The sequence below is a fragment of the Camelina sativa genome, unplaced genomic scaffold, assembly GCF_000633955.1.
Source record: "Camelina sativa cultivar DH55 unplaced genomic scaffold, Cs unpScaffold00487, whole genome shotgun sequence".
Lineage (NCBI taxonomy): Eukaryota > Viridiplantae > Streptophyta > Magnoliopsida > Brassicales > Brassicaceae > Camelina > Camelina sativa.
The window spans coordinates 5,631-60,424 of record NW_010921710.1 but is presented as its reverse complement, the minus strand read 5'-3'; the positions used below and the strand labels follow the sequence as shown (position 1 = coordinate 60,424).

General features: G+C 41.0%; 1 protein-coding gene across 1 annotated transcript; it reads right to left on the bottom strand.

The window, feature by feature from the left end:
* Window positions 1-25,613: 25,613 nt before the first annotated feature.
* Window positions 25,614-26,916, bottom strand: LOC104773211. Its single transcript, XM_010497794.1, has 3 exons — window positions 26,819-26,916; window positions 25,984-26,744; window positions 25,614-25,906 (listed from the first exon to the last, which is right to left on the bottom strand). The coding sequence occupies exons 1-3, from the start codon at window positions 26,914-26,916 to the stop codon at window positions 25,614-25,616; spliced, it is 1,152 nt and encodes a 383-aa protein (XP_010496096.1).
* Between the last annotated feature and the right edge of the window lie 27,878 nt (window positions 26,917-54,794).

Here is a 54,794-nt window from a genome sequence, read left to right as displayed (position 1 = left end):
AGGCTCAAATCAGTAAAGGTTGTGATATGCTTGTCTAAAGTCTTTAAGTACAGCTCATTCAACTTACATCATAGTACTAGTAACTTGGACATTGATTCTAGATGGTCTATTTGCAAGCTTTAGGAGCTGAGATCCCACTTTCAAACCTCACCTACCTTCTTATGTCTTGTTTATTTGTTTGAGGGCAAGCAAAGACTAAGTTTGGGGGTGTTGATGTTCATATATTTTACCATGTTTTCCTTTAGTATATTTACATCTTTTGCATCTTTTGCTAGCCATTTTCACCATTATTGCATAGCTTTAGGACTAATCATGCATTAGAGTTTAGTTGCATTGCATTTGCATCTTTTCATGCATAATCAGGTGATTTTGGAGCTTAAGGAGCATGGAAGCAATACTGAGGAGAAGTGAAGCAATCATGAAAGAAAAGCAAGAGAGTTAAGGCTGAAGAACCAAGGTCCGGAGTCCAACTCGACCGCACACTCGACCAGACACTCGACCGTGTGCTGAGGAGAACTCTACCGAGTGGAGGATGCACGAGAGAAGCCAGGTCGACCTGCCACTCGACCGAGCACAGGTCGAGTTGACCGTGCCGTTGACTAATTTGTCTTTTAGTATTTTTAGGGCTTCCACTCCCACTCCTATATAAAGCCTTGTACCTGCAGCCACCAAAAGAGTCCAGCTTTTTAGATATTCTCTATACCTAGTTTTTACCCTTTTGGGAATTATTCCTTTTGCACTTTTATTTTTCTTAGATCTTGTACTTGTTTTTAAGAAGAAAAGGCTAAATTCTTCAATATTGTTGGTTCCATAACTTTCTTAATATTGAGAATTTGATTTTGATTCTTTCTCCAATATTGTAGAGCTTTGTTTCATCTTTCTAATGATGCAAGTTTCGTATTTTTCTGGTATTTTGACTTTATTCATCATGTGTTCTTGTGAGCAGTTCTCTAGGATCTTGAGGATGGGTTAGGCTGGATTGATCTTGTGGTATGTTTGATTTGGCCACGCTTGATTTTTGTAGATCTCTTCTAGGCTAGATGTTCTTAATGCTGATCCTATATCTGAGAAGGCAGGGTTTGATTTCAAGCATCTTGGCATCACACCAATGTTTAAGAAGCATAGATAAGGCTAGATCTAGAGCTTACCATTAGGCTTGCTAAGAGATTAGAGGTCTTGTTTGGTTTGAGATGTATTGCTTAATGCCTGCTTGTGTAGATTGTTTACTTTGTGAGAACAAGTCTAGAGATGCATTGGTTTGATTGTTTCTTGCCATGAGAGTGGAGGGAACTTGTCTTAGATTTATACGTCTAGAGATTAGCTCAAAGTTTGCTTGAGATTTGTTGACCAAGTTAGATAACCACAATGATTAGTTCAGCCCATGAATCCCTCCTCAGGACCTTCTTTGTTTATTGATTTTTAAGTCTTAATCCTGTTGCTTGCTTGTTGTTTGATTCGTTTTTGCATTGCTCTGTTTTTATTGTGTTGCTCTGTTTTTGCGTTTAGTCCAGCTCGACCCTGCACTCGATCTACACTCGATCGAGTGCTTGCTCGAGTTCTTCCCCAGAACTTTGGTTTATGATTTGTAGTTGTCCTGTCTTATCTCTAGTCTCATTCTATTTGCATTTCTGTTGCATTTACTTATTGTCCTGTTCATTATTGTCTTGCATTAGTTCATTATTGTAGTGTCTATTTCTGTTCTAGCTTCATATTAGTCATAACCATTCTGTTCCATTTACATTTAGCATCTAGTTCTTGTAGTTTTACTTTCTGCACTTTGCATTTTCATCATAGGATTGTTAGTGACAAACATCCTTACATTTGGCTTGACTTAGTCTCATATGCATGTCTTAATTGTTCACAAACACTCAGATAGGATTGACACCTCTTATACTGCAACTGCATAAGGGGAATTGAAACACCTTACCATCCATTCATTCATATCTCACCATTGCATACATTCATCATCATTCACCACCCATATAAAAACCTTGTTTCAGACAGCATAACAGCAATGCGACTTAACGGCCAGCATCACGGCTATACCATCACGATGCTATATCAACAAGCAATCATAATATGCAAGCATAATAATAATGCAAGCAAACAATAATGCAAGCAATCAATAATGCAAGCAATCACACAATGCAAGCACACAACAAGCAACAATGCAATAATTACCTAACCTCAATCTAATCTAGCCTATAACAAATAAATGAAAAGATCCACAAGCAACCAATTAAATCCCTATTTAATTCTAGTTTGCATCAAACAATTAAACAAACAAGCTGGTTAACATGCATTCTTTGAACAACATGCAACTACATGCAACACACATAACCAAAACTCACCTTGGCCTGATGTCGCAAGAACGACATTCTACCCTTGACACCTATGCTAGCCCCGATCCGACCAAGCTTTCGCCGACGCGATAGATCTAAGCTTGGACCGAACCAAAAACCTTATAAAAATATTCTAAAAAAAGAAAATAAAACTAAGGGCGGGACTAACTTACCGAACTACCCGACTACCCCGTCTACCCGAACTACCCAACTTGGACTCCTACGGCCTAGCTCCTACCGGGACGGTTTTGGTTGGTTTTTTGTGTGAGGAAACAAATGAAGGGGAAGAGGGTTTATATAAGTTCCCAAGGTCGGTGGTGGAAGCATGAGTTGGTGGATAGGCATCACCGGACGGCGACACATGTGCAGACACTAATCACCCTCCAGGCGGCAACACATGGCGGATAAGCTTGGGCGAGCTTATCTCTCCGTCCATCCTTATCCACTTCCGTCCTTATCCATTCACGTTGGTAGAGCTGCCTGCCTGGTAGCTAATGGACGCGGACAGTTTGGTACACTGGCGGTCATGTCAAGCTATCGGCCAGAAACTTCACCCTCGTACCAAAATCCAATTTCTCCATTCATCTTCAATTTTTCTTCCCCCATAAGCTTTAAAATTGTCTATGAAGACTTTGGCTCAACTCCAAAAATTACTTCCCCTTCGTCTTGATCGATTCTTCTTCAATAGCCATCCTTCGGCCATCTCGCGGAAATTTTAAGCCCCGGGGAGGGGTATTACAATTGTTGAGTCGGCTCACAGTCTTTTTGAACTTCGGTTCTGTTGTCAAGCATAATCAAGAGTCATAAGAGTGTTAATCCAAATCAAATAAACCGTTAGAATAAGATCATAATCCCCTACTAGTTTTGACTCAATAAAAAAAAATGTGACTCGATAAAAACGTCAAAATTATTATGTAAAAAGTGGAAAAAGGTATCAAGTCAACAAAATAGAAAGTAGCATTAGTATAGGATGGAACATTCTTCCCCCCAGACTTAAATCACACCGTCTTCGGTGGGAAAAAAGAAAGAGTTGAGGATTAAAAATCATTAGGAAAAGTGTAAGGTTTAAGAACAGTGTCACCTTGATGGAATGATGTTGTGTCGACTCTTAGACATTTATGGTTACCCAAAAATTGTCTTAGAGGTCAGCTGTGGAATGAAAATGTGGTTACTAACCGTTTGTACTTGCTTTGGTTGCTTGACATCGAATATGAACAAGGCTAAGTTCATTCGAATTCTATTTGATATATCTCTAAATGCATCCTCCTTGAAACAAAAACCTAATACCATCAATAAAAATGAGAAAATAAAAATAACAAAAACATACCTAAATAAAAGAATGGTGAAGGTTGGTGGTAGGATGGTGGTGGTTTAGAGTTGTCTCGTGGTACACGGATGAATGGTCGCGGACATAGCAGCAGGTACGGTGGGGCGTGGTACATGGTACACATGATATGGTACAAGGTACTCGGGACATAGGACATGGCATCGGCTACGGTTGGTACAACTAGTGGAGACTCTCGGCATCGATCACATGAGGATTGTGATTGATCCGTCGCCTTCGGCTTGCTTCGGACATGTTGAACATGGCTGGTCAGTAGGTGGTACTTGCCACTAGTCATAGTGTGTGTAATCAATCCATGGACCTTCTTCTTCCTTCTTTTTGGCTTTTCTATTTTCTATTTTTTTTTTGTGTTTTTTTTATAAACCTGAAACTAAAATGCAAAAATATTAAAAGTAAAAAAAGTTAAATCCTAAAAATAAAAACTTACTAGACATGGGTTGCCTCCCAAGAAGCACACTTGTTTAACATCGTTGGCTTGACGTTAGCTTGCTTTGTCAAGCAGGGTGAGGTAAGTCAGTTGTCAGCTCTCTTGGATCTTTCTCCAATGTAGGCATCAGGTGGCTCTCTAGCATAATCTTCTTCTCTACACTGTTGAGTAGGCGGGTTGAATGGTTTAGCTTCATAGAAGATGTCTCCATTGATGTTGGTGAGAGTCATTCTTCGGTTAGGCCAGTCCATGACGGCTCCAGCTGTGGCTAGGAATGCTCATCCAAGGATAAGTGGTGTAAACCTTCCTTTCTCAGCATTGATAACTTGAAAATCGGTTGGAACATTGCAGATTCCAACTCTTACATGAATGTCTCGGACCATTCCGTCGGGTATTGTGAATGAGGAGTTGGCGAGTCCTATGCGTATGTCCGGGGGTTGTAAGTGTCTCAAGCTAATCTTCTTAGCAGCATCGGTTGACATGATGTTGATACATGAACCGAAATCACATAATGCATCCTTGAATTCAACTCCGTTGATATAACAAGTGATGAGGAATCGGCCAGGGCTCTCCACTTTGTGTAGTGTTCGCAAATCTTCAGGTTCCAAAGCTTTTAGGAACAAATCTCTAATCTCATCTACTGATTATCTGCTTTCCAAAAATAAACAAGAAATATCATGTTGGCACCAAGCATTCATGAAAGACGTACCAAGGGGTAAAGCTTTAACGGCTTTGTTGAACTTCTCCAAGTCTTCCTCACTAATGTGTCTTATACGCCATAGTTTTTGTGACTCGACTGGTGCGTTTGGATAGAGAGAGAGTCTTGCTTCTCTAAAGTTATCCTCCACATGTTTCTCAATAATATAGCTCTCCATGAAGACACGTTTCAATGGGAACTTGCTCCATGCTTCTTCGAATGAGATGTGGGGCGGAATAGCTTTCTTCAAGGTCTTAAACTTGTCTCTTGGGGGTTCATCCCATCTAGAGACTGTTTGAATCTCTCCAAACTCGGCGGTTTGGTGCTTCTCTCCTTCTCCTATGATCGGCTCAGCTTCTAGTTCTTCTTGTCGAGGGTTAGAAGAATCGGGCTCATCATCTCCAATGGATTCCTCCTCATAATCGGTTTCATACTCTTCCTCTTCTTCAGCAATTTCTTCTTCTCCTAGACCTTCTAGGTCTCTTGGAGGTTAGGCTTCAAGTGTTGTTACAGCAAAACAGTCCTTGGCAAGGATCAGAACTTCTTCTTCTCTAGAGATCTCTTGGAAATCGAGTTTTGAACTCTTGGTCTCCATCAAAACTTGTAGCTTATCTCTCAAAAAATATTTGTATCCAATGTAGGCATCAGGTGGCTCTCTAGCATAATCTTCTTCTCTACACTGTTGAGTAGGCGGGTTGAATGGTTTAGCTTCATAGAAGATGTCTCCATTGATGTTGGTGAGAGTCATTCTTCGGTTAGGCCAGTCCATGACGGCTCCAGCTGTGGCTAGGAATGCTCATCCAAGGATAAGTGGTGTAAACCTTCCTTTCTCAGCATTGATAACTTGAAAATCGGTTGGAACATTGCAGATTCCAACTCTTACATGAATGTCTCGGACCATTCCGTCGGGTATTGTGAATGAGGAGTTGGCGAGTCCTATGCGTATGTCCGGGGGTTGTAAGTGTCTCAAGCTAATCTTCTTAGCAGCATCGGTTGACATGATGTTGATACATGAACCGAAATCACATAATGCATCCTTGAATTCAACTCCGTTGATATAACAAGTGATGAGGAATCGGCCAGGGCTCTCCACTTTGTGTAGTGTTCGCAAATCTTCAGGTTCCAAAGCTTTTAGGAACAAATCTCTAATCTCATCTACTGATTATCTGCTTTCCAAAAATAAACAAGAAATATCATGTTGGCACCAAGCATTCATGAAAGACGTACCAAGGGGTAAAGCTTTAACGGCTTTGTTGAACTTCTCCAAGTCTTCCTCACTAATGTGTCTTCTACGCCATAGTTTTTGTGACTCGACTGGTGCGTTTGGATAGAGAGAGAGTCTTGCTTCTCTAAAGTTATCCTCCACATGTTTCTCAGTAATATAGCTCTCCATGAAGAAACGTTTCAATGGGAACTTGCTCCATGCTTCTTCGAATGAGATGTGGGGCGGAATAGCTTTCTTCAAGGTCTTAAACTTGTCTCTTGGGGGTTCATCCCATCTAGAGACTGTTTGAATCTCTCCAAACTCGGCGGTTTGGTGCTTCTCTCCTTCTCCTATGATCGGCTCAGCTTCTAGTTCTTCTTGTCGAGGGTTAGAAGAATCGGGCTCATCATCTCCAATGGATTCCTCCTCATAATCGGTTTCATACTCTTCCTCTTCTTCAGCAATTTCTTCTTCTCCTAGACCTTCTAGGTCTCTTGGAGGTTAGGCTTCAAGTGTTGTTACAGCAAAACAGTCCTTGGCAAGGATCAGAACTTCTTCTTCTCTAGAGATCTCTTGGAAATCGAGTTTTGAACTCTTGGTCTCCATCAAAACTTGTAGCTTATCTCTCAAAAAATATTTGTATCCAATGTAGGCATCAGGTGGCTCTCTAGCATAATCTTCTTCTCTACACTGTTGAGTAGGCGGGTTGAATGGTTTAGCTTCATAGAAGATGTCTCCATTGATGTTGGTGAGAGTCATTCTTCGGTTAGGCCAGTCCATGACGGCTCCAGCTGTGGCTAGGAATGCTCATCCAAGGATAAGTGGTGTAAACCTTCCTTTCTCAGCATTGATAACTTGAAAATCGGTTGGAACATTGCAGATTCCAACTCTTACATGAATGTCTCGGACCATTCCGTCGGGTATTGTGAATGAGGAGTTGGCGAGTCCTATGCGTATGTCCGGGGGTTGTAAGTGTCTCAAGCTAATCTTCTTAGCAGCATCGGTTGACATGATGTTGATACATGAACCGAAATCACATAATGCATCCTTGAATTCAACTCCGTTGATATAACAAGTGATGAGGAATCGGCCAGGGCTCTCCACTTTGTGTAGTGTTCGCAAATCTTCAGGTTCCAAAGCTTTTAGGAACAAATCTCTAATCTCATCTACTGATTATCTGCTTTCCAAAAATAAACAAGAAATATCATGTTGGCACCAAGCATTCATGAAAGACGTACCAAGGGGTAAAGCTTTAACGGCTTTGTTGAACTTCTCCAAGTCTTCCTCACTAATGTGTCTTATACGCCATAGTTTTTGTGACTCGACTGGTGCGTTTGGATAGAGAGAGAGTCTTGCTTCTCTAAAGTTATCCTCCACATGTTTCTCAATAATATAGCTCTCCATGAAGACACGTTTCAATGGGAACTTGCTCCATGCTTCTTCGAATGAGATGTGGGGCGGAATAGCTTTCTTCAAGGTCTTAAACTTGTCTCTTGGGGGTTCATCCCATCTAGAGACTGTTTGAATCTCTCCAAACTCGGCGGTTTGGTGCTTCTCTCCTTCTCCTATGATCGGCTCAGCTTCTAGTTCTTCTTGTCGAGGGTTAGAAGAATCGGGCTCATCATCTCCAATGGATTCCTCCTCATAATCGGTTTCATACTCTTCCTCTTCTTCAGCAATTTCTTCTTCTCCTAGACCTTCTAGGTCTCTTGGAGGTTAGGCTTCAAGTGTTGTTACAGCAAAACAGTCCTTGGCAAGGATCAGAACTTCTTCTTCTCTAGAGATCTCTTGGAAATCGAGTTTTGAACTCTTGGTCTCCATCAAAACTTGTAGCTTATCTCTCAAAAAATATTTGTATCCAATGTAGGCATCAGGTGGCTCTCTAGCATAATCTTCTTCTCTACACTGTTGAGTAGGCGGGTTGAATGGTTTAGCTTCATAGAAGATGTCTCCATTGATGTTGGTGAGAGTCATTCTTCGGTTAGGCCAGTCCATGACGGCTCCAGCTGTGGCTAGGAATGCTCATCCAAGGATAAGTGGTGTAAACCTTCCTTTCTCAGCATTGATAACTTGAAAATCGGTTGGAACATTGCAGATTCCAACTCTTACATGAATGTCTCGGACCATTCCGTCGGGTATTGTGAATGAGGAGTTGGCGAGTCCTATGCGTATGTCCGGGGGTTGTAAGTGTCTCAAGCTAATCTTCTTAGCAGCATCGGTTGACATGATGTTGATACATGAACCGAAATCACATAATGCATCCTTGAATTCAACTCCGTTGATATAACAAGTGATGAGGAATCGGCCAGGGCTCTCCACTTTGTGTAGTGTTCGCAAATCTTCAGGTTCCAAAGCTTTTAGGAACAAATCTCTAATCTCATCTACTGATTATCTGCTTTCCAAAAATAAACAAGAAATATCATGTTGGCACCAAGCATTCATGAAAGACGTACCAAGGGGTAAAGCTTTAACGGCTTTGTTGAACTTCTCCAAGTCTTCCTCACTAATGTGTCTTATACGCCATAGTTTTTGTGACTCGACTGGTGCGTTTGGATAGAGAGAGAGTCTTGCTTCTCTAAAGTTATCCTCCACATGTTTCTCAATAATATAGCTCTCCATGAAGACACGTTTCAATGGGAACTTGCTCCATGCTTCTTCGAATGAGATGTGGGGCGGAATAGCTTTCTTCAAGGTCTTAAACTTGTCTCTTGGGGGTTCATCCCATCTAGAGACTGTTTGAATCTCTCCAAACTCGGCGGTTTGGTGCTTCTCTCCTTCTCCTATGATCGGCTCAGCTTCTAGTTCTTCTTGTCGAGGGTTAGAAGAATCGGGCTCATCATCTCCAATGGATTCCTCCTCATAATCGGTTTCATACTCTTCCTCTTCTTCAGCAATTTCTTCTTCTCCTAGACCTTCTAGGTCTCTTGGAGGTTAGGCTTCAAGTGTTGTTACAGCAAAACAGTCCTTGGCAAGGATCAGAACTTCTTCTTCTCTAGAGATCTCTTGGAAATCGAGTTTTGAACTCTTGGTCTCCATCAAAACTTGTAGCTTATCTCTCAAAAAATATTTGTATCCAATGTAGGCATCAGGTGGCTCTCTAGCATAATCTTCTTCTCTACACTGTTGAGTAGGCGGGTTGAATGGTTTAGCTTCATAGAAGATGTCTCCATTGATGTTGGTGAGAGTCATTCTTCGGTTAGGCCAGTCCATGACGGCTCCAGCTGTGGCTAGGAATGCTCATCCAAGGATAAGTGGTGTAAACCTTCCTTTCTCAGCATTGATAACTTGAAAATCGGTTGGAACATTGCAGATTCCAACTCTTACATGAATGTCTCGGACCATTCCGTCGGGTATTGTGAATGAGGAGTTGGCGAGTCCTATGCGTATGTCCGGGGGTTGTAAGTGTCTCAAGCTAATCTTCTTAGCAGCATCGGTTGACATGATGTTGATACATGAACCGAAATCACATAATGCATCCTTGAATTCAACTCCGTTGATATAACAAGTGATGAGGAATCGGCCAGGGCTCTCCACTTTGTGTAGTGTTCGCAAATCTTCAGGTTCCAAAGCTTTTAGGAACAAATCTCTAATCTCATCTACTGATTATCTGCTTTCCAAAAATAAACAAGAAATATCATGTTGGCACCAAGCATTCATGAAAGACGTACCAAGGGGTAAAGCTTTAACGGCTTTGTTGAACTTCTCCAAGTCTTCCTCACTAATGTGTCTTATACGCCATAGTTTTTGTGACTCGACTGGTGCGTTTGGATAGAGAGAGAGTCTTGCTTCTCTAAAGTTATCCTCCACATGTTTCTCAATAATATAGCTCTCCATGAAGACACGTTTCAATGGGAACTTGCTCCATGCTTCTTCGAATGAGATGTGGGGCGGAATAGCTTTCTTCAAGGTCTTAAACTTGTCTCTTGGGGGTTCATCCCATCTAGAGACTGTTTGAATCTCTCCAAACTCGGCGGTTTGGTGCTCCTCTCCTTCTCCTATGATCGGCTCAGCTTCTAGTTCTTCTTGTCGAGGGTTAGAAGAATCGGGCTCATCATCTCCAATGGATTCCTCCTCATAATCGGTTTCATACTCTTCCTCTTCTTCAGCAATTTCTTCTTCTCCTAGACCTTCTAGGTCTCTTGGAGGTTAGGCTTCAAGTGTTGTTACAGCAAAACAGTCCTTGGCAAGGATCAGAACTTCTTCTTCTCTAGAGATCTCTTGGAAATCGAGTTTTGAACTCTTGGTCTCCATCAAAACTTGTAGCTTATCTCTCAAAAAATATTTGTTTGGTTCTGCAGCTTTTAGGAGAGCTTCCGTCACGTAGAGATATTGTGGAGGATGAGTAGGGTTGTCTCTTTTTTTTATAAGGCCAAGATTTCCCTTTCCTAAAAGGAAACATGAATGTTTTCCTTTTTGTCAAGAATTTCCTTTTTTATTCCTTCTTCTTCTCCATCTATCGGATTCTCTTCTTTGGTGTGTCCAGCAACACATGAGACTGAGCTCTCTAGATTCTCTTCAAGAGACTTGATTCTCCTTTCAATAGTAACTTGCTTAGCTCCAATGTTAGACTGAAGTAGTGGAACAAGAAGACTAGTGAACTCTTCGGTTAGAGTGTCTCCCAAGGTATCAAATCGATCACCAAAATCTCCTACTTGGGTCTCGGTTTTCCTAGCTCTTCCTTCATACTTCTCCATATGGTTGCATAAGTCGAGGGTCTTATTAAGAATAGCTTCGGAATTGTTGCAGCAACGGCTCTCCAAGGTGTTAATCTTCATGTAGCAATCGCTAGTCTCCTTAGCATTTTCTCTTATCTCCTTTGAATGTTATTTTTGTTCTTCCTCAAGACATTAGAGCTTCTTCTCCATAGCTTCAGCATTTTTGATCTTTCCTCCTCTATTCTTTTAACTTCAACAACAATTGCATCCATTTTTCCCGAAAGATCAGATTGGATTTTGTCAAGATTCTCATGTAGCTTCCTCATCATCTTATCTTGAGAGTCTGCTAACTGACTTATTAGGTTAAGCATCTTTTCTTTCTAAGCTCTTTGTTGTGTAGACTTTCGAAAATTTTCTTGATAGACTTGGTGTGGAAGTCGGAAAGGATCTCGGTAGGAGTGGTATAAATTGGCTTCGGCTTTCCTTGGGTAGGGTCTTTTAAAGCGGCTTGGACGGTGACTTGGGACAGTTTCCCAGTCTTCATGAATATCATATGGTCCTGTAGATGGTCGGGTTCTAGGGTTACCTCGGTAGAAAGCTTCTCCTTAGTCTTGAAATTGTCGAAAATTATGGTTCTCGGGAGCTTCTTCACTAGGGATCCGAAATGTCATGCAACAGTTGAAGTTTTTGAGCGCTTCTTCTCCTTCTTCTCTAGTAGTTGGTAGATCATAAGACTCATCATTCTCTATTGGCAAATCTTCATAACGGCATTCTATAGCTCTTTCCTCGAAATAAGCTTCTTCCTCATCGGTTGGGTAATCTTTTTCTCAAGTCCACACCTTGGACTTGCTAGGATCAGTTGGAAACTTATGTGAGGTTTGATATCCTTCTTTAGCTTCAATAAGTTGATCTAATTGATCGCTGATGATCGGTATAAGTTTTTTCAACGTCTTCATGAGCTTGTGTTTGATGTGAGAGCTCCTTGACGTTATTGGTTTGCGAGTGTCATAGAAAAAGTTTTCATTGACATTGACATTAAAGACTTCTTGTGGATCAAAGTTTTTTCAACGTCTTCATGAGCTTGTGTTTGATGTGAGAGCTCCTTTACGTTATTGGTTTGCGAGTGTCATAGAAAAATTTTTCATTGACATAGACATTAAAGACTACTTGTGGATCAAATTCTTGATTCAACGCAAAGCATGGCAGATCTGCGTCGTGCGAAGTGAATGAGTGGTCAGCTTGGTAGTAAGCTGAATGGGCTGGTTGAGAATGACCATTGCGAGAACCATACATTGAGTGAGCTTGCGGACCAGATGGGTCTCCGTCCATGCCTCGATAATGTGACGTAAGCTGTGCAATTGTGAGATTATCAAAATCTCCTGGGAGAGCGTCGAGATTCATCCTTAAGGTCTCCTGAAACAAGTGAAAATCAAAAAGAAAAATTAAAAAGCAAGGTGTCCTAGACGTTACTCTAGTTCCTAGACTCTTGTAAACAACAATCTCTCCCCAGCAACGGCAACAAAAAGCTTGTGATGCGTGGTTTATTTCGCTTCAAAATCTTTTACTTTAAAAAGACCACACAAGGGCTGCAAGTGCACAGCTAATCGAGAGTATTATTTAAGGATCGATTCCACAGAGAGAGAGTTATTGTTTAGAGAATCCGTCGGAAGAGATGTAAGGCTAGGACTCAATAAAATGGGGGTTTTGGTTGTCACGGTCGTAAGCAAGCAAGTAATTGAAAATAAAAGCAAGTAAAATAAATAAAACAAGCATTGGGCATCAAGGGGAATCACAGGGGATCGATGATCTATCTATCTAGGAAAGTTTAGGGTTAGTTTGTTTATCTAAAACTCGGACTACGAAACACGAATGAACCGTTAACTTATAGATCACAAGCTAACTGTCTAAGATCCCTATACTCCGAGACTCAACTGTCGTTGGCAACGACGCATAGTTCAAAGCATTTTAAATAGGTTCAATTCTAATCCATGAAGTTTCATAGGTAAGGGGTATGTGCTTCCTATGACACCTCACACATCTAAGCTAGGTCATGCACACATGCAAGTTTTTGGCGACGCACACACACTTAGAGTTAAAACATAAAATAAACTAGAATATAAATCTAACAAACCCTAAAAATTGCCACCTAAACTAAGATCATCTCCCCCCTTTGATTATCCCTTTAAACCCAACTAGAAAACTACTATAGCATGTTTAAGGGAATCATCAAAGCAAGGTTTAATAAACTCATAAACATAAAAGAATAAATAGAGAAAATGGATTTAGATATTACTTTAATGATTGTCAAACAAAGTTGTAGGATCTTCTTCCTTATGAAAATTAATGTAACAAACGAACAAAAGAAAGAGAAAGAGTTGGTGAACTTCAAGGCTTCAAGGAGAGGGACGAGAGAGGACTGCTGGTCGTGGCTGTTCTTGTGGTCGTCGGCTCTTTGGAGGCAGGAGGCACACCCTAAACCCTAGGTTTAGAAGAGTATTTATAGGGTTTTGCCTAGGTTTAGGGTTTTGTAAGGGTAGAAACGTCTCTTCTTGTTAAGTGCCATGCAAGGGGCGGCATAGGAAGCTTCTAGAACGTGGTGACTCCTCCGGGCCGGGCCACCGTGATGGTTGCTAATCGGGCCGTCATTAAAGTCCACTTGGCTGATTGGTTCTCCTTACGTCGGTTTATAACACGCCTCGGTAAATCAGGCATAACTTCCTGATGGCTTGATGGATTGACTCTTCCAGCTTTCCATAGACACCAAGTAAGTCGAAATGCGAGTTCTGGAAGTTCTTCAAAAGTATCCCGTACTGTAAAGCTCTGAATCTTTCCTAAAACGTATCTTTCTTGTCTTTTAATCATTTTTGCTATAAAACCTGTAAAACCTTCTTGAAACCTAAAATACTTCATAATAGACATTAAATCCTTGAGATCATACTAAACTCTTCCTAAATGCATACTAAAACTATAGCTAAAATGTGTAAAATAATGATGTTATCACACATCTTAATGAGTTTGACAGGTTCTCTAGCCTCACCAATATAAATGGAGTTAGTGAGGATGCCGTGAAGCTGAGATTGTTTCATTTTTCTCTAGGAGATAAAGCCCATTAGTGGGGACTCTACCTCTTGGAAAAATCACATCTTGGATTGATTGTAAGAAGGTCTTCCTTGCAAAGTTCTTCTCTAGTACAAGGACTACACGTTTGAGGAGCGAAATTTTAGGATTTCTCCAACATAATGGCGAGTCTTTTAGTGAAGCATGGGAGCGCTTGAAAGGCTACCAGACACAATGCCAACATCATGAATTAAACAATGAATCTTTGTTGAGTACTTTGTTTAGAGGTATTCTTCCCAGTTTCAGAATTCTAGACACAGCCTCCAATAGAAGCTTCATGAATATAGATGTTGATGAAGGTTGGGAATTAGTAGAGAATCTTGCTCAGAGCAATGGTAATTACAGTGAGGAATATGATCCCAGCTTAAGGGGAGGTGTTGATTACGAGGAAGGGCATAGACAGGAACTAAAAGCCTTAAATGAGAAGCTTGAGAGGCTAGATAAACTCCTTCTAACCCAACACAAGCAAGTACATGTTGTTTGTGAAGATAATCAGTATATGGTCCCAGTCTATCCTCCACAACAACCCAAGGAGGCTCCTGCTCAAGATCAAGAGATGAAGAGTCTGCTTCAGCAACTCCTACGAGGTCAAGCTAATGGAGCTATGGAAACAAGTAAGAAGATCACATAGATGAATAACAAGATTGACTGCACATATAATGCCCTTAATATCAAGATTGAAGCTTTAACCTGCAGAATGCTTCATCTAGAGAGCAAGAGTGCATATCCTTCTTCTGGAATATTCAATGGGACAACAATTAACAATCTCAAAGACTTTGCCACAGCCCAAGCTATATTTCTCAAAGAACTACCTACAAAGCTCACTGAGGACAGTGGCAACCAAGATGGGGAGGATTTTCTCCAACCAGAAGTGCAGAATGAGAAGAGAACTCAGCTTGCACCACTAGACCATACACACGGCTGAGCACATGGTCGAGCGCTTGATTGAGTCATTGCTCAATATTCTGAAAATCCAGTTTGGTTTATGCCTCCTCCCTATCTGCCACCTTTGCCATTTCCAGGACGGTTTAAAGACCAAATGCTGAAAAAGTACAAGGCTTATATTGATAAGCAGGCAATGATGGTCTTGAGTCATGATTGTTTGTTAGAACATGCTGAAATGAAGGATAACCCACAAGTTAAAGAGCTTGAGCAGAAAAAGCCAACTATTGATGGGCGGACTTTCGAGATTAAAGAGAAAGGTCATGAAATTAAGTCTGAATCTTTGAGGGTGTGAATGGGGGTAGAAACAGAGATTTTAGGTCACTCGACCTACTGCTCAAACTACCACTCGACCGAGCACCTTAAGTCACTAGGCCTAGCACCAAGTCACCCAGAATGCCCAGACTTCATCCCAAAGCTTCACCAACCACAAGAGCAAAGAAATCCCTCATCTGATGGTGGGCAAATCAAGAATCGCCATGGTAAAGTCAGAAGTTCTTCTCCAAAGAAAGAAAGGCAAGGTCTGAGTATTACTAGCATAAACATCTCATTTAGCATTGACCCATATATAAGGGGAGCAATGCAATCTTTGAGAACAGAGGGGACTTCATCTCCTCTATGACCCTTCCAAAGCACGAGAATGGTGAACAATGAGACTTAGTGACTTTAAACATGCTCACTTGGGAGGCCCAAAGGTTTCCTTGTAAATATGACTTAAGTTTTTTGTTGTTTTGGTTTCTTTTCTTTAGTGTTTTTGATTTCCACGAATAACCGGCATTAAGTGTTACGTGGGTATTTGAATGAGCTAGAGCCTATCCGATACCTAAACCGATGGGATACTTGATGCCCTACCCGATGCATCACTCGAATGCTGGTCTAGCAACAGGTCCGTGCACATCATCGGGCTCACTGATGAGCCAAGTGCAGCAACCACTGAAGTTGTGAACAAGCCTGAGTATACATTGGGGAGCATGAAAGCTGCTATGACTTCTTTCTACACCAACCCATGAGGTACCACATTCATCCAACCTTTGTAAATAACATTGCATTAAAGTTGTTCCGTTTTGTGGTTCTTGGATTTTTTTTTCAGACTTTTATTTACACAGAGACTGTGTAATTTAAGTCTGGGGGAGGGTCCTAGAATGTATTTAACATTGTGTTTTATTTTCTTATTTTCTTATTTCAAAATTTTGCATATGAGTTTTATTCATTTGAGTCTGCACCTACTTGATAGAAACACCCAAAAATTTTGAAAATTTGAATTAAAAAAAAAAAGAGTGTTCATGTAGGTGCATTTACATTATAGGATCGAGTCTAGATTGTTTCATATAGGGCTGTTGCATATGCATTTTAGGGGACAATGATTAAAAACACCTTGTTTAAAGTCCGACCTTAGAATTAAAGTTATAGCCCTTAATTACAGTTCATTGTTGCTTGATCAATTTCAAAAAAAAAAAAAAAAATGAAGAACCTTTGTTTAAAACCTTGTGTCTTTTGAAAGCTTCTTCCACTTGTGTGAAAATTGCTTGAACATTGACTTAACCTGAACTTCAATTATCTTGCTTATGGAACTTGAATGCCTGCTCATGGTAACTCTGAACTCGGGTTAGCACTCAATTTTTGCCAATCTTTTCGCTTAACCCGAAATTTTTTTCCCCTACACTTGAATCCAAACCTTTACTTTCAAGCCTTGTTGTGATTTGTTGAGTGAGGCCTTTTCATGTTTTGATGGTGCTATAGGTTGTGAAACCTTGAGAGTATTGAGAAAGACAAAAAACTGGCTCTAGCTTTAGCTAAGTTTAGAACCATTTGGACTAGCTAATAGAATCGGTTTTGAAAGATAGGTGGTTAGCATGTTTATTTGGGGTTGGGTTGAGGATCAAAAGAGAAATAAAAGAAGAGAGTCTCTAAGGTTCAGTTTAATTAGCTCTAAGTCTCTAAAAAAAGAAGAGAAAAGTCTTGCTATAGTCTCCTAAAAAAAAGAGAGAAAAAGAAAACAAATAAATAGGAGTATAGCAAAGAAATAAAAAAAAGTTGTAAAAGAGAGCTAGCTGTTCAAGCTTAAAAACCTTAGGGATTGTAAAAAAAAAAAAGGGAGTTAAAATCAAGGTTGTAGGCGGTTTTATTCTAGGTTGTTGGATAAAAAGAAAGTGAATGAGAAAATGGTAGATCATCATGAGTTAAGCTTTGTATGACTGAATTATTCTCAATCTTAGATAGTTTTCACAACTGTCTAGCATTCATTCTTTTGAGAGTAAACCACCTAAAGATATTGTTTGGAACCTACCACCAAAAAGCCTTACCCTTGAAACCGATTGAGCTTGATTCACTTTCCATTTGCAAGAATTAGCCAAACACTTTAATGAATGTGAAAGAGTTGTTCTTTGGGATTGCAAGTTTTTACTGTTAGTTGGAGGATGAACTAGATCGATACATGGTAATACGCATAGAAAAATATTTGTAAGTATGTTGATTGATCTTAGCACCATTAAACTATCTTTAAGGACTATGGATTGAATCCTTCGCTTGGTACTTTGAGGGTATGAGTCCCCACTTTCAAACCTCATCCTCTTAATTCCTTGCTAGAGACTAGCAAGAGATAAGTTTGGGGGTGTTGATAACTCTCTAATTTACACCTTTTAGACACCCTTTTCTATCCATGTTTTGCATTATATATACCCCAACCTTAGCATTTTTAGGTCCTTAACCTTAGGAATTTACATTTAGGCTACTTAGGGTGCTGCATTGTAGCATATGTGCATTTTGGATGAAAACATGTGCTTTGGAGCCCAAAAAGGGCTAGAATGAGCTAAAACCCGAGCATGTACCCGATGGAGTGATCGTGCGAGAAGAACAGTCCCAACCTTAACTCGACCAAAGAAGATCTAAGAGCAAGAAGAACAACCCAAAGACCTACCCAAGCATCCACACGACTCAAACCTCATGCAGATCCTCGTGCAGACCTTCGGGCAGAGTTGGGCATCTAGGTCAAAGGGGCTTCCATATATAAATCCCGCTCCTTATTTTCTCGCCGACCAAGGCGAAGACACTCACGAACCCAGAAAACGAGAGCTACTGAGAGAGAGAGCGATTTACACTTTTCAAGCTTTGTTAGGAATTTATTTTTACTTCTTTTAACTACTCTTTCATTTGCGATTCTGTATTTTTCATTACTTCAGTTTCCCTCTTAATCCAATGCAATTCTCATTCGTTTGTGTTTTCATATTGTTTGCCATGAGATCTGAGTAGTGAATCAAAGTTTCTAGGGATGGGATATGTGAGTATGTGTTCTTGATCGATTAGGATGTCTTAGCTTGATTGTTTTTTATGAAAATTCCTTTCTAAATTAGTATGCTTAATGCTAGTTTCAGACCGAGAGGTTGAGATTAGATCTAGGGTGTTTTGCCATCGAGAGATGTTTGTTGAAATGCTTGAACCAACTAATGCTAGAGATTTACTCACTTAGCCTAAGAGATTAGATGTGTAAGGAGTTTATTGACAATAATGAATCAGATCTTAATGCCTGCTTAGTCATGTTTCTCCAACGAGAGTTGGGTAAGGGAGTGAATAAGGTTGATTGTTTCTACCACGAGAGAGGATTTGCAAGGTTTAGAGATTCATTTTCTAGGGAATGTTTTGCTTGAGGCATGTGAGACATCCCAAATTGATCAGGAACACTTATGAGTCGATTACCCTATCCTTAGGAGCTTTTATCTATAACTCGACCCATTACCCAAACTGGTACTCGATCACCAGCCTCGTGTATACCCTTGAGTTGTTCATCTTTGTGTTCTTGACTTTTTGTTATCCGACTATCCACTCGATCCGGTACTCGAATGCTTGCATCGTGTGCTTAGGTCGTGTGGTTCTTGTTTTATTTCCTTTTTTTTTATTTGAAACGACCGACCCTTTAAAAAAAAAAATAATAAATAATAAATATAATAAAATAAAATAAACTACGACTAGTGGTCCCATATCCACTAGCCACCTAACCACAAAAACATTCTACAGCGGAAACAACCAACCAATATCCAGTAATAATCCAATAATAAAAATATAACCATATTCCAACATAATCAATATTTAAAACAACAGGAATCATAGCACCAGCAATCTAGCAATGTTCTAATGACCCAACTCTACCAACCTAGCAATGCCAGACAACATAAAACCGAGTCCCTAGAACATCCTCCTCTTCATTGCCTTGATTCCACGATCACACTTTGCCTTTACCTGCACCACAAACACATATTGCAATGCATGAGTATTTTATAAACACTCAGTAAGGCAATTCTCCCATCTAGTGGGCTATACACACAAGCAATAGAGTATCAATAACCAACACACAACAATCAACAAACGTCAAATAACAAACCAAGACTCAGCATCAACCGACGCCACACATGCAGCGACCGATGCCAAATGGGGAAGCATCGATCGACACAGAAGCTGCATCGATCGATGCAAGTGTAACTTGCATCGACCGATACCCAATCTGCATCGACCGACGCATGCTCGACGTAACACGAAAACCCTAGAGTTCAACGCGCCGTCCTCGCACTTGCATCGACCGACGTAAGATATGCATCGATCGACGCAACGTCGAGCACCGTGATTTCCCCGAAGCTTCTCACCGGATCTTCGTTCCTACAACCACAAAACTCGATCCCAAGCCACAAGAAAGCTTCCTAACGTCCATAGCATCGAACTAACAAGCCTAACATCACACAACAAGCAGATTAAAGAATCCTCTAGCTTAGATAAGCCATAGTCATGCACTTACCTTTGCAACAGAAGAATCTGAACCTTAAACAAACAAGAACAAGCCTCTAGGAAGCTCCTACAACGATCCCAGCTACAGATCTCACCAAGAAATGCCTTAAATCTCCTTAAATCTCCGGAAATCACCAGGAACTCTCAAGAACAGTTTCTCTCTTTTCGTTTCTCTCAAAAACGGCTCCACACCCACGAATGAGACAAAACTCGCATCTAAGGGTTTTCCCTAACCCAAAACGCAGCGTTTGACTTAAGTCAAAACGCACAGAATTGAACATGTATCGACCGATGCACCATCTGCATCGACCGATGCAACTCCCAAACCGGAATTCCGGTTCACGGATGTTACATTATTTTAGGTTGATAGTCAAAAACCCATACTATTGCTTGGCTTGACTTGCATTGTTCTGATCATATTTTATCTGCTAACATCACAACCATTTGGATTGATAATCCTTTGTACTATAACTGCATAGAGAATTGATACTTTGGGTGAAAATCCTGTTATCAGCTTCCAACTTTAACGCCCCCACCGTCACCTTGTTTAGTGGGCCCTATGTCCATTCCCAGCCCATGAGCTCACCTTGCTTAATGGGTCTCACGACCGCGTCCACGTCCAGCAACAACATTACCTCTAAGTCAAACCATCAGCACTACCATGAACAGAAGGGTAACCAAACAAATCCAAACCACACACAAAAATGTAAGTTACCGTGGAATCTCATTAAAGACTCGAAGAGGATAAGACTAGGACTTCACACCACACACAAATTAACTAACTATTCATAATCAATTTCCAACACGCAACCAACAGTTTTACAACATCATGCACCAAGATTTATTGACTAGTCTTCATAAAAACTCAGCTTTGAAGAAAACACACACGAACATTGCGACAAAGAACAAGTTCACTACTCACAAACGAAAATACATGTTGGAAGACAAGTACTTCCTATATCCTTTATAGAACCTAGTGAAATGAGAAACATATCTCAGAGAAATAGAGAGGATCTTCATTCTCTATTCTCCCCCATAAGCTCAAGAGGTTGAAGAAGAGAAAACGGAAACACCGACTAGAGATTGAATCGCTTAAACAACTTGATTCGCTAAGATTCATGCAACATATTCAAATCTCCACCGTAAAAATCCTAAATAAACAACTCAGAAACAACTCTACAAAATTTCAGTTCAAACCGAGAAGATCTCATATTTGGATCTCAAAAACACTCACGATAGATGCTGTAAAAAATTCTAAAAATACCAGGCACGATCAGCAATGCTAAAACTCAAATATATTACAAAAAAAAAACCGTTGAAACATGATCTCCACTGTTGAATATGTAGAACACCGAGTAACATAACTGTCCCCCAAAAATCAGCCAGATTGGAGTTCGTTGGATTGTCGAAACGTGCAAAACACCAAATCCTAACAGTTCTCTTTTTACTTTTTAATTGTTCCTTTTTTTAGTTTCTAGATCCGAAAATCACCATCCACAAAGGACCAAACAAACGTGAGCTTGGCCAAAATATAATGATTTTTGTTGATTGTGCTTAGAGTTTTTCAAAATTTTGATTCTGATAAAAAATTCTCTTGTTAAATTTAGATAATGTTATTTTTAGTGATTTTACTGCTCAACTAATCATGAAATAGGGGTGACACATGAAAATATGTCATTTTATTGATTTTATTAGAAATAAAAATTTGTTGAGTGAAATAAATTTATTTTTTCAGATGGTCAGCGGGAATAGTCATGTTCTTTTGGCTAAAGCTTGTGACATTTTCATTCATGAGGTAACTGTAAGACCCCGACCCTAAATTCTGTACATAGCCGTACATGGCCAATAAAAAATCTTAGGGCCTTTTAACTTTTAACTCGTTCGTTTAACAATATGCGACAGCGGTTCATAAAACAGGTGAAATAAACTAAAAACCATGTATTCAAATTAATCATGAGGTTCAAATATTCCAAAACCATGCCATAGGCTAGCACATCTTCTCCTAAATATCAAACTATAAATAAAACTAGCCAAAGCCACCATCCTCTCCCTCTCTTGCCTTCCGTCACACGAGCTGGTCAGCCACATAATTCCTGGTCATCGGGCATCTCCTTTCCTACGACCATAATAGGAGGAGCGGTCATCCCGTCTCACTAGGCTCAGTTCAATAATCTCAATCCAACATAGGTTTATTCAATCAAGTCATGCATGTCGAAGAACCCATATGATAGTTGTCCAAATCGTTTAGACCAACCATCCATTATTGCAATGAAAACATTAACATGACAAGCAAGCAATAAAGAATATATAACCATCGGTCAAGAGATCGACCATAGAACTCGGCCGCAGTCACGCACTCACCTTCGGTTTTGACCAACAGTGTTAATCTCTTGGTTCCTATGCTTAAATTTGATCCCTGCCTCTACACGGATAGACCAACATCTTTAACACTCGATGTATCAACCATAACCTTTGACGGATGAAGGTGGGGAGAAACACTTACTGTTCTCTCCTCGACTATGACTAGGATCTCTCTCGGTTTAAGCTTCTTTGGAAACTCTCTCTCTCTCTATCTCACGGCGGCTCAAGGATGTTTATGCGAATGCTCTTGAGAGCTTAAAGGTTTTATGCTATATATAGGTTCGACCAAACTGCCTTGAGTTTCCTCAAAACGATAAGCCGTATCGTTCCCTGAATTCCCATATTTTTCGCTACTATCCTTATCCGATCAACTTTGCCTTTTCCGCGAGTTTCCATTTCTCTCGAGTTTCCATTCCCGTGAGTCGGCTTAAATCTTTCGCAAAGATTCCCGAGTTCCCAATTCTCTCGGGCCATCCATCGTCCCATTGTCATGTTGGTCCAGCCTTGTCCATCGGCCTGATCCATCGTTCACCGATGCAACCTCATCTGACAGTTCCTACTTTACTATCGCTCTCACTATCACTCGCACTATCACTCAGACTGTCACTCGGACTGTCACTTGGACTAATTACATCCCATTTCATCCAGAAACTTATATGCATGCATCATCTACATGTAGGCTAAGGATTCCGTTTCTTCAATTCAAACATTTGTTTACTACTTCAGTAGTCTCAAACTCTCCATTCTCATTCGGATCCGCTTAGTCTACTCAACTCATGGCCAGTGTCCTTCTGTACCATGGTTCGTACGGTATATGTCTTGTTACCGTCCTGATATCGTCTTGATACCGTCTTGATATCGTCCTGATACCATGCTAATAATCATACCGCTATCAACCTGTCAGTGTACCGCTATCGACCTTCAGATCGTACCGCAATCGACCCATCAGCATACCGCTATTGACCCTCAAATCGTACTGCTATCGATCCGTCGGCATACCGCTATCGACCCTTGTATCGTACCTCGTACGTACCATCGGTACAGTGGGAGCGGGTCTTTACATTTCTCCCCCACTTAGGATTGATTCGTCCTCTAATCCTTGCTCCCCATCCCAGGAACTTCCCTTTTATCGAACTACTTCTTGAAGTTCACTTTCATGACCTCTTCCGGTTCCCAGGTTGTTTCCTCTACTCCTTCACAATCCCATACAACCGGAATCAACTTAACCTCTTCTTCTTCTTATGTGGACCCCTCATCTTAGTGCCAACTATCCGGACCGGTCGTCCGATGATAGTCATGTTCGTTTGAAGGTCGGATGGTGGCTCGGAGATCACATTCTCCCCTCCCATTATGTGTTTCCTTAGCAAAGAAATGTGGAACACCGATAGAAAGATGCCATGGCCGGCGGCAATTCCAGCCTATACGCTATCGTCCCGATCCTTTCCATGATATGGTACAGACCAATGTAACGTGGGGTCAACTTAGTGTTCAACGCCACCCAATCTTTACCTTTGTAGGTCATGGTTTTGAGTTATACCATATCTCCAACCTGAAATTCCAATTCCCTACGAAGCTTATCCGCATAACTCTTCTGCCTATCCTGGGCTTCTTTCATCTTAATCTTCAAGACTTTAATACTTTCAGTTGTTTCATCCACAAAATCTCGACCGTACACACTCCGCTCCCGCACTTGTGTCCAACACAAGGGTGTACGGCATGCTCTACTGTATAAAGCTTCATACGATGACATGCCTATACTTGCATGGAAGATACTATTGTAGGCAAACTCTGCTAAAGGTAAATGCCCGTCCAATTATCACCCCAGTCCAGTACACTTGCTCGCAAAAGATCCTCAAGCGTCTGGATAGTTCGTTCAGACTGACCGTTTGTCTGCGGGTGATTGGCTGTTCTCATATCTATTCTCGTCCCAAAACTCTTCTGCAGGGCCTTCCAAAGTCCTGATGTAAACTTAGTGTCTCGGTCCAACACTATACTAGCAGGTACACCATGCAACCGTACAATCTCTTGTACATATACCTCGGCCAACTTCCCGGCTCCGTCCTTCTTGTTTATGGCCAAGAAGTGTGCTGATTTGGTTAATCGGTCTAGGATTACCCATATGGCGTCCTTTTTGTCACACATCGGTAAGCTCGTGACAGAGTCCATGGTTATCATGTCCCATTTCCATCCGGGTATCAGTAGACTTTGCAACAGTCCTCTCGGTACTTGGTTTTCGGCCTTAACCCGTTGACATGTTTGACAAGCCGCAACCCAGTTGGCTACGTCCCTCTTCATGCCTGACCAAAGGTAATACCGTTTTGGATCCTGGTACATCTTGGTTGATCCGTGATGGATTGACAGTTTAGACTGGTGAGCTTCTTTAAGGATTTCGGTCCGCAACTCCTTATCCATAGGAACGCACACTCGGCCCTTTACCAATATAGTTCCATTGTTTGAGGTTTCATACTCGGTCCTTTCCATTTTGGACAATCGTATCAGGTCCTCGTCCTTCTCTTGTGCGATCCGCACCATGGTCAGCAAATCTACTTGATCTGTGGCCCAAAGGCCCAGCGGTTCCAGCTGTTTGGTTAGTGCGTTCAGCCACAAGGTTCCAATCATTCCTAGCAGACTTTCCATGTCCTTCTCAACACTTGTGGCCAGCCTCTTCCGGCTCAAGGCGACCGCCACTAAGTTTGCTTTACCCAAATGGTAGCTAATCTCCAAATCGTACTCCACAACCAGTTCCATCCATCTTCGCTGTCCTAGGTTCAATTTCGACTGAGTTTACTTTAAACTCTTTTGGTCCGTGTATATTCGCACCTTCCACCATACAAATTGGACCTCCAGATCTTTAGTGCAAATACTACGGCTGCCATTTCCAAGTCATGGGTTTGGTAGTTCGCTTCATGCTTCCTTAACTATCAAGAAGCATAGGCGATCACTCTACCGTTCTGGAGTAGTCGTAAGCATGTACTTTAGCTTCGAGAAACTCTGCTCACACTCAGCCGACGACACGTATGGTTCGTCCTTTCCCATCAGTTTGGTCAGCAGTTGGGCCATACTTGTGAACACTTTCACGAATCGCCGATAGTAACCGGCCTGTCCTAGGAAACTTCTTATTTCCGATGCGTTTTGGGGTCTAGGCCATTCTGCTATGGACCAAATCTTTTCTTGATTGACAGAGACTCCTCTGTACGACACCACATGGCCTAAGAACCCAATTTCTCTTTTCCAAAAGCTGCACTTGCTAATTCTTGCGAACAACTTTTGCTCATTCAATCTTCCCACCACCTTCCTCAAATGTGTATCGTGTTCCTCTTCACTCTTAGAGTAAACCAAGATGTCGTCTATGAAGACAATCACGAACTCATCTAGGTACTCTCGGAACACATTGTTCATGATTTTCATGAAAGCTGCGTGGGCATTGGTTAACCCGAACGGCATGACCACAAATTCATTATGGCCATACTTTGTCCAAAAGGTCGTCTTCCGGATGTCTGATTCTTTTATCGGAATCTCATGGTAACCCGAGGCGAAATCGATCTTCGAGAAGTACGTCGCTCCTTGGAGTTGGTCCAACAACTCGTCGATCCTAGGCAATGGGTACCTGTTCTTCACTGTCACTTTATTCAACCCTCGGTAGTCAATGCAAAGTCGAAAGATTCCGTCCTTCTTCTTCACAAAGAGTACCGGTACACCCCATGGTGAGATGCTTGGCCTCACAAACCCCTTCTCCATCAGTTCACCGAACTATTTCTTTAGTTCAGCCATCTCCGCTGGTGCCATACGGTACAGAGCCTTAGATATCGGAGCCGTACTGGGTTCTAGTTCAATGGTGAATGGGCCCGAACGTGCTGGTGGTAATCCGGACATTGGTCTGAACACACTCTCAAATTCCCGTACCACCGGTATGTCCTGGAGTCCCATTTCTGATCCTTCTTCCTCTATGGTGATAAAACCTATGTAAGCTTCGCATCCGTTCTGATCATCTGTTTGGCCTGTAATGCTGAGACCAACAAAATCCCCAAGATTGGCCTGATGCCCTGATATTCCAACATTCCTTTAGTAGTCTCAAACAATACTCGTCCGCGGTGGCAATCCAAGTGGGCCATGTGTTTACCAAGCCAATCCATACTCAGTATCACATCGTGTGACTTCATTCGGCATATGACAAGGTCTTCCGGCATGTCCATACCGCACATCATGACCGAGATGTTCCGTACCACTCTGTACGTCATCATCACTTGACCACCCGCCGCTTGTACCAACCCAAAGTTATCACCGGGTTCTTTCTGAAATCGACCTTTCCCAATCATATACGGACTCACAAAACAATGCGTAGCCCCGGTATCGAACATCACATGAGTTTCTACACCACCCATGAGTATGGTCCCAATGATCTGCCGTGAAGTGCTTGCTTCCACCTGCCCGTCCGCGATCGAGTACACCCTAGGCATAATCTCCGACCGTTTCAGCGGTGGTGGCAACGACAACACCTCGCTGACCCATTTCTGCCCTTGTGTCGCCAGCTTTGGACAGTTCGGTCGAATGTGTCCCGATTGGCCACGCTGGTAGCACACCTGCGTATCGTTCCCCTTTTGCGGACAGCTACTGGTCATATGGTCCTTCCCTCCGCACACAAGGCACGTACCAAGTAAATGTCGGTACTGACCCAAGTGCCTCTTATGGTAGGTTGGAGACACCCGTACACTACCCGAAGCTTTACCTGCAGGCTTCCGGCCTGCAGTATGTTTTGATCTGGTACAATGTTTAGAGTTCACCTGCGGTACCTGCTGTACCGAGGTCCCTTCGGAGTGCTGCTGAGATTCCTTGGCCAGACCATCTTCCAACATGGCCGCCTTCTCAACCAACTTGGTGAGGCTCCCAAAGTTCCATATCATACATCAGTTACGGACATCCACCCTCATGCCCCGCAAGAACCGACGAATCTGAACCTGCTCATCCTCCATCTCGGTCTGAACCGACGAATTTCAACCTGCTCATGACCACCGTACCTCTTGAGTTGGTTAAACTCGGTCTCATACTCTCGCATGGTCCGAGCCTCCTGCTTCACATCTAGGAATTTTTATTTAAGGTGGTCAAGAGCTTCTTAAGGAAAGTACTTTGGAAGGAACAATCTATGAAAAGTCTCCCATGAGCAATTCAGATTTGTCATGCGGTTTACCATGCCTATCCACCACGCATGAGCTTCACCAGACAGATAGTGGATTGCAATGTCTTTCCGATACTCCATCAGACAGATAGTGGATTGGAATGTCCTTCGCTCCCCCACTAAAGTACTTAGTACCCAATTTCAACATGTGGTCCATGATGGTCAAGTACGAAGGAGCGCCCAATTCCACTGGCACCACATTCGGTACGAGCGGATTTGCGACTGGTGGTGGGGCATTCTTTCCAAGATCTGTGCTAGTACTCCTAGCACTTGCCCCATCTCCACTGGTGCAGCCGCATTAACACCCGCATTAACACCAAGTGAAATAAACTAAAAACATGCATTCAAATTAATCAAGAGGTTCGAATATCCCAAAACCATGCAATAGGCTAGTACATCTTCTCATAAATATCAAACTATAAATAAAACTACCCAAAGCCACCATCCTATCCCACACTTGCCTTCCTTCACAGGAGCTGGTCAGCCACATAATTCCTGGTCATCGGACCTTTCATTTCCTGCGATCATAATAGGAGGCGTAAGCAAACAAGGTTGCTTAGTAGAGCGGTCATCCCGTCTCACTAGGCTCAGTTCAATAATCTCAATCCAATTTCAATCAATTCATGCATGTCAAAGAACCCATATGATAGTTGTCCAAATCGTTTAGACCAACCATCGATTATTGCAATAAAAATATTAACACGATAAGCAAGCAATCAAGACTAAATAACCATCGGTCAAGAGATCAACAATAGAACTCGACCACAGTCGCGCACTCACCTTCGGGTTCGACCTACGGTGTTAATCTCTTGCTTCCTATGCGTAAATCTGATCCTCACCTCTACACGGACAGACCAACATCGTTAATAACCGATGTATCAACCATAACAATCGACAGATCAAGGTGGGGAGAAACACTTACCGTTCTCTCCTCGACTATGACTAGGATCTCTCTCGGTTTAAACTTTATGGCAACTCTCTCTCTCTTTCTCGCGGTGGCTCAAGAATGTTTATGGGAATTCTCTTGAGAGCTTAAGGGTTTTATCCTATATATAGGGTCGACAAAAACGCCTTGAGTTTCCTCAAAATGATAAGCCCTATTGTTCCCTAAATTCCCATATTTTTCGCTACTATCCTTATTCGATTAACTTTGCCTTTTCCGCGAGTTTCCATTTCTCTCGGATTTCTATTCCCGTGAGTCGGCTTAAATCTTTCCCAAAGATTCCCGAGTTTCCAATTCTCTCGGGCCATCCATCAGCCCATAGTCATGTCGATCCAGCCTTGTCCATCGGCCCGATCCATCTTTCACCGATGCAACCTTATCCCATAGTTCCTACTTCACTGTCACTTTCACTATCACTCGCACTATCACTCAGACTGTCACTTAGACTAAGTACCAAAACATCCCATTTCATCCAGAAACTTACGTGCCTGCATCATCTACATGAAGGCTAAGGATTCCGTTTCTTCAATTCAGACATTTGTTCACTACTTCAGTAGTCTCAAACTCTCCATTCTCATTCGGATACCCTTAGTCTACCAAACTCATGGCCAGTGTCCTTATGTACCATGTTCCGTATGGTATATGTCCTATTACCGTCCTGATACCATTCTGATACCGTCCTGATACCGTTCTGATAATCTTAACGCTATCAACCAGTCAACGTACCGCTATCGACCCTCAGATTGTACCGTGATCGACTCGTCAGCGTACCGCTATCGACCCATTGGCGTACCGACTATTTTATTCGCAGATGTTACACTTCTCCCCCACCAACATAGATTTGTCCTCAAATCTCGAACAACCATCAGTCAAAGACTCCTGTGCAACTGTCTCCATGGCCCGCACCTCCTCCGACCGATCTATGAAGGTTACCTCCAGGCGATAGCCTCACGTTCCAGGCATTATTTGGTCTTGGATTTTGGACTTTCCTTTACTCATAGAAACATCTACAAAACTTTGTAGATTATAAGCCGAGAAACACGTCTCATATATAGAGAGTACATACCCTCTTTCAAAGAATCTAAATGATCTGACATAGGAGGCAAAGAAACCTCCGCGACAAACCTGACGGTGAACCTCACCACCAAACAGATCTAGAGACAACGTCTACAAGAGAAATCTATAAAACCCTAACCCTTAGAAATTTAGATCCACATGATCGACTACTCTGATACCATGTAGAATTAGGTATTGAACTAACTTTGTTTTCATTCATAAACATTACAATCCTATATCTACATAATTAGCTCTAGAGTTTCTAAGTTTAATAAACTGTCATTGATATAAATAAGACATAATAACAAGCCTAATATACAAGGCCCGATATAACCTTAATACTCCCACTAATAGAAAACATGTTTTCTTCATAGAACTCTTCTCTTGTGTTAGAAAACATCTTGATGAGGCATATCATATCTATCTCAACTAACCATCTGACTAAATGAATAAAATCCTATAGGCAAACCAAATCACAATATATATATATATATATATATAATTTAAGTTTGGTATTCTTATATGTGTTCATTGTGAGGGTTTGTGACACCCTGATACTTATCTTTTCGGTCAAATATCCTAAGAGAAATTTTCAATTAATCGTGTTTATGCTGGAGTAGTTTCAGGTTGGGTGACATTCCAGGAAATAATTCTCGAAACTATGCAAGTGAAGACAAAACACATGAAAGATCATTTCGTTATTTTTTAGGATTGGTAAACAAGTCTGTTAAGCAACCCGAGCGTAGCAAACGGTCATTGAATATGGGTGGGCTCAGGGACTGGGAATGGATATAAGGCTCGCTAAGAGAGGTGGTCCCATGTGCTAGTAGTGGACATGGACCCACTAAAAGGTGGCTGTTAGAGGTGTTACAAACGATATCAGAGTCAAACTCAGACGAGTGTGAAGTTAAGAGGGCTCACACTGTCAAGGTGAAGGTCTTGGTTCCCAATGAGGACGTTTCAATCTGTTAGAGGAGTGAATTGTGACACTCCGGTTAGAAGAGGGGTTTACAAGAATTGATTTGACCACCTATGTCACCAAAGTGCATTTGTCTTTTCAGTCAAATATTGAGAGAGAGAGAGAGAGAGAGAGAGAGAGAGAGAGAGAGAGAGAGAGAGAGAGAGAGAGAGAGAGACTAATGTTTAATGTAATTGAATACATTATCACTTAAAATTTATCCTCAACAGCAAAGATATCTTTCCTTTAGTTGCCGGATTTTTTATCTTATTTTGACTAATGAGAGAAAGACTGATATTATTGCATACAACATCATTCTTAAAAGCCTAATTAATGGATTTTTATCTTCCTTTGACTAATGAAAGATAGACTAATAGGCTTGTATGTCAAAAAGTATAATTTCCTCATGTCCAAAGCAAATCTATCCCTTAAGAAGTTGTAACTTCGACCTCACTTCCTTTTTTCGTTGTCTCATGTAATCTAACCCAATGCTCTGACAACCACTCTCATCTATTCATCCATTTTTTCATCAATTTCCAATAATAATAAGTTGTTTAATTGTTTCAAGTCAGCCAAGAGAAATTCCAAAAAAGGGTACGTGTTTCGTATTCAGTAGTTGATTAGATTTGAAGTATTTACTATATTTTCCTTGCAATTGATTACTGTATCAAAACATCAACGTTTTTAATTCAATCATAGGTGCTTGATTTTATGTATATTCATGTTCTATTTTGATTTGTTTTCCAAATATTAAGATGTATTTTGTTTTACGAGTGATAAGGCATATAGAACAATATATTAGTATGTGGATCTGTCCTTCATGAACTGTTAATTTTATTGTATGAAAGCTTTCAACTTTGGATACTACTTAGTGTGATTTCAGTCTCTCTGTATGTTTAAAAGTTATTTCTGATCAAAATTTTATTTATATAATACTCTTACTCAATTTAGTAATATCAATTCATGTTTCCTTTTTTTTTTAAACATATCATGTTCAGTTTGATTTGCTTTGTCGATCCAATTCCATGAGTATTCTATATGGGCAGTTTGACAAATAGATGAGGACATAAGTACCTTAGTGTGTCCCTTATGTGAGTTTTGTTAGTGTGTCCCTTATGTGAGTTTTTTTTAAGTTTTCAGAAAATTTTAGACTTCAAGAACCATTTATATCACATTGGGAAGTATTAAGTCATACAATATTATTTTGTGTGTTCGCATAGGTGTCATGTAAATCATTAATGTTCTTAGAAAAACTAAAGGATCCACGTATACAATATTTTGGTTATAGGGAGATGTTAGACTTCCCTTCGATTTTCAAATATAATATAGAAAAACATAATTAAATGATAATTTTGCTGCTTTAATAAATATGTGAACCATTTATTCTTTTTCATTATGTTGATGGTATGATAAGTTTCAGTTTGTTGTCCTTATAAGAGTTTCTCAAATGTTCATGCTTTGTTTTTTTACAGGAGGTGATTGAATTTTTTAGGAAAGTGGAGATAACAGAAATGATAACACCAAATTTAGACTATATGTATGGCATGTCTGGAGGAGCAAATTTTAATTAATTAATGAACAACATGACATGGATGGATGTCTTGGTAGTGAAAATCAAGATGATAAAGGAGAGGCAAGGGTTGAAGAGACTTTATCAGGTATTAAAATAACAACATTCTCTTAGGTAGTGTTAGCTTTGGAAGAAGATTTTTTTTTTTTTTGTTCTGAGAAGGATTTGATTTTTTAGTGGTTGATTTTTTTTTTGTTCTGAGAAGGTTTTGATTTTTTAGTTTGATCTACATAGCCAATCTGAGGAATGTGTTCAACAATTTTTTGGGTTAAAGAATTTAATATTAATTATTTTTCTTATACAAGGTATCAAATGGTTCTAAATTGATTTTACTTTTGTTTATCGTGTACATGTCACTCTTAGTTCATTTGTTTAGTTTCTCTCTAGTGGAGTGAGAAAATCTGAGCAAACACATGTCATCATTAGAATTAACGTAAGCTGTTGGCTTGTGATTCATTTGAACATTTTGAATGTGTTACAATTTTAGTGTAGACAGTCTCACCAAAAGGTTGAATATATGAGAAAAGATAAAAGTTTTCAAGCGAAAACAAGGGCAAAAAAATGATGAATTTACCTCCCAGTTCGCAGGACAAGAAAACTTTCTTTAATCAACTATTTTATTTCCGCTATGCACAGAAGACTCTCCATATTCCATTATCATGCAAGATTTTTGCACATATTAGTTTGGAAATACAGTTGAGGTTGCAATGACCGGTCTCACCATGTCATATTCCAAAAACAGATAATCGAAAACAATGAAGATAATGAAGAGAGCTTATGTGGAAAGCACATATATATATATCGAGCTAGAGCCATAACAAACAGTAATTATCATTTAAGAGAATTCTAATATAACTAGATTCAATACTTGTTTAAGAATCTTAAGGAGGGAAAAAAACTCATTGAAACATTAATTCTACAACTTTGGTAAATGTATAGCTCTTTAAGCTTGTATCGCTTGTATATGGAATAACTAGTCAAGAAAGTATTCTATGAAAATCACGCACCACATAGAAAAATCATGATGACCAATTGTCATGGTGCATGACCTTCACGGAAAAGGTTCGCGACTGATTTTCTTATTCAAACCTCATAAGCCCAAACAAGCATACATAATCCAATTTTGAAAATATTAGTTTCATAATTAATTGTTTTCCCTCTTTAGGACTCTCATTTAGGTAGTGAATAAAGTTATATTGATTGTGTTTTAAATGATAATTATTATTTGTTATGGCTCTAGGTCGATATATATAGGTGCTTTTCACAAAAGCTCTCTTCATCATCTTCATTGTTTTTGATTATCTGTTTTGAAATATAACATGGTGAGACCAGTCATTGCAACATCAACTGTGATTCCAAATCATTCTATTCAAGAATCTTGCATGATGATAGAATATGGCAAGCCTTCTATGCATAGCGGAAGGAAAAGAGTTGATCAAAAAAGGTCTTCTTGTCCTCCGAACCGGGAGGTAAATTCATTATCATTTTTCCTTGTTTTTGCTTGAAATCTTTTCTCTCATGTATTCAACATTTTGGTATGATGGTCTACACTAAAATTGTAACATTTTTTTTTGTTTGGAAGAGAGATATTCTAAAACAAGATTTGGAGATGTTTTGGGCTTACCAGAATTCCACAGGTAATTCATTTTAGTATTGCTAGGAGCATCATCACAGAAAAAACATATTTATATAAAATAATTAGATCTCAAATATATTTTCCCGCTTACCCTTATCCAAACTCTCTGAGTTATTTTGGTGTAAACATGGTTACAGGAAAAGGTTGATTTATCTCAGACGAGGATCAAACGAGTTATGAAATCCACATATATTGTCTTTTTCGATAATCCTATGATTTTTGTTGATTGTGCTTGGAGTTTTTCAAAATTTCCATTCTGATAAAAAAATCTCTTGTTAAATTTAGATAATGTTATTGTTAGTAATTTTACTGTTCAAGTTGATCTATGGTGTTTTTATCGGTTTTGAGTCTTTGTTTTCTTTCTTATTATACACTTTTTATTGAGTCAAAGTGTGTTTTTGGAGTCTTTTAGTTTTTTTATCGAGTCTTTATAGGTTTTAGAACACTTTGGAGGAAAATGGAAGAAAAATAAGCAATACTGGATGCAAACAAGCTATGAGATGGATGTTGGTTCACGTGAAAACCCGCCTACCAGAGGAATCCGCCTGGCTAAGCAACGAAGTCTAACCCGAAAACTTTCACGTTAAAACATGCCTATCTGAGGAACCCGCATGGCTGAGATGCAAAGTCTGAACCGGCAAGTTTCACGTCAAAACCCGCCTATCTGAGGAACTCGCCTGGCTAAGAAACATAATCTGAGCCGACAATTTTCATGTCAAAACCCGCCTACTTGAAAAACCTGCCTGGCTGAGAAATGTTTTGACAAGGCCGTTACCTTTTTTACCTTATTTGGAGAACTATATAAATACTTTTTATTTGCTGGGAGAAAAGCCCTAAGTTTTATTCTAGGCTTTTCTTTCTGCAACCTAATACTTTTTGTAAGTCACTCTTTTGGGATTCTAGAGATTCATCCTCACTGACAATTTGGAGAAGATTTCTAAACCCTTTCTTATTATTTCTGCAATATAATCATGTTTTCTTCATCTATGATTTTTGTTTTCTCTTTTGTTATGTGTGTGTAGTTCTCCGATTGGGGTTTAGGGTTCCAACTAGGATATTCAATGAATTGATGTTTTAATTGTTATTTGGAGTTCTTAATCCTTAGGTTCTTTGATTCACATGATCTTAATGCTAAAATAGGACTGATTACCTTGTTTTAGACTCTAGGTTTTTCTATGCATCACAAGTGTTCGATATAATGTCTGAATGAGTGTGAATTGAGCAATATATTTCTAGCCTGCGAAAGTTGATGTTAGGACGCATTGTGAACTTAATGAACTTGATTGTAATGCAAATTTGGCTACGATGTTGCAAATGAAAGTTTAGCAAACTAATAGTCAAGTTTAGTTTCTAATGCCTTGAAAGAGGGTTAGTCTATTCTTGTTTTCTTGTTCTAGAACGGTTCTTAATTATTGAACTTCATATGTCATTTTCTCATTAGTAATTTATCTTTGAAATACCCTATGGCCCAATGTTTTAATCTTATAAGTTAATCGATTTTATTTCTTTGAATTTTTATTGACAAACTTGAAAACTAAACAAACAAACATTCATCCGCTTTAGATATTTACGACTCTCGCAAATCTTTAGTGTACCATTGGTCATTGTGGATCCCATATATACTGCCTTGCGGTTAAGTGTATCGGGTAATTACTCAAGCAATCAAGTTGGCGCCGTTTCCAGGGACCAATTGCGTCACCTAGATATTTAGGATTAGTTTATAGTCTAGAGCATTTTAATTTCTGTTGCTAACAAATATTTTATCTTTTTTTTTTCGTGTTTTAGGTGTATATAAGAAAATAAAAATAAAAAAATGATGCGCAGTATAAAGGAGGTGATGGCCATGGAATCCAATGATAGACTACAAGAAGAAGAGGAGGAGCTTTATGTGGAGCCACCATTTGATGAGAGTGTTCTTACACCGGAACAGAAAGTGAAGTTAGATGAACTTCACCAGGAATATCCTACACTAGTAAGGAGTGATTTAGCAGTTTTGATCCAGTTGAACCTCTTATCATTTCAGGCAGCATGTGAAGGAAGGGAACTTACATCCCTTGAAGAACAAGAAGCCCATGATCTTGAAAAGGTAATATATTGGGTTCCACCAAGCGAAATAGAAGGTACATGCGTTTCAACTCTTGGCACTCATGATTTTGAGGATTTTCTCATGCCTTGCATTGAAGATGTGACATCTATTTTACATACTCTCATGATCGTTGATGAATGTTATGATTTGATATGTGAGACCCAACAACTAGATACTTTAAGAGCAGCAAAACTTGCTAAGGATTAACATGAAATATGTTTTGATATTGAATATCAATGTGCTTTGAATTCTCATAATCTCGAGTTTAAGTTTTCAATGCCTGAAATATCTAGTTCTCTTCTTGAAGAAACTTACCTAGGAGTTGTGCTTGATATTGATAAAATTTTGTATGAGAGTGAAGATCTTGAGGTTGATTTTCTGGATGAGAATATTTTGATGTATGAGATTAATGGGGATGAAGTTGATTATTTTGTTAAAACCTCGTTTAAACCTGAAATTGACTTTATTTTTCCTCTAAATTCATTTGATTCTCAAGAGCATCCAACCATTACTGAACATTTCAATATATATGCTACATTTGTAGTAAATTTGGTTGATGGTTATTTTGTCTCCTTATTATGGATGATTATGTGTTACTTGGAGCCTATTGTTTTTTGCGGTAACAGGAGAAGGACTAAAGGTCCATTGGCTCAACCTTTTGATTCTTATGATTAACACTTTGAGTTGAGCAGTCAAGCTAAAGACCCAAAACAAGTGCTTTGTGGGAGGAAATCCACCAGATATTTCTCTATTTTACTATTTAATTTTCTTTTAAATTTCTTTTGAGTATGTTGGACATCTTTTATTGGATTTGTTTTCACACTGAGACGGTGTGAAGCGAGTATGGGGGAAGGTGTCATATGTCTACTAGTCTTGTTTGCTTTGGTTGTTTTTCTTTTGTTTGTTGATTTCTTTTGAGTTAGTCAGTTTGTTTTATCGAGTCAAAAGTGTGTTTTACTGAGTGAAAATGCTGGTTGAGAATTATGAGCTTTTCTTAGGGAATTGCACCATGCTTGATTCATTGCCTTGGGACCATTTAGCATAGTTTAAAGATGACTTGGAAGTTTAGAAAAAATCATGACTTGATCACTTCAATAATTCCTGTCGCTTTGAAATTTGGATGATTTGAGCTTGGCCTTTCTTATTCGGACTTAATATGGACTTATTATATCTCACTTAGGGGGTTGAGAATCATGTAATGGATCATACATTCAGAGTTTAGTTTACACCATTTTTACCACTTTGTAATTTATGAATGGCAAGACTCGTTTTTAGTCTATTACCACACCTTTACCCATATCCTTGCTTCATACCACTCACATTCTTGGTCATTATCATCATGTGCATTTATGTGCAAAAACTACGGAGTAAACTGACCGACATAGCTTTCCTCTAGTTAGTATTGTCATTGTAGTTTGTTTGGGTGATTGATATTGAGTTTTTGTGGTTGTATGGTTATTTTAATACGCATGTGTTGAGTTCCCATGATTTAGTTCTTTTGATGCAATTTTGTGAGACGAGAACCGGTTCCACTCCCCCATATAGAAAAAGAAAAGAAAAAGAACAAAAAAACTGAGAAAGAAAAAAAAAATGGGAAAGGAGTAAGAATGGAACCGGAAAAGTCAGACTACTCTTATTTATTTATCAAAAGCATCTACAAAAATGATGATTTGTTTGGGGTTTTGCGTTGGTTGGTTTGATCTGAGTTAGAGGGAAGTTGTGTACCTCCCAATTGGTATGTGTCTCACTCTGATTTTGCATAATGATTTGCATCCGTTCGCATTGCTGGAAACCTTAAACACTTGAGCCACCTTGAAATTGTACTTACACCTAGACCATAATGTGTTCGATATCCCTTTTGTGAGAGTGCACGCATTTACTAATGAATATTAAAAGGTTAAGTTACCTGAGTCTGAAAGTCTTTGTGATCTAAGGATTTATGAAGTTACAGTCATGGCAAAGTACAATTTAGTACGGTTTGATATAAGCTTTGTGATAGTGGTTTGTAGGCACTTGTTTGATAGCATGATCCCAGAAGAATATGTGAGTTTTCGCGTTTTCAAACCTCTTTCCTTGGCAAAGGTATTTGTTTTGCTTGAGGGCAAGCAAATATCTAAGTCGGGGAAGTTGATATATGGTGTTTTTATCGGTTTTGAGTCTTTTTTCTTTCTTATTTTATACTGTTTATTGAGTCAAAGTGTGTTTTGGAGTCTTTTAGTTATTTATCGAGTCTTTATAGGTTTTAGAACACTTTGGAGGAAAATGGAAGAAAAATGAGCAATTCTGGATGCAAACAAGCATATGAGATGGATGTTGGTTCATGTAAAAACCCGCCTACAAGAGGAATCCGCCTGGCTAAGTAACGAAGTCTAACCCGACAACTTTCACGTTAAAACACGCCTATCTGAGGAACCCGTCTGGCTGAGAAGCAAAGTCTGAACCGACAAGTCTCACGTCAAAACCCGCCTATCTAAGAAACTCGCCTGGCTAAGAAACATAATCTTAGCCGGCAAGTTTCACGTTAAAACCCGTCTACTTGAAAAATCTGCCTGGCAGAGAAATGTTTTGACTAGGCCGTTACCATTTTTACCTTATTTGGAGAACTATATAAATACCTTTTATTTGCTAGGAGGAAAACCCTAAGTTTTATTCTATGCTTTTCTTTCTGCAACCTGAGACTTTTTGTAAGCCAATCTTTTGGGATTCTAGAGATTCATCCTCACTGACAATTTGGAGAAGATTTCTAAACCCTTTCTTATTATTTCTGCATTCTAATCATGTTTTCTTCATCTATGAATTTTGTTTTCTCTTTTGCTATGTGTGAGTAGTTCTCCAATTGAGTTTTAGGGTTCCAATAGGAGATTCAATGAATTGATGTTTTAATTGTTATTTGGAGTTCTTAATCCTTAGGTTCTTTGATTCACATGATCTTAATGCTAAAATAGGACTGATCACGTTGTTTTAGACTCTAGGTTTTTCTATGCATCACAAGTGTTCGATAGAATGTCTGAATGAGTGTGAATTGAGCAATGTATTTCTAGCCTTCGAAAGTTGATGTTCGGACGCATTGTGAACTTAATGAACTTGATTGTAGTGCAAATTTGGCTAGGAGGTTGCAAATGAAACTTTAGCAAACTAATAGTCAAGTTTAGTTTCTAATGCCTTGAAAGAGGGTTAGTCTATTCTCGTGTTCATGTTCTAGAACGGTTCTTAATTATTGAATTCCATATTTTATTTTCTCATTAGTTATTGATCTCTGAAATACCCTATGGCCCAATGTTTTAATCTTATAAGTTAATCGATTTTATTTCTTTGCATTTTTATTTACAAACTTGAAAACTAAACAAACAAACATTCGTCCGCTTTAGCTATTTACGACTCTCGCAAATCTTTAGTGTACCATTGGTCCTTGTGGATTGGACCCCGTATATACCACCTTGCGGTTAAGTGTATAGTTAATTACTCGAGCAAACACAACTAATCATGAAATAGGGGTGACAGATAAAAATATATCGTTTTATTGATTTTATTAGAAAAACAAAATTGTTTAGTAAAATAAATTTATTTTTTCAGATGGTCAGCTGGAATAGTCCTGTTCTTTTGGCTAAAGCTTGTGACATTTTCATTCAGGAGGTAAACCGTGCCTAGAGACAAACTCAATCACACTCTCACACCACCATCCGAAGTTGTGATATATATGAGGCCTTAAAAATTTGAGTTATTTATGATAAACTGGCTGATCATGTATTTTTTGAAAAATGCTCTGTTAAACATCAGGTTAGATTCTCATCTTTTGCAATCTTACCTTATCAAATAAACCAAATATGTGTTTATGTTTTATGGTATCCATGTTAATTATGCTAATATTCTCTTCTTAAACTATTTTGTTCTGTTTTAGGGTATGTCGCCACAATGTGTCGTACATTGGCAACTCCATACACCTACAAATGTGGATGTGCCGAAAATGAAAGCTCCCATTGGTATAGACCAATTCAGCAGGTATATTAGTTGACGTTTTGATTGGTATTACTTGAGAACAAACAAGATGATGCAACTCTAAGTTAGATATCATGTCTGTTTCCTGCATTTTCAGCAAAGTCTTTACAATCTGACCAAGGGAGGGAACACTAGACCTAGGTCGTGGGAAGAGGTTTCTTTGGCCGTGGGAAGAGTGTTCTAGAGGGGATTTAAAGATTCTAAGTTGTTTTGGTGAGATCTGTTCCTGTGGAGTGGAGATCTGGTGCTAGGAACGAAGGGGAAGCTTTCTAAGGTGTTGGATTCGTCAGTTTGGGTAAGAAATTCCTGCAAAAGAGGTGAGCTCATGACCATGGCTGATCTAAGCCTGAGAATCCTTTTTTTTGCTTGTTTTGTGGCTGTTTGTGTTGTATTATTGAGAATCCTCATGACCATGGCTGATCTAAGCCTGAGAATCCTTGTTTTGGATGAGTTTCGGATGATTAAGAGGATTTGGGAACCGGATTTTTGATTTTCGGATTTGTGCAAACGAGTTGCAGAGTCGGTGTCGATCGACACCAAGTAGGTGTCGGTCGACACCAAGTGAGGCTCAGTGTCGATCAACACCAACTCCGGTCAGCAGCGGCTGACGTATGTTTTTCCTAGTTAGTTTGTGTGTGTTTGTTATTTGTTAAACATTGGTTTCTCAGTTGCTTGTGTGTATAGCCCAGTAGATGGAAGGATTGCCTCACTAAGTATTTGTGATAATACTTACACATCTCAATTTTTGTTTGAGATGTGCAGGTATGTGACGTGGAATCATGGCGATGAGGAGGAGGGTGATCTAGGGTCTCGGTTTTTGTGATGTTGGTTTTTAGTGTTTGTGTTGTTGGAACCTTGAATAGAATGGTTAGGAATGTTATTGTATTGGTGATATGTTGGTTCTGTATTGTTGGTAAGGTGTGTGTTGTGCGGTTTTGAATTGTGTGCTTAGCTTTCTGTTCTAGGTAGTGCAGATGGTTAAGGGTGGATCTGTTGCTGGACGTGGACGCGGTCGTGGTCGTGGTAGGGGCAGAGTTCCAGTAGTTAGTGAGTCTATTGAGCAGAGTGTGATAGCTAAGAGTGTTGGCGACTCGCAGGACTTCCAAGAGGGGTACATGAGTGTGGCCGGTGGGGGTACTGATAGGACCGTAGGCGCCGAGGGGTTCAGTGTGGGCGATTTCGGTGCTCAAATGGCCGGTGGTACTGGGGTTATAGGTGTGGGAATCCCACCAGGTGGAGCCCCTGTAGGATGTGTTGATCTGGCAGGCTTGTTGACACAGCTGTTGGAGCGGATACCGGAAGTGGGTCCAGCTCAGGTTCAGGTAGTGCCACCATTGGTGGCAGTGGCGGAGGAGCAGCAGCTAGTGGCTGCAGATGTGAGAGCTCATGCTTGTTATGTGTCTATGATGAGGGAGATGCATAACATTTATACTTCGCGGTTTTCAGATGGTATGGATCCTACTGCCACAGCTGCGTGGAGGACAAGTGTGGAACATAACTTCCAGACTCTCCAATGTCCTGAGGAGTTTTGGATGGACATAGGGGTCCACAACTTTATTGGTGATGCTCAGTTGTGGTGGAGATCAGTGGTTACTAGCAGAGTGTAGAGGGAGATGACTTGGGCTGACTTTGTGGAGGAGTTCAACCGCACGTATATTCCTAGGGAGGCATTAGACTGGTTGGAGGTGCAGTTCATGCAGTTATCTCAAGGGACTCGGTCAGTGCGGGAGCTGGACTTAGAGTTCAGTCGACTTCTGTCATATGGGGGTCGGGTGATGGAGTCTGAGGAGGCTCAGGTTAGGAGGTTCCTGAGGGCTCTTCGTGAGGATCTGAGGATTCATTGTAGAGGACAGAGTTATGTCACGCGTGTAGAGTTGGTTGAAACTACAGCAGGGATTGAGGAGGATATCCGGGCACAAGAAGTGGCGGTTAGTCCAGCAGTTCAGACGAGTGAGACTCAACCGAATCTGGGACAAAAGAGGAAATTGGAGGGCACTTCAGGGGTGAGCCAGGGTGGTCCAGGATGGGCCGCAGAGGGATCTTCGAGTGTGCTTTCACTGTATGGAGGTAGGGCATGTAAAGCCTCGCTGTCCTAAGTTACAGCCGTCGGCGGTGGCGGTAGCTCAACCAGGGGTACAGCCGGGAGCGCAAACAGGAGGAACACCGTGAGTTTATACGACTTGGACAACGGGAGGACCGAGTAGCAGATCTGGAGCTTGTTTTTATTTTTTTAAGTTGTTCTGTTTTTCATTATTTTGGATACCACGAACGATTGTTGCAATTTGAGGTTTTATTAAGATGAGTTTCTATTATGGAAGTTTTGACTCGTGTGTCATGTGGAAATGAAATAGCTCAGGAATTCTATAAATGGGAAGTTTCCATAAATAGAAGGGTTCTATAAATGGAAAGTTTCTATAAATAGAAAGTTTCTAAAGAAAGGAAAGTTTTTATGGGAGTTAGAACTTTGCTATTTTTGGAAAGTGTATGGAAACTACCTTGAGGGTAGGATGTTCCAGTGTGACCGGGTGGTGGTCATGGTGGTATTTGGAAAGAAGTATATGAAGGTTAGTATGACATTGTGTTGTCTTACATGGACCATGGAATTGTCGAGAAGTGCTTAGAGACATCAAGACTTGTTTGCTCTAGGATTGGTGGGTTCTGAACAACTCATAAGGAGATGGTGGTTCTCCTAAGGAGATGGTGGTTCCCCTGTATACCGATAGCTTGAGGGGTGGTGGGCCCTGAGAGCGGCTGAGGAGATGGTGGGTCTCCTGGGGGATGGTGGTTCTCCTGAGGGGATGGTGGTTCCCTTGAGAGGATGGTGGTTCCCCTGGTACCGAGATCTCGAGGGTGACGACCCAAGAGTGAGACAGTATGACTCGAGGACGGTGTTTTGAGAGTGAGATCAGTATGGCTCAAGGGTTTTGACCTGAGAGTGGAGGAGTTGAGAGCAAATAATGTCTAGTATGTGTGGATGAGCATAGAGACCGAATGTGGATGTCGGGGTTGATGGTGGTTAATCCCGGGGATTAGTGTTGACCGGTGGGATTAGGACTTTGTTGACCGGTGGGGTCAGGATTGTGTTGACCGGCGGGGTCAGGATTGTGTGGACCGGTGGGGTTAGGATTGTGTGGAACAGCGGGGTTAGGATTGTGTGGACCAGTGGGGTTAGTATTGTGTGGACTAGTGGGGTCAGGATTGTGCAGACCAGTGGGGTGAGGATGGTGTTGACCGTTGAGGTCGAGATGGAATTACCAATGGGGTCAGGTTGGTGTGGACCAGTGGTGTCTTGGTTGCTGTAGACCGGATGGTTGGGTGGTGCAAACCGTTACGACGGTGGTTGGGTGAGTTTTGCGGTCGAGTAGTGGTGTTTTGCAGATTGGAGGACGTCCGCGAGCTAAATTGTGAGTTTTGGGAGTGGGTGACAATCAACACCAAGGGGAGTGTCGATTGACACTATCAATTTTGGTACAACAGGGTTGTTTTAATTCGTTGTTTTGGTTTGGTTTGATTCGATTAAAGCTCATAACCGATGTATTTAAGGGAAAACTTGACCTAGGTCGTGGGAAGAGGTTGCTTTGGCCGTTATAAAGAGAAAAGAGAGAAGAGAGAGTGTTCTTGAGGGGATTTGGAGATTCTAAGCTGTTTTAGTGAGATCTGTTCTTGTGGAGTGGAGATCTGGTGCTAGGAACGAAGGGGAAGCTTTCTAAGGTGTTGGATTCGTCACTTTGGGTCAGAAACTTCCTGCAAAAGAGGTGAGTGCATGACCATGGCTGATCTAAGCCTGAGAATCCTTTGTTTTGCTTGTTTTGTGGCTGTTTGTGTTTTATTCTTGGGAAGCGGATCTTCGACTTTTGGCTTTGTGCAAACGAGTTGCAGAGTTGGTGTCTATCGACCCCAAGTAGGTGTCGGTCGACACCAAGTGAGGAGTGTCGATCGACACTGAGGTAGTGTCAGTCGACACCAATTCCTGTCAGCAGCGGTTGACGTCTGTTTTAACTGTTTTGTTTGTGTGTGTTTGTTATTTGTTAAACATTGTTTTCTCAGTTTCTTGTATGTATAGCCCAGTAGATGGGAGGATTGCCTCACTAAGTATTTGTGATATTACTTACGCATCTCAATTGTTGTTTGTGGTGTGCAGGTATGTGACGTAGGAGGATGATCTAGGGTCTCGGTTTTTGTGATGTTGGTTTTTAGTACTTGTGTTGTTGGAACCTTGGCTAGAATGGTTAGGAATGCTATTGTATTGATGATATGTTGGTTTTCTATTGTTGGTATGTTTTATGAAGTAGCACACCACCGTCCGTACGACCGTATGGACGTCCGTACCATCAAAACAAGTGGCCCGTCCGTACAACCAACGAGAATACCAAGTCCGGTCAACCAAGGAAAGCCTCCAACGATCACAAGTCTTCTAGTCTTCGAGAACCTTCCTCCTTGGAGCCGTTGGACGAGTTGCACAAGTGGGAGAAGTCACATGTATAGTTAAGGAGATGTCACTATCACCATTTGTAAATGTGTAGATTATATTAAGAGAATATTCTTGTGTGTAGATGTCTATAATTAGATTGTAACTATGTTCCTAATGACGTAAGAAGAGAAAATATCTCTTTCTCCAATTCTCTCTCACAATCGTTTACACTTCTCTCTCTCTCTTCACACTCCACACGTTTTCATACTCTTTTACACTTCCTTGGTTACCTTAAACTCATTCTTCTTCAATTCGTACATGGTATCAGAGCAGATTGTTCCTGTTTCTTGACTCCATCACCACCACAATCTTCCGCATCATCTCTCTTTGTTCTCAAACTTCTTTGTTCTTAAAATCTCTTTTTCTTTTACCCGTTGGATAAACACTTAAACCAATGAGTCTACCATGGAAAACACCAACACTCTTATTGTTCCAGTTACTCTCAAGGGAGAGAACTACTTACTGTGGGCTAGAACCACGAAGACAGCCCTATGTGGCCGAGGACTTTGGTCCCATGTTGAAACGAGCGAAGCTCCAAGTGGCGAGACCACCAAAGACGGCAAGGATCTTGTCACGGATGAAAAGAACAAGTGGTTTCAAGAAGATCAAGGAGTTCTAGCCATCATTCAAAACTCCCTAGACGCTCCTATCCTTGAAGCTAACTCCTATTACGAGACAGCAAAAGACTTGTGGAACACCCTTAAGAATGTCTTTGGGAATGTTACCAATGTGAACCAAATTTTCGAGATTAAGAGGGCTATCAACAATCTCAACCAAGAAGACATGGAGTTTACCAAGCATTTTGGGAAGTTTAGGTCCCTTTGGGCTGAACTAGACATGCTCCAGCCGGCGACCATAGATCCGGTCATCTAGAACGAGAGGCGTGAACAAGATAAGGTGTTTGGCCTACTCTTGACCTTGAACCCCTCCTACAATGACCTTATCAAGCATATCTTGTGATCTGACAAGCTCCCCAGCCTCGACGATGTTTGCAACCAAATTCAAAAGGAACATGGTTCCATGGGGCTATTTGGAGGCAAGGGGGAGCTAGTGACCGCCAATAAGGCAGAGGTGGCCTCCGCAAACCGAGGCCACTACAAACCGAATGACAAGAACCCACCGGTATGTGAGCATTGCAAGAAGGTTGGCCACTTCAAGAGCTGCTGTTGGATTCTCCATCCTCACCTCCGCATAAACCGTGGAGGAACAAGCTGAGGTGGACCGAGAGTTCACCAAGCAAACATGGTAGGAGAGGCGACAACTTCGACACCAAGTGGCCATGTTCTTGAGGGGAATGGAGCGGCGTTAGCAGCGTCTTTGGAGCTGGTGAGGAAGTCGGACCTTGACGCCCTCATCAAAGCCCTCAAGGAGGCCTCCGGTAAAACCTTTCTTGCTTCAAACAAAATTAAACCTCTCATTGTTGATTCTGGTGCATCTCATCACATGATTAGTGATTCTAGGCTAATTAGTGATATTAAACCGGCTAATGGTGATGTGGTGATAGCTAATGGTGAGAAAGTACCAGTTAAAGGCATTGGGAATTTGAAATTATTTGATAAAGAAACTAAAGCCTTTTATATGCCAAATTTTACATCTAACTTACTTTCGGTTAAGAGAGCCACTACTGATTTAAATTGTTATGCAATATTTGGTCCTAACAAGGTTCATTTTCAGGATATTGAGACAAGTAAGGTTCTTGGCCAAGGAGGTTCCAAGGATGATCTCTATGTGCTTGAGGACTTGAATTTATCTTCTTCTTCTGCATCTTGTTTTAATTCGGTTGTTGTTAAACCTAATGATTCTATCATACATGCTAGGCTAGGACATCCTCACACTAAAGCTTTAACTTTAATGTTTCCTAATATTTCTTTTAAAAATGATGAGTGTGAGGCTTGTATTCTTGGTAAACATTGCTAGGCTGTTTTTCCTAAATCTACTACTATTTATGAGAAATGTTTTGATTTAGTTCATTCTGATGTTTGGACATCTCCTTGTTTATCTAGAGAAAATCAAAAGTATTTTGTGACTTTTATTGATGAAAAATCAAAATATACTTGGCTAACTTTGCTTCCTTCTAAGGATAGAGTTCTTGAGGCTTTTACTAACTTTCAAAATTATGTTGCTAACCACTATCATGCCAAGATTAAAATTTTGAGATCAGATAATGGTGGAGAGTACACAAGTCATGCCTTTAAACAATATCTAGCCAAACATGGAATTCTTCACCCAACTAGTTGTCCATACACACCACAACAAAATGGAGTGGCTGAGAGGAAGAATAGGCATCTCATGGAGGTAGCAAAGTCTATATGTTCCACACAAGGGTTCCAAAACGATTTTGGGGAGATGCCGTACTCGGAGCTTGTTATCTTATCAACCGCACACCAACAAAGATTCTCAACGACTTATCCCCATTTGAGGTATTGAACAATGAAAAACCTACCTTTGATCACTTACGAGTGTTTGGTTGTGTGTGCTATGTGTTGAGACCAGGTGAACTCCGAGACAAGATTGATGCTAAAAGTACTAAAACCATGTTTATCGGCTACTCTACAACTCAAAAAGGGTATAAGTGTTATGAGCCGGAAACGAGGAGAGTTCTAGTATCGCGTGATGTCAAGTTCGTGGAGTCACAAGGGTTCTATGATGAGAAAAATTGGGACGAACTTCGCGATCTATCAACCTCTCCATCCGATCGGACACGAAACCTCCGAATGATCCCTGAGCAGCTAGGCATCGAAAATGATCGGGTCATCAACGAATCTTCCGGGTCAACACCTCCAACACCCACTGAGCCACCTATAGAAAGCAGCTCCAGGGAATCCAACACTCAACCTGCTCTGACGGATCAATTAAATCATGAAGAGACTCACTCGGAGACTCTTGACGATGAGGATCATCTGGGAGAAACCATTGAATCCCATGACGACGAAGTTGAAGAAGATGATCCTGAGGACATTGATCATGAAGAGGTCATTCCACTAAGACGTAGCCAACGCCTGTAACACCATTGCGACGCAGCCAACGTATTGCCTCGCAGCACAATCCGGTCTACTACAACAACATGGCCGTTGCACACCCTATTCAAGCCGTGTGCTCCCTTGCTCATTTTCCTAAGGATCATCAAGTCTTCCTTGGTCATATTGATGAAAATTGGATCCCAAGGAACTATGATGAGGCTAAGCATCACAAGGTGTGGTGAGAAGCGGTCGATGCCGAGAACATGGCGATGGTTCAAAACCATACATGGGACGAATCTGACTTACCCAAGGGCAAGAAGGCTGTCACCTCTCGGTATATCTTCACTATCAAATATAAGAGCAATGGGGAGATCGAATGCTATAAAGCACGCCTGGTTGCTCGAGGTTTCACGCAAACGTATAGGGAGGACTATCTTGATACGTTCGCTCCGGTGGCTAAACTTCACACTGTTAGAGTTGTGCTTTCACTCGCCATCAACCTCGATTGCGAACTTTGGCAAATGGATGTGAAGAACGCCTTCTTGCAAGGAGAACTTGAAGACAAAGTGTATATGCGGCCACCACCGGGCTTAGAAGACACCATTGGTCCGGGAAAGGTCTTAAAGCTCAACAAAGCGATCTATGGCTTGAAAAAATCTCCAAGGGCATGGTACCAAAAGCTAAGCACCACTCTACTTGACAAAGGGTTTCGTAAGTCTGAGGCTGATCACACCCTATTCACATTACCAAGCACCAAAGGTATAGTAATCATTCTAGTGTATGTTGATGATATCATCATCACTGGAAGCGACTCAGTAGGTATTCAAGACACTAAAACCTTCTTGAAGTCAGTCTTTGATATTAAAGATCTAGGGGAATTGAAATATTTTCTTGGAATAGAAGTTTATAGATCGGATGAAGGATTGTTTTTGTCTCAAAGGAAATATGCACTTGACTTGTTGAGTGAGACAGGAAAATTAGGATCAAAAGCAGTGTCAACGCCACTTGAAGAGAACTACAAGGCCGGAGGACAGGGGGAGCTCAATACAGCCCCATTCAAGGACGTCAGTCTTTACCGGTGCCTAGTGGGTAAGCTCATCTACTTAACCATCACACGGCCTGACATTTGCTTTGCTGTGAACCAGGTAAGCCAGCATATGAAGAACCCTACCGTGTACCATTGGAACATGCTGACCCGAATCCTCAAGTACATCAAAGGCTCACTGGGACAAGGTATATGGATGGGGCGCAACAAGAACACCGAACTGGTAGGCTATTGCGACGCTGACTACACCGGAGATCGTGGAGACAGACGCTCAACTAATGGCTACTGCACGTTCCTTGGTGGTAACTTGGTCACATGGAAGAGTAAGAAGCAAAAGGTTGTATCGCTTTCGAGTGCTGAATCCGAATATCGAGCTATGAGGAAGCTTACCACAGAACTAATGTGGCTCAAAGCTCTTCTCAAGGATCTTGGAATTGAATCAACAAAGCCGATCACAATGCATTGTGATAATGAAGCCGCCATCCACATAGCAACCAATTCGGTGTTTCATGAGAGAACCAAACATATCGAAGTGGATTGTCATAAGGTTCGAGAGCAAATCAAGCTTGGAGTTGTCCTACCGTGTCATACCGAGAGCAAAGAACAACTTGCTGACATTCTCACCAAAGCAGCAAGCCCTCAAGTGTGCGAATACATTCACCCGAAACTTGGCCTCATGGATCTCACTCGGCCATAGGTTCCTTACTTGGCACCTACACTCTTTTTCCCTTGTGTATAGTTTTTCCCAAGAGGTTTTCTATACTAAGGTTTTTAATGAGGTGGGTGCCTATGTTGTCAAGCTTGACCAATGATCTTAGTCAAGCTTGAGGAGGAGTATGAAGTAGCACACCACTGTCCGTACGACCGTACGGACGTCCGTACCATCAAACCAAGTGGGCCGTCCGTACAACCAACGAGAATACCAAGTCCGGTCCACCAAGGAAAGCCTCCAACGATCACAAGTCTTCTAGTCTTCGAGAACCTTCCTCGTTGGAGCCGTTGGACGAGTTGCACAAGTGGGAGAAGTCACATGTATAGTTAAGGAGATGTCACTATCTCCATTTGTAAATGTGTAGAGTATCTTAGGAGAATATTCTTGTGTGTAGATGTCTATAATTAGATTGTAACTATGTTCCTAATGAAGTAAGAAGAGAAAATATCTCTTACTCCAATTCTCTCTCACAATTGTTTACACTTCTCTCTCTCTTCACACTCCACACGTTTTCATACTCTCTTACACTTCCTTGGTTACCTTAAACTCATTCTTTTTCAATTCTTACATGTTTCCGCTGTGCATATTGGTTTATTGTTGAATTTGTGGTTTGGTTGGTTTAATTAAGTAGTATGGGATGCTTAATTATATATTGTATTTATTATTAGAAAAAAAAACGGGTCGGGTTGTTTCAACAAGTAACTGAGATTCTAATGTTGAACAAGCAACAAACAAACACAAACAAACTAGGGACACAAGCATCAGCCACCTGCTGAAAGGGGTGGTGTCGACCGACACCCTCCTGGTGTTGACCGACACTGACTCTTGGTGACGTGAGCACTGGACAGGAAGCCGACCGAGACACGCTGGACGCGACCGAGACGCCTGACCAAGACGCACCGGACGCGGCCAAGACTCAAGCACCCGACGCGACCAAGGCACCAATAGTTCTCCCGGGAGCCACGACTCGATCAAGGAGCTCAGCAAAGGCGACCAAGCAGCGGATCAACCTCTTCGTACGATCGTTCATGCAAAAACACTCGGCCAATGAAGAGCTTGAAGGTTCAGTTCGCGTCGCCTTCACTCTTACCCAAGAGTGAAGGCAAACAAAGTCACTAAGGTGAGGAATTGTACTCTTTTTCCTCACTTCGGGGTTTTCCCATTGGGTTTACCGGTGGGGGTTTTAATAAGGCAAGGAGCCTAGTGCAAAACGTCAAGTCGCTTCCCGCGTCGAGGCCAAAGGCGGTTATCTTTTTCCTTTTGTTTTTGGTTTAATTTGAAATTGGAATATTCTCTTTTGAACGTTGAGAGTGTTTTGTGGCTAAGCTTGTTAGTCAAAGGAGGCGACGTGTTCTATTTGCAAAGAGAACACGTCAAAGGACGATGTGCGGACCAAGATGAGTCCGCGTGTCCTTAGGCCCCTTCCTCAACCTAGCTATTTAAACCTCTCTTAGCTCTCTTGTAGTTCTTTAGACTTGAATGAAAATAAAACTTTTCTCAAAGAGAGATTATTTGATCTTGTCTTCTTCCATTCATTAGTTCAATCCGGGGTTGTCTAAGGAAAGAACCCTAGCTAACCTCGAACCGGGTTAATTGTTAGTTAGCGACCGTATCAAGAGGAGAGCCAAACCTCTTGTGTCGTCATTAAATCCATCTCCTCTTTCATTGTTTCATTTCATCTCGAAATCACCATCGCTTCTTATCACATCCATCCAAAAGCCGATCCATCCGTCCGTCCGCATCACATCCATCCGACCTAATAGAGGCTTCACTACCGTTTTCTCAAACGGCTCGTTGGAATTTTGTCAAACTCCGTTTCTCCCGTTTGAATCATCTCTAGTTTCGAAATCTCAAACCTTGTCCGAGGAAAGTTTCGCGCACCTCGCTCTGTCCGAAGACGCTTCCTCCGACCGTTCCGCATCCGCAACCCTCGGTCACATCAACTTGGTATCAGAGCTTCAAAAGCTCTTGCAAGGTTGTTTCTTTCTAAAACTCTTTACTTTTGCTTAAAGTTTCGATCTTTAGCTTGTTTGGTAGCTTTGTATGCATCATCTCGTTTCGCATGTTCCGATTAGTCATTTGGTTTAATTTGGTGCATGTTTGGTGTTGTTAAGTGTTGGTTTAGGTTGTTTATTGCTCGTTGTGTTCATCATGTTCGTCTTAGTGTTCATCCATGTTCTTGTGTAGAAACTTTTAGATCGATAAAGCAAGGATCTTGTTGCGTAAACGTGTTTTTATTTTTGGTCATAAAGCATATCTTGTTGCGTAGTACTTTTGCTTTTTGCTTTTGTTTGGTCTTAGGTTTGAATTTTGTGAGATGTCCTCAATCATTTGTGACGAAATAAAAATATTTGTGTGGTCCTTGAAAGTTTGATACTCACGCGTTTGTGTTTTGCTTTTGTCTTGCGAGGTTTAAATTCAAATACAAACCGCTACACAAGCTACACGTCACCATAGACCATACAGACGATGGCCGATCAGCAACCACCAGCAAATCCACTACCTTCACCCGAAATAGGAGTCACTCTTGCAGCTTTATGCCACGGCATTGAGCAACTGGCCGAGCGTATGAACCGCCTCGAGTTGTTAAACCCACCGAGTGAGGATCCTATGCCGATGAGGCGTCAACGCTAAGAACCGGAGCAAAGCGACCAGTCCGGAGAGGATTATTAGCCAAGGCCTAGACGACGCCACCGACTTGATGATCCGTATGACGAAGCTCCAAGATATCATGAGCCTAGCCACAAGATGGTCGTGCCCACTTTCGCCGGTAAATCAGATCCGGAGGCTTATCTTGAATGGGAGAGTCGCATGGAGCACTTGTACTCCTGTCACGCTTATCCAGAGTTGCGCGAAGTCCAGTACGTCGTGGCCCAGCTCACTGAGTACGCTCTCACCTGGTGGGATCGACTTGAAACTGAGAACCATCGCAACCGCGAACGACCGATCATCGTTTGGGAGGTTTTAAAGGCCGAGATGCGAAGGCAATACGTGCCTCCGTTCTACCACCGCGAGCTCTAGAAGAGGTTCCGGAGGCTTACTCAAGGCGCGCGAACAGTGGAGGAATATTTCGAGGAGTTTGAGCATTTGCGCAATCGACTTCAAGTCAAAGACTCGGAAGAGTCACTCATTGCTCAGTTCTTAGATGGTTTACAAGACCGAATCGCGCGCAAGGTTGAACACCAACCATCAAGGCTTCGAGGAGTTGTTGCATCTGTCGGTTCAAATTGAAAGTCAGATCAAGAAGAAGAACGCCACCGCGAGTCGCACTAGAGCTCAAGTAGTCCCAAGTTGGTCTCCAAATGCGTCAACCTCGAACCGGCCCCAAGAGAAGCCTAAGGCGACCAATGCTGACACAAGGTTCAAACCAAGAGAGCTGGCCACCAACGAGCGCCAAGATACGCGATGCAACACTACCGACGTCCGGAGCCGTGACATTGTGTGTTTCAAATGTCAAGGGAGAGGCCACTACGCTCGTGAGTGTCCGAACGCACGCACGATGATCATCACCGAGTCAGGCGAGCTCGAGTCCGATGGACAAGAAGCCGAAGCCAAAGAACGAGGCGAGGAAGAACTTGAGGAGGCGGTAGCTGAACCCGATGTAGGAGAGCTCCTAATGATCAGACGCATCCTCAACACTAGCGTAGCCACCGCCGACGATGCAAGCCAGCGCGATAATATCTTCCACACCCGGTGCACTGTAAGTGGGAAGGTTTGTGGATTGATAATAGACGGCGGATCTTGCACTAACGTGGCAAGCTCCAGTCTAGTCAAAAAATTGTCCCTCCCTACCACAAACCACCCTCGTCCCTATCGTTTAAAATGGTTGACTGACAAGACTGTGATCAATGTAAAGGAACAGGTTACGGTCGCGTTTAGTGTCGGTCCGTATAAGGACCAAGTCCTATGCGACGTGGTGCCTATGTGAAACTAGCTTTTTTTGGTGGTGGTGAATGATGATGATGTATGCAATGGTGAGATATGAATGAATGGATGGTAAGGTGTTTCAATTCCCCTTATGCAGTTGCAGTATAAGAGGTGTCAATCCTATCTGAGTGTTTGTGAACAATTAAGACATGCATATGAGACTAAGTCAAGCCAAATGTAAAGGATGTTTGTCACTAACAATCCTATGATGAAAATGCAAAGTGCAGAAAGTAAACTACAAGAACTAGATGCTAAATGTAAATGGAACAGAATTATTATGACTAATATGAAGCTAGAACAGAAATAGAAACTACAATAATCACCTAATGCAAGACAATAATGAACAGAACAATGGGTAAATGCAACAGAAATGCAAATAGAATGAGACTAGAGATAAGATAGGACAACTACAAATCATAAACCAAAGTTCTGGGGAAGAACTCAAGCAAGCACTCGATCGAGTGTAGATCGAGTGCAGGGTCGAGCTGGACTAAACGCAAAAACAGAGCAACACAATAAAAACAGAGCAATGCAAAAACAAATCAAACAATAAGCAAGCAACAGGTTTAAGACTTAAAAATCAATAAACAAAGAAGGCCTTGAGGAGGGATTCATGGGCTGAACTAATCATTGTGGTTATCTAACTTGGTCAACAAATCTCAAGCAAACTTTGAGCTAACCTCTAGACATATTAATCTAAGACAAGTTTCTCCCACTCTCATGGTCAAGAAACAATCAAACCTATGCAATTCTAGACTTGTTCTCACACAGTAAAGAATCTACACAAGCAGGCATTAAGCAATACATCTCAAACCAAACAAGACCTCTAATCTCTTAGCAAGCCTAATGGTAAGCTCTAGATCTAGCCTTATCTATGCTTCCTAAACATTGGTGTGATGCTAAGAAGCTTGAAATCAGACTCTACCCTCTCAGATATAGAATCAGCATTAAGATCATCTACCCTAGAAGAGATCTACAACAATCAAGCTTGACCAAGTCACACAAACCACAAGATCAATCCATCCTAACCCATCCTCAAGATCCTAAGGAAACTACTCACAACAATACATGGTGATCAAAGTCAAAAACCCAGAAAATATTGAAACTTGCATTATTAGAAAGATTAAACAAAGATCTTCAATATTGATGAAAGGATGAAACTCAAATTCTCAATATCTTGAAAGTTATAGAACCAACAAAATATAAGAATCTAGTCTTCTTTTTTAAGGAAGTACAAGATCTTAAAAATAAAAATGCAAAAGGAATAAAACTAAAAAAGGTAAAAACTAGGTTTAGGGAATATCTAAAAAGTTGCACACTTTGGTGGCTGCAGGTACAAGGCCTTATATAGGTGAGGAGGTGGAAGCCCTAAAAATAGAAAAAGTCAAAGTAGTCAACGGCTCGGTCAACTCGACCAGTGCTCGGTCGAGTCCATGGTCGAGCTGGCTTCTCTCGTGCACACTCCACTCGGTCGAGTCCATCTACCCACTCGGTCGAGTGCTTGGTCGAGTTGGACTCTGGACCTTGGTTCTTCAGCCTTAACTCTCTTGCTTTCCCTTCAAGATTGCTTCACTTCTCCTCAGGATTGTTTCCATGCTCCTTAAGCTCCAAAATCACCTGTTTATGCATGAAAAGATGCAAATGCAATGCAACTAAACTCTAATGCATGATTAGTCCTAAAGCTATGCATTAATGGTGAAAATGGCTAGCCAAAAATGCAAAAGATGTGAATATACTAAGGGAAAACATGGTAAAATATATGAACATCAACCCCCCCAAACTTAGTCTTTGCTTGCCCTCAAGCAAATAAACAAGACATAAAAGGTAGGTGAGGTTTGAAAGTGGGATCTTAGCTCCTAAAGCTTGCAAATAGACTATCTAGAATCAATGTCCAAGTTACTAGTACTATGATGCAAGTTGAATGAGCTGTACTTAGAGATTTTAGACAAGCATATCACAACCTTTACTGATTTAAACCTTAGATATCCACATGCATTCAAATCAACTATTTCCTTTAACATTCATTAATCAAGAACATGAATCAATTCTATGCAATGCTTAAACTCATTTGGCTTGGAGATAAAGGTTTAGAGACAATGATGGTCTCTTTTTTGAGTGGGGCTTATCAATATCAAGGTTCTCTCATAAAAAATGGATTGAGCTTTAGAAGAATGCTAAAGGTAAGAACACTTAGACACATACAAGAACAAAACCTTGTCTACCCAAAGGCACCCAAAGTGCTTATCCTATCAGTCTAAACCCAAATGATCCTAGTGCTACCCTTTAACTTCTTCTTCTTCTTTTACCCTTTTCTCTTTTGGTTTTCAAGTCTTAGGAGAGGTTTCTTATTTGATCTTTCTAGTGGGATGGGGGATTCTTACATATTTGCTATGGTTCT

Coding starts and splice junctions, on each gene's coding strand:
- LOC104773211 (XM_010497794.1), bottom strand. CDS start 26,916: ATGCGAGAGTATGAGACCGAGTTTAACCAACTCAAGAGGTACGGTGGT. Junction 26,745..26,818: donor CCGAGATGGAGGATGAGCAG/GTTCAGATTCGT, acceptor GAACTTTGGGAG/CCTCACCAAGTTGGTTGAGA. Junction 25,907..25,983: donor ACTGAGTATGGATTGGCTTG/GTAAACACATGG, acceptor TTGGAATATCAG/GGCATCAGGCCAATCTTGGG.